The sequence below is a fragment of the Electrophorus electricus genome, chromosome 2 (assembly GCF_041902795.1).
Source record: "Electrophorus electricus isolate QZ-2024a chromosome 2, ASM4190279v1, whole genome shotgun sequence".
Lineage (NCBI taxonomy): Eukaryota > Metazoa > Chordata > Actinopteri > Gymnotiformes > Gymnotidae > Electrophorus > Electrophorus electricus.
In genome coordinates, this window is record NC_137498.1 from 16,446,745 (window position 1) to 16,518,833 (window position 72,089).

The following is a 72,089-nucleotide window of genomic DNA, read 5'->3' on the forward strand; positions in this document are numbered from 1 at the left end:
GTGCTAGCGCCATCCGAATCGGACCCACCGTTCTTACGCTCCGATTTTTTCAATGTTGCGGGCGGCGGAGAAAAGGCGCGTGCCGGACGTCTTTGCGGCTTAATATCTCTGGGCTCCTTGGGAGTAGAAAGTCTGTTCATGGCTCTTTGGAAAGGGCTGCATCTCCCTTGTAATCACCTTTGAGCAGCACGCAGATCGGACCCACCGTTCTCACGCTACGATTTTTTAAAGCCGCCAGGGATGGGACGAATGCGTGGCAGGTGGCGTTCGTTAGGGACAGTCATGGAGGTGATGCGCACCGAGTTGCAGGCCATTTCAACCTGGCCCGACCTAGATGTGAATGTTCAAAGTCAGCGCGTTTGTTTAATAAACTTTCTCCTCCAATTTGTTGCAACTGCGCATGCGCTTCACGCTCATCCATCTGGAGCGTAACGGTTTATCGGTTAATATCTCTGGGCTCCTTGGGAGTAGAAAGTCTCTTCATGGCTCTTTGGAAAGGGCTGCATCTCCCCTGTTATCACCTTCGAGTGGCACGCGGATCGGACCCACTGTTTTCACGCTACGAGTGTGTGCGTGTGTGTGCATGCGTGTGCATGCGTGTGCGTGTGTCCGCGTGTGTGCTTGCGAGTGCGCGTGCGTGCGTGTTCGCCAGGTTTGTGGAGGGGTGCGTCCCTGGACGGTACAAGGGGAGACGGTGTGTGGCCTGGCTGGGTGAGGTTGCAGTTTGCTGGGCATGAGAGTTTGCCGTGTGCTGCCCTGAAGGTGTGGTTGTTCCAGAAGGGGCAAGGTGGCGTAGTGTGGCTGGGTGAGGGTGCGCTTCACTGTGCATGTGGTTGTGAGTTGCAGGCCCATTGCTTTGAATGACAGAAAGGGTCTGATTTGTTCCCAGGTTTAAACGTACTTTGCTGGGCATGACTTTGAAACCTCTTGGGCCTGGAAGTCTGGTTGTAGTATTATTTAAAGAGTCAAACTGCGTGAAGTGTGCCAAGGCCCAGCGCTACTTTGCTGGACATGACCGTATGACATCTTGGGCCTGGAAGTCTGTTTCTAGTTTTATTTAAAGGGTCAAACTGCATGGTCTGCCCAGGCCCAGAGCTACTTTGCTGGGCATGATTCTGTGACCTCTTGGGCCTTGAAATGTGGTGCTTTGAATGATTTAAAGAGTGAAACGGTCTGAAGTGTGCCCAGGTTTAAAGCAACCTTGCTGGGCGTGACTGTGTGACCTCTTGGGCCAGGAAGTCTGTTTCTAGTTTTATTTAAAGGGTCAAACTGCTTGAAGTGTGCCCAGGCCCAGAGCTACTTTGCTGGCTATGATTCTGTGACCTCTTAGGTCTGGAAAGATTTACAGAGTGAAACGGTCTGAAGTGTGCTCAGGTTTAAAGCAACCTTGCTGGGCATGACACTTTGAACTCTTGGGCCAGGAAGTCTGTTTCTAGTTTTATTTAATTAAGATGAGGCAAAAAGCAAAAGTAAAAATAATGTATATGTAACATGCTGCAACCATCCCTGATCTGGGCTGAGACCGTCCCCAGGGTTGGGGTCAGTTGCAACATCTGACTTCTTCTATTCAACTAAATAAGTGGATGTCATGTGTAATCATTTTTAAATGGCATGACTAATTAAAAGACAGATGTAAGCTTTATATGTAAAGAAGTGGTTGGTCTAGTCCAAATAGTCTCTGAGTAACTGAGAGAAAAAAGTGTTGCACTCATCTCATTCTACCTGTACATGCAATGACAAGAAATGACGAGAAACACTATTCATTAGGAAAAGTCCTTGAAGTCCACAGGTAAGAGTGCTTATGTTTATTATGATAAGTAAAACTTTTCTTCAGATAAATTGAACCAAATGCACTTTGACCTTTGCTGGGAGGTACGGGAGGATTTTCTGAAGAGTCTAAGAGACTTTAAAAGTATTACCTCTGAACTTACATCTGCAAAGTGTTACATCTGAACTTGCAACAAGTTGATCTAATAAAGACATTTTTACAACAAAGTAGGCCTTAAGCCCATTTCACACCAGAAGCAGTGCATTGAGCGCTAAAATGAAAGCTAAAGTGGCTAAGTTATAAGTATATAAGTCTATAGACTACTAACGAAATGTCTACAACGACAGACTGAATTGTCCGAAAAAAGTTAAAGCGGCCGTATGTTCCAGGTGACTATGTTGTCCTCTACACTCTGTCAAAAACCTTGGCCTCACGACGCAGAAACAGTGCCAACCGGAGGACTAAAAGAGAATTTCATTTTGATGGACTATTAATCTAACAATGCTTAATACATGTTTAAAAATAGTGTATAAACAGTGTATAAAAAAAAGAGGAACTATCAAAACAGTACTTTACTGGAGAAGGTAAAAATGTTAATAAATATAATACTCCTCAGAAACTGCAATGTCTCATTTATATGCACTGTAGTGTAACTGAACTTTAAATTTCAATAAAAATGAATTGAACAGTTGTTCATCTATACAGTGCAGGCTATACAATCTCTAGAGATACTTTGATGGTTATTTGCAACATCTATTCACCTATCCTATCTATACTATAATTCCTTGCTTTTAGTTGATAAGGAACATGCAGTCTATTGGTGAAATATAAGACATGCTGAAAGATAGATAAACCTCTACTCACATGTTGTTGAGAATTGGTTAATAAGATATTCATAACTTTGAACAGTCAATAGTCTAGAGATGGTCTGTTGAATGTCTAAATGCAGACAATCCAAATAAAGGGTTACCCAGATAGGATCAGTTGTGTAGCTCTTTGGCTGTCCTCCTGATCAAGTATTTAGGTCCATAGACGGTACATTGAGAAAGTGTGTAGGTCTGTTGTGGGCCTGTTAATGTCTGTTGTCTGTTCCATCTCCATCAGTGTGGCAGGAACTGATGCTGAGGTAAAATGGATGATAAATTCTTAATTTCAGGAGGCATGGTGATACTACAACAGCTTGTTTATGTTGTTTGTATCTTTGGTCCTCTTGGTACAGTAGACCACAGCCACGATGATGTGGTGGAAGATCACGGTGACCAAAGCAAAGGGGATGTAGGGCAGAGTCTGAGGAGAGACTGTAACAACAGTGAGGAGTGAGGGGTGGTGCAGCGCAAAGACCACTCTGAATGTTGAAAATGAAGATGAAATAATCCTTTTGCTCATTTAGGAGACAGTTGGCCCTGAGCCATATTGCACACATTATCTCTAGTCGTTATTTAAAAGCTATGCTATGTTTAAAAAGTTATACTTTTTATGGGCATTTTTAAACATACAAGCCCACTGATATATATATATTATGTAATGTTTTACGTTGTACATTGAGCCTGATGCATCTGTTTTGAGCTCCTTTATGATTGCATAAGTACAGCCCGCCATCCTCCTCAGTCAGGTGTGATATGAGTAGAGAGAGATTTCCTGGAGAGTGAGCAGTAAAGGTGAATTCTGTTTCTGTACTGTTCACTCTCACTCCACGTGTTTCTGGTTGAATTGTGCCTGGCACAGTGTAACCTCTCAGGTCTGGCGTGCGGGTCAGTGCAGGAGCAGGGCAGCAGGACCGAGTCAGGAGCAGGGCTGCAGGACTGAGTAAGCAGTGACGTTCTCCATCTCCACGTTCCCTGCCAGACTGCAGACTGAACCACCACAGACACCCTCCATAAGCTCATGTAGACCCAACAGGAGGCCTTGCTAGTTTGGGGTAGGTTTTCGATTTCAAATAAAAAGCAAAATGACACCACCTAAATGCTTTGACCCAGATGCTTCATCTGGAGTGATTTTCTTCAGTGATCCCTACACTCTCAGAATAGAGAAGTGAGAGAAGCTTGTTCAGAGAGAGTTTTATGTATTACGTGTGTTAACGGCTCAAGTAAGTTCATAGCTGCAGTTTTAATCTAAAATTAAAATTGCCATCTACTACCTCAGTGCTGACTGCTTGCAACCCTAATGGCATTCATTACAACATGGTGGTGCATTTGAGTAACATCTGGTTAAAGTACTGCTCTAAACATGGCTTAACACAGAAGGTCTGGAACAGTCAAAAGTTGTGGGTTCAGTCTAATGATGACATTATCACTGTGCTTGATAGAGATTTAACGGTGAGTACGGTGTCTTTATATTCTCTCCTTTTAAGATGCCACCTGTGCAGAAACACATTAATTTATGCAACTAATGAGAGAGTTTTGCTTTAACCACAGTAGTACATAAACACATCATTGACTAATTTAGGTTCAGTTTCAATGTACAGCATTATATTGTTAGGAGTATTTAAAGTGGCACTCTGCTGTTTTATGTTATTGCATCACTCTGTTGGGAAACTGACTCCAATTTGTAGAATTAGGACAAGCCTATGTACAAAATATCCCTGATAAACATAATTAAATACCAGCAAGATTACCAATAGATTTGATGGCAGTTGGTTAACTGAACCAAATAATTCTAATGTATTCTCATAAACCAGATTGCATCATGTATTTTTAAAGTTTAGCTCATTTTGGACGGCTTAACACACTACTTAAAGTGATGCATCACAGTCACATGTAATCAGCTCTTGCCAAATTCTATTGTCAAAGTATATCTATCTATCTATCTATCTATCTATCTATCTATCTATCTATCTATCTATCTATCTATCTATCTATCTATCTATCTATCTATCTATCTATCTATCTATCTATCGTTTCACTGACAGTGTTGCCATCCTGTACCTTGTGTACATGGTGTCCTTTTTATTAGCATCTTTCATATTATTTTAATGTTTTTTTTCTTTGTTGCTACTATATATTTGTGCAAAGCACTTTGAATTGCTATTGTGGATGAAAGGTGCTGTACCAAATTACATTGTCTTGCTTTTCATAAGTGATGTGTGTTTGACCAAAGGGGAAGTGTTATCTAGATACTTCTAATATACATTTATTCTGGAAATTGAAGCACTTCTGCACTTGAAGATTCTTGGGAAGCAGCTGCAAGGTACTGTAGTTAAAGATGTCGAGTGGATATCTATCAAAAAATAAACAACTTCTTAAGCACTTTGCTTGCACAGATTATGAAGGGTCGCTGTCTGAAATTTCTCTGTATATATATATATATATATATATATATATATATATATATATATATATATATATATATATATATATATATGTGTGTGTGTGTGTGTGTGTGTGTATAATCACTACAGTTAGTAAACTAACAAACAGGCATGCCCTTAAAGACAGGTAAATGACCCGTTGAATAATAATAATAATAATAATAATAATAATAATAATAATAACTGGTACTGTAGCCTGCTCTAGATGTGCTTCATAAAACCTTATTAACAAAGACAATAAAATAACTAGAACAAAAGGATCCGTTTTTATCACCTATTCCTCCTCATGCATTACTACAGGAGTGGACTATTTTATCTTTTGCAAGAGATGTATTCATCTGTATATTGGAGGAACCAAGAGAATGTTTGCTGATTGTTTTGTTGAACACCTTTGGACCATCAGAATTAAGGATTTGTCATTTCCAGTGGCAAGACATTTTAATGCTAATGGAATTTGCAATAATTTAGGTAATTTGATGAAAAACATCCCACCTACACTTTCAGAGATTTAGAAACCCATGAAACAGTGTCATGTCTTATAGCCTAAACTAATTCTACAGTCATAGCTATGGAGCAGGTTTACATATAGACAGGTAACTTAGTACACAGTCTAAACTCATTTTAGTGCCTCACCTCTATAAAGGTGTAATGTGTCATTTTAAGCAGGTCAAAATAGAAACCACACTCATCTGGCTTTTGCTCTTTATTTTTAAAATAGAAATAAATTCTCACAGTGAAATAATGGCTACAGTCAAGAATAAAGCACTTGCTATAAAATGATATGCACATTTATGTAACGACAGAGGCTAGGCAGGACGCACGAATGAGCCGACAAAAGTTACGTTTATTAACACCAGACAACAGACAATGTAGCACATAGGCTAATACATGGTCAATCAATAACAACATCCACTACTAAACAGGAGAGTTATACTCACGCACAGTAATGACACAAAATGAGGAGCAGGTGTGAAACACAGGGCGACACACAAAGAGAAAGACATCTGGGAGGAGGGGCCGTACCGTGAACATTTACACATCATTTTTTATTTCATTAAAGCCAAAAGCACTACTACTAATAAATTACATGCAAAAAAGCTAATAATTCATAGAAGTATTTAAATCATCTTTCAGCAGATTAACCCCTAATGAGGCATTTACAGTGAAGAAATAAATAAAATACTTGCTATGTACTGGCTACCATATATGTTTTTGTATGTTTATTTTTTGTCCATTTGCTTGATTGCTTTTGTTTGTTTGTGTGTGTGTGTGTGTGTGTGTGTGTGTGTGTGTGTGTGTGTGTGTGTGTGTGTGTGTGTGAGAGAGAGAGAGAGAGTGTGTGCTTAATTTGAATTTAATTTGATGCTGGCATATTCTGTTTAATCTGCATTATCCATTGGAGTGGATGCTGGTTTGGTTTTCTGACTGTGTATTACAGTGGAGTAAGTGATATCATCCTGTAGGAATAACACATTAACAATTGTTACATAACACACATGTTTACAAAACACACATTCAGTATGATGCAGACCTGTTCTTGTGCTGTTTTGCATTTCACTTTTCGATTTACAGTTGGGTATAGGACACTCGAATCTTTCTGTAGAAACACAGAAATGGAAAATTAGCAAACTTAGCATCACTGGTACATGTCCAGAAGACCCGTTTTCATATGAATGCAGTGATTAAGAGCTGTGCTCCATAAGGGCGCAGGTGAAGTGAAACACATGTAGAATTTAATGGTAAATAATCCTTGTCCAAAGAAGGACAATATAACCAGCCTTAATACCTACAAGTCTGAAGCTTTAACATAAGTAGTCATGAAATGCTTCGAGAAGCTGGTTCTGTTTTACGTCAAGTCCATCACTCTCACCTCCTTGGACTGATATAGTTTTACAGAGCAATCTGCACTATGCACAGTCACAATCAACACTATGTCTGTACTCATCTGGACCTTCTAGGATCCTATGACAGAGTCATGTTTGTAGACTTCAACTCAGCTTTTAACACAACTGAGAGTGGAACCCTGTGTCTGTCAGGGCATTTTCATCTACCTGTCAGATAGAAAGTAGCTTGTGTGCCTGGAACCTTATCTGTCAGAGCCCCTATCCATCAGCACTGGGGTTCCTCAAGGCTGGACACTCTCAGTCCTCCTCTTCTCCTGCTACACCAACAAGTGCATCTCCAGCTATCATCAAGCAAATGACCCTAACAGGACTCGTTAGCAACACTAACAGGACTGCTAGTGGAGTCAAATGGCTCGTCTGGCTTTGTGGTGCACTGAAAACAACTTGGAGGTCAACATGCAAAAAGCAGTAGAGATGGATGATACATTTCTGAAATAAGACAACTGTCCATCTCCCTTTGTAACTCAGTACAGTAAGTGATGTGGAGTCTGAGCTTCCTAGACACCACCATCTCCACTGATTTCAAACTGGAGATCACAACAGCCATCATCAAAAACGTTCATCAGTGTATCAAGAGCTGCTTTGCATCAGAAACTCAACATGGACCCCACACAACTAGGGAACCCCACACACTATCTGTATAAAACTGCTCAGGTATTTGGTACTGCTTCAACAAAACCTGAACTTCACAACCTGTTTCCCAAAGATGGTTTTCCTTATTAAAAAAACAAACAAACAAACAAACAAAAAGAAACATTAAAAAAGTGCTGTATGTGATATATGTGATCCTTTATTTTAACTATATTGTACTAATTGTATTGTATCATCTGAACCCCCCTCAGTATTCAGATACAAAGTAGCACTCACCTGAACAGGTGAACAAAGCACAGCAGAACAATCCTGTAAACACACACACACACACACACACACACACACACACACACACACACACCATGGAAGATTTGACCTTGAAGGACGTGTGCCAGTAATGATGTGGAGGTTGTTTTTCTTATGTTACAGTGGATGGTATGTGAGCATTCACCTGTGTCTCCTGCTCTCTCTTCTCTTCTGTTTGCCCCTTTCTTAGCCTCGTTTGTCCATGTCTCTGGACTACATTAGAAAACCAGGCAATGTGACCCACAACTTGTATGCATGCATATGTGTGTGTGTGTGTGTGCGTGCGTGTGTGCGTGTGTGTGCGTGTGTGTATGTGTATGTGTACCTTTGTATCTCCAGCACAAGACCCCCACGAGACCCAGCAGCAGGAGGAGGACAGCTCCCACAGCAGTAGTCATGAGGATATATAATCGATCACCAGCAGGGTTTTGGACATCTGAAGGCAAACGTTATACAAATGTTATGTGTATTTGTGTGCGTGTTAGTGTTTGTGTTTTTACACAGCATGCATTTCAATTGCTTTTTAAGATATTAGGAGACCATGTTGATATGCAGTAAATACATGTTACCGTCAGTCAGAGTCTTTGCACTGTCAGTAGTGGAAGCGTCAGCTGGAGCCTTTGCACTTGTTTTGCCATCAAATCTTGATGTAAATTCTGTTGTTGAGATTCCTGGAGAGGGAGATGTGTTTGTTAGCATAAGATGGTGTACTGCTTTAGTACTACTTGTGGTTGCAAGTTTGGCTACAGTACTGACCCATTATAAATGTGTATAGGAACATACACATTTACATTCGTGACACTAGCAGACGTGATTGCGCCTGACTGGGGGGGCAGGTGAACAAGCTCATCGGTGCATGTTTAAAAGTTGTTTAAATCTAATTATAATGAAGCCTTGACTTTCCAAGTAATGATGTTATATTAGAGTTAGCACTAATGCAATGGAATTATCCCTCTTGAGCATCGTGATACGGCCACAAAACAAATCAAATTATGTCAAAATAAAATCCCCAATTAAGTATTAAAAGTATTTAAAATATATATTTTAAATTTGTTTTATATGTTGATCAAAAAGCTGTCAATTTAGGTATATAGCCTGTAATTAGACTTCTGTGGTTGGGAAATACAGTTTATTACTTTATTGACAGTGTCATAATTAGTACAGTAGTTATTGGTACAGACCAGTCGCTATATGCAGTACGGCCCACCGCGTGCAGTTGAAGTGATTTTTTGTTTTGTAACCACGCCCCCATGATGGCACACACCTGCCCCTGGTTTAATGTTGTGTGTGTCTGTGTGTATTTAAACCCCTGTTGGTGTGTGCATTAGTGTTGGTCATTGTTTGTGTTGCTAGTCCTACGTGTATTCATGTTAAACGTATATGTTTATGTTGCCGTCGTTAGTGTTCCTGCCAGTGTTACGTGTATTCCTGTTATCCGTTTATGTTGTGTGAGTGCCGTCGTCGTAAGCGTTATGTGTTAATAAATGTGTGTCAAAGTCGAGGGAGTCTGTGCGTCCTGCTCCGCGCCCTGCGGCACTCCAGCTGTTACAGCAATCAAGTGGCACATACAACAAATGCTACAGATTCTTGAAGTGCTGATGTTTGTTCAGTTTTCCACCTGATCTCACTGAGTTTGTCTGTGTGTCTAGTGAGGGGTCTGGTGTTGTCTGTACAGGCAAAGGTCTGAGTAACAGAAATGATCCAGTTAGATTCCCATTCTAATTAGATTTCCATTCCCATCATGTATGAAGACTTAAGCGTCGGTCACATCTAACTGCCACCTCGCTCATGTTTTCACATGGGTGGAGCAAAATGAGGGGATTATGGGCGGTCTTGGTATTGTGTAATTTTGGGGAACGTAGTCCTTCAGAAAACAGCTAACACTACTTGTGACATTGTTCTAATAATTAGTATAAGAATAGCAGCTGCTTTTCTTTCAGAAAGAAGCAAGTAAAGCTCTTGCCCCTTCAAGTGAATGAGGTTTTTCACCAGGCAAATTTTTCTCTTTCTCGTGTTCGATGTGAAAGATTATTTATACTGCAGATTTAGTGTCTGATGCTGCCTTTAAATTGAACCTAAATAAGATGCCTTAGCAGGCAGTATATGTCAGAGGGAGAACAGGGACCACACATTTATTCAACAGTCTTGGATCTGGAAGCATATTGGTCAGTATTTCCATAGACATTCCAGAAAATTCTAATTTAAAGCCTCAACCCAACCCGCTACAAAATTAAGATTAAAAAAAGAGCAAAATTACAAGACTTTGTACATAAATGCTTCATGAACTACAAATTCCATAATGCCCTCATACAGGTAGCTGAGATATGTGTACACTGAGAGAGACTGAGCTACAACGTCATTTGTCATGGCATACTATGTCATTTCAACCAAGAAAATCATAACATATTTATATGTGTAGGCCAAACTCTCAACTACGAAGTCTTGTTCTTATTTGCCCCAACTGTTGTGGTCATCTGTGGTCTCTTGCAGAGATATTGTTATTCATCAATTGTTATTCAGGACAGTAAATCACCCTACCAGCTGTGGGTTCCTCTCGGATGTGCTATGACAGGGATGCTGCTCGTATGTGGTCACTCTTTGATTAGTCAGTGTTGGACAAACTCTGCTGTTGATCAATCAAGATAAGACTAAAGAAATTCTGAACCATATGGAGTTAATGCTGGAGCAGAGCTGAGAGTGGAGCTGGAGCAGAGTTGGTGGACTGAAGACGTACATTTGGAGAAATCTCTCCCTTGGGCTTGTGCTCTCTCTCTCTCTCTCTCTCTCTCTGTCATGCTCTCTCTCAGTCACATTCTCTTTCTGTCTCTCCTTCTCTCTCTCTTTTTTCTGCTTGGATGCCCCAGCAGACATGCTCTACTGTTCCTGGCCTGGCCACCCACTTCACCTTCTTTAATGTCCATGTTGTCTTTCTCTCAATCTGACACTTAGGTAACATTTAGAAAGTATTTTCTGTGCCACATTTCTGTAACTTATTTACAGAGTTTCATTATAATATCTATTTTATTCTATTTGGTTTCATTATAATATCTATTCTATTCTATTGTGTATCTACCTCTCTTCTATTATGGTAATTAACCCCTTGCTACATTGAACTCATGAAGCTCGGCTCTCCGTGTAGTATTTGTAATGAGACTGATGGAGTCCAGACACTCGCAGATGATGTTAATCACTGATAATTTATTAAGAGAGAGGAAATCCAAAGGTGTAGTCAAAATTCTCTGCACTGGTGGATTGAGGCCGAGTGAAGAGCCAGCTATATTTTTCTATATATGTAAAGTGCTGACACCAGTTTCCTGTAAAGTATCCAATCTCTGCACTATAAGTTTAGTAGGTCAAATCCTATGTTAGGTTGACAGAAGCGCTGACAAAGCAGGATGTATTAAGACAGGAATTTTAGAAAGGTGGTTATGTATATTCTCATAACACGTTAGACAATGCAGTAGGACGTTCTCTTCAGAATATAAATTGTAATTACAGGAATAATTTGGAATCAGATACATTTTGTAGTTTTATGTGCATTAAACCTTTGCCTGCACCTCTGCCTTTGGTTGTAGGTAAGTGGGACAGGGGTAAATAATTACAGTAACAAGCTCCAAATATGTCACTTGTAATGTCAAGCTAACATCAACATTGACTAAATCAACTTTTATGACTGTTTGTTTACGCCCATTTGCAACTTGTCATAGCAAAGCCTTGCTTCTTATTTTAGATGTTTTAAATCAAAAATCTAAAATAAGAACACATTAGTGATTTTGGTCCAGCTGGTCCACCTACATTACTGATTTGCACACTGTGCAGTTTTCAGAACAATAATGTAACGCAGAGGCAGACAGGACTTGACGCACATGTGTAAATGAAAGTTCTTCATTTGCAAAACAGGTAAACACAACAGCAAAATTAACCAAATGATGCAAACTAAGCACTGACTAAATGGAACACCAAAAAGGGAGAAAAACGATACAGGAACTGTGCAGAAACAATAAAATTGTGATGTAACATTTGATACTAAGGCATCGAAGCTCATATCACGCAGTGTACCGAAGCTTGTATCAGTTACTATTACCACTAAAGTTAATATTACCATTAATATTACCACTAAAGTTACTAACAACACGTGACTAATGATGGTCGAAGCTTCAGACGTCACTGAAGCACAGGATGAGGGTGAGACTGTTTCATAAGTTTGCCACTGTCCTATAACTTGAAAGCTTTTTCTTTTTACTAAAAAAAATTGGAAATGTGCTAATTATAGAAGTCAAAAGTGAGAGTAAACATTTCATAACGCCAACCTGTTGTTTTTACATAAAAGGGAAACAATGATTTTACACAAATTTTCAGAATTTAATTACTAAACATCATTACTGATCATCCATTTTTTTTTTATGACATATGAAGGCGGTGGAGTGTTGTATTGTTTATAATGCTGCGCAGTTTTGAATCTTTTGCTGCTATAATTTCTGAACACCACCAGGTGTCGCTGTTTTGTCACCAGATTTCAATGCTCCAAAGCTTTGAATCATTTAGCAGTACAATAAGGAAGAACCTCAAACGCTTCACAGGACTTCGTCTGCACATCATTACCAAGAAGGAAGTTAAACAGTAAACTCTAGAATAACGAGCAGGCTAATAACGTTACCAAACAACAATAAACTCACGGGAGGACGAGAGAGCGCACATTCAGATACCCACAACCAAGACGATAAAACAAGGGATATTTATACAAAGATTAACGAATGCAAACTAAACAAAGATGAAAACAGTGACAGGAAAACCAAACGAGGGGTCGGAACAGAAAAAACAAAACAAAGAAGCATGCGTGTTAAAAACCTGAGAAATTCTTACTTGAACTGCACAAGATATTTGTTAAAATTAAAGGGGTATTTGACCATCACTGAACTAAACGTTACTGGTAATGTGCACAGATGACAGCACAACAACAAATATGACAGCAGAAAGTCTACAAGTAACTCAGACAACCAAGACTTTGCTAGTGTGGATACATAAGAAAACCTTAAAGCTGGATTTATCATTTGCAGTTGGATTTGGATCAAATACCGTGTTTTTACATGATGTTATTACATTAGTACTGACTGTGGCCTTAGGTGTGGTGTTAAAGATAAAATGTGAGGAGAAAAACTTCCATTTACTTTACTGAAGGCCTTCTCTGCATAGCAGTTTCTAATATGTGGAGTGAGGTGTGACGTATTTGTCACGGTTGGCCGGGCAGCCAGAGGGAGGGACACACCCACTCCTGCTAGGGATCACACTAAACACCTGCCTCATTCCCAGTCTCCTGCCTACTAATCACCTTCACCTGTTTCTTGTTCATTCTCTCTATTTAAACTCACAGGTCAAGAGAGAGTGCAGCATATTAGTGGCCCGTCGGACTGCTCACTCCCAACGTGTACATCGCTACAAGGACTATTGGAACAGAGTAGTGTTTGTCGTTAGAAGCGGTATCGTCACATATTGACAATGGAAAATAAAGAGCACTTTGGCGCAACCTTGCCTCTCGCTTCCTCTGAACTGCCACCGTCACAGTATTAGGTTAAGTAGTCTACCCTGTTAATGGCTGAGTGTCTCCTCTGATGAAACCAGTTTGATCAGGGTGTATCAGTGATGGAATAATATGTTCTAATCTAATGGCTAATGCTTTGCTAATTTTTTTTTTTTTTTTCATTTTTTATTTCAATGTTTCCAAGAGATGATATAGAGTTTTACTTAGAGATGGGGTTTGTACTTAAAGATGTAGATTTAATTAAAAGGACCAAATGAGGACTTACTTTAGTAAAACATGTTTAGAGTTGTAGACCAATACCACAGACCAAACATCTTTCACCTCCAAGGCAGCCTGACTGCTGTCCAAGATGCTCAACCTGCACCCTTCAGCCAAGTTCAGAACCTGTGCTGTACACAGCTGCCCTGTATATGGCTGCCCAGTGGGACCCAGACAGGAACCCCTGGTGCTTCCTCAGCTGTAGCCACTCACCTTCCCATCTCACCAAATGGTCTTCAGAGGGCGCATATCCTACATTTTTCCTTTTTTTTATAGTTTGGTTTGGTGTCCTCTTATGTTTTTGCATTAGTGCACTTATAGTGGAGAGGAAGTGTATTCAAATGAAACTCTGATGAATTTCTATCTGCAACACACACACATACACACTGCTGTGTGTGATGGCCAGAACCACGTTTGAAGGATTGGAGAAAGATATCATTTTACAAACATAGTAAATGTACAAAGTGATAAACCTGCAAAAGTCATACACCCCTGCCCACCCCAAAACACACACATGCACCCACACTCACAAATACATGCTCCCATACACACACACACACGCACACGTCACTGATGTCACTGTGGAAACAGTTACCAGTTTACAGATGTGAGAGTTCCCAGCATACATCTCTTCCTCCTCACATATGTATTGCTAATCTGGGTACACTGGGTGCAATGTGTGAAATATGCTTTACTTACTTACTTGTAACCCCACACTGACCATGATGCTGCATCTGTGAAACCATATAGGAGACACACATGCTCATTATAAAGCAAAGGGGGTGGAGTCTGATGTAGAGGAGAGAAACAAGCAGTATTATCCCGTCACTCTATTCTAATCTCCTATTTCTAAGTTTATAGTTTTAAAATGTAGTTTACAGACATGCTTTTTGTTTGGTGATTTTTCAGTTTCTACTTCACAATAATTTGTGGACCATTGCTTATGTAGAAAGGTTCTTTAAGATTTTTTGTGAGTAATATGAAGTTCTAGATTTACTGAGCGAGTCGAAAACAAACAACAAAAACCTGCATTACTCACAATAAGAACCTATTTGAATTTTGATAAACTCTATTAATCACCCTTTGAACATAGACATGGTTTGGGTAGTACATGATCAGTCTCTTTTCTCAGTGAAGTACTGACATCTCTCCTCACAGTACACAATATTACCCAAATGATCAGTAACCATACCAGTCCTACTCATACTAAACCTGTTTTGTACTAAATTACAGTCAAACTGGTCCTGCCATTGAGAACACATTGGAGCCTAGTCCTAGTTTTAGTCTGTGTTTCATCATCCTTTATCCCAATTTTACACTAGTATAGACCCAGCAGTCAGAGTTGTGCTGTTTTGATTATTAAACTACACATTACAGAATAAATGTAGTATTTTGTACTATTTCTAGCTAGAAACCACTTATAAGCCTGTCATGGTATAAGGCAAGAAATAGACTAGAACAAAATTGAGCTTGTGAGTGTGTGACCACAGCTTAGCTGCAGAGGTGCAGAAGCAGCATGGTTGTCACTTCTGGTCTAAAATGGGCTTTAGATTCTGCTCTGGTACCCACTGCTTGGAACTGTGAGAAATGAAACCACAGCAGACGTCAGACATCCTGAGCTCTCAGACCAGAACAGTCTCCTCCTTCTTCTGGGGCGTTCATAAGGTATATGGAGAGCAAAATGTTTACTGATTTTAAAAACTGCACATATTCACATTAAGATGCCATACACTTATCAAATACATTTCTACCACGATTTAGTCCACAAACCATATTTTTCTCACACCACTAAGATTAAGAACAGTGCTTGTATGTTATATTTGATGTATTCACTGAGCTGAGTTATTTCATGACACAAGTATTTACATGAAAGTAGGGTCATACACTGACCATGACTGCAGACATTAGCATTAGGGTATTTATACAGCAGGAGACAAACAGGGAATATCTGGGAACAATTACTGGGAGGGATAAGAGACAAAACTCACATGAGACACATGTCAAGGGGCAGAGCAGGGGAGGAGCTACAAACTAAAACATACAAAAGCACATATTAAAAAGTACACAGACTTCATAAGATGGAATCATAAGATATGCAGAAATATTTAATAATTATTTGTTAAGTAAAATATTTTTCCAGTTCCCTGAAAAGTCAGCTTGCTTAAATAACATTTTTATATTAACAAATAAATGTACAATTTCATGCAATTCAGCATTAAAAGAGAATTTTACACTCACTTTCAGTGAAGAGAATACACAAACTCAGCAGCATTGTCACTATGGAAACACCACTAACCCCCCAGCACACACTGACAACTCTACACCCAGAACTCCACTACCACTGTGGACACACACTGACTCCAGAGATCAGTCCAGAACTCTCTCAGCAGTACTTCGCTGAAGTGCACAAGGACTTCACTACGTCCCCCACAGTAATGTGGTGTCTTGTGAGTCCTGAGAACACCTGAGGTCTGTTTTTTCATTGTGTAGTTTCACAGAGCCCACAGGGCCCCTGGTGCCGCTGTGTACCAGACATGCATGTTGTGGTTTCAGTGTGGGGGGGTCTGTAGGGGAAGAAAGACGAGGCTTGAGAAGCCACCTGAAGGCTGAAAAAGCCTCCTTGTTGACAACTTGCCGTTAAAGCAGCCATGTAACACAACCAGTCTACTGGTGGACAAAAACTGAATACACTACTTATAGTGTAGCCATAACACTTTATAAACATAAAATACATAAATACAGCAAACATCATACAGCATAAATACATAAAATCAGCAATAGAGTGGGTTGTTTTTTTGGTAATGAATGGTGTTTTAAACTATGGATGTCCCCTCCAGCACAAATCCTTTTTTCTTGTAATAAAGTGTAAATATTTGTATTATTCTATTTATTATGTATTTGAAAGACATTTGACAAGCCAGTTAAACAGAGCCTGGGTGATCAGTTATAATTAGACTCTGCCTTTGCTAGGAGCCGTTACACTTAATACTAAAAAGCGATGGTTAAAACCACAAGGACCAAAACCACGACTAACAGCTCGCTCAGGCCACGTGTGTTTCTTTTTAAAAACAGCTCAGCTAGCACAGATGTTCTAAACCATCACTTGGGCCCAATCACATTTCACCCCTTGACCCTACCACTTAACCCTGGCCCTCTATATGCGGTGTTCATAAGTAAGGGTTGGGTGTCCGATAGAGGGCTAGGGTGCACTGTTAGTGCTAAATGGCCCTCCAAACTGAAGGTTTTCAGAGTCACACTCCAAATTGAGTGTGAAATTTCTCAGAATCCCTCGTGATTCATTGATAAAATGGATGCAGAAGCAAGGGGGAAGATTTCACCCACTACCCTTTGTAACTCAGTCCCAAGGGGCAAGATGACACTTGAAAACAAGGGGTAGGAGGAAAAATGAGAGGGGATTGGGCCTTGGTAAAAATCTAAGCACTAAATCTAAGAATAAAATGGTTTAAAACATATTACATTTAATACGCATGGTTTTACCTAATCCTAGAGATATATAATAAAGTTATCTGTTACAGGACAAGGGGGTTTTCAGATCCAGTACAGACATTAAATCCTATAAGATCAAATACATTTGAAAAAAAGAACTAAAATTCTTACTCTCTAATTCACCATCTTAAAAAAATGAGATCCCCTCTAAAATCCTCAATGTCAGACCTAGCTACCATACATCGTACATTCTTTAAATTGAGAACAGCATTTTGAAGTCTGATTTCTGACTCAGTTACTGCTCAAATGGTCAAACCAGAACTGTATACATATTTTTACAATTATGGCCCCTCCACTTACTGGCTTAGTAGCAGTGTTACTGTGATTCTTATTACTTTATCTGACACCAAACCAGAGGTGATAAATCTGATTTTGAACGCTGACAGACTCAGAAGGGCCTGGATGTTGCACCAACTGCTGTGATCAGATCATCATAGTGAATCAACATACAAGACAACACACCGGGAATGCACACCTTGGGACAAGAACAGGACCTCTAGAAAGTTGGACTAGACATTAATTGCTTATTTTTTAATTTGTTACATTTATTTTTCTTTTTAAATTGTTATTATTGTGGTGACCATTGTTGAGCAGAGGAGGATGGGCCCCCCTTTTGAGTCTTGCTTCCTCTCAAAGTTTCTTCCCCTTATTTCTTCTTCTAGAGAGATTTGTCTAGAACTGTTGCCCTTGGCTTGCTCCCTGAGAGCTTGGACTTGATCATTTGTAAAGCTGTTTTGTGACAACATCTGTTGTAAAAAGCGTTATATAAATACACTTTGATTTGAAATAACTAATTTATAAATGAGTCACAGGTAAGTCAGAGAGTTTCGAGGTTAATGTATATTTGTCACATTGCCACATTTGTTTTAGAATTACATAGTTTCCATAATTTAAGTAATATGTGCATGAAACAATGACAAATATCACCAACATGCCTAATGTTATAACTGCCCCTGATTTGTGTGTTAGAGACTGCTATGATTGGTCTGTCAAAACAAATGAAGACCGATTCAGGTCTCACTCAAATCCTTTATTACCATTCAGATTCCTGAGTTTGTGGACAGTAAACACAGCACCACCCAGGGCCCAGGGCATGGTAAACATTGTGCCACCAGGGCAGAGGGGACGGTAAACACAGTGCCATGTAGGCCCAGGGCACAGTAAGTCCTCACGATGACATTGTTTCTTAATGGTGAGGCCAAGGTTTCTGTCAGATAGTGTAGTGGACAACATACATTCTACATAGTGCAGCTTTCACTTTATTTGGAGAATTAAGTCCATGATTGTAGACATTTATTTAATAGTCTATAGACTGTCAAATTGGTTATTTTAGCTTTCATTTTAATTGGACAGTCCAGTCTGAAAGCAACAGTACATTTGTGGTGTGAGTAGAGTTCACATCTCTAGTGGTGGAGTGACAGTCTTACAGAAGGAGGACCAGTTTTTTGGCCAACAAACGCGTTACTCCTGCAAACAAATTCCATATCAAATTTGAAACTGAACAACACTAATCAAACTGAACATGTGCAATTAAAAATATACCCTGACTTATGTTTCATGCACTGCATTATGTATAAATAAATAATAAAATGCTCTGAAATTAAATGCTCCTTTAAATATCTGTTCAAACTTTTTGAAAGTCTCAGGTAGCCAGCACTGTGGCTGCTGTAATTCCACATGCTCTTGTAACAGACACTGTTGTACTGCGCCTTTAAGAGGGAGCTTTATGGTAATGTGAATTGAGTAACAGAGAGAGTGTGTGTGTGTGTGTGTGTGTGTGTGTGTTTGTGTGAAGGGAGAACCGTCACCTTTCTGCTCGCCTTCTCTGTTTCCTTTACGTGTAAATACAATGAAGGTAGCCGTGTGACCTGGCTTGAAGTGGTCCAGGAGAGAATAAAAGTCTTTCAGATTGCCCACACCAGTGTGTGTGCCACTCCATGTTAACTCCACGCATCGCGGTTACCCCGTAGCACCTGTTCCTCACTCCAGGTACGAAGCGTTACACTTTTTTTCATTAATAAGCCTTTGAAGTACTTTGGGTGTCGTAGTGAAATGAACTGACCAAACAGCAGTGAGGGAAGTTATGTTTGGTCTCACCCCCTGAGCTTCTACATCGTGTCTCTATGACAAAGGACGGAGCCGCTTAACTAAGAATGAGACCGTCCTCACTGACAATGTGAGAATATCTGATAGATCACTGACTGATAAGGAAGAAAGAGGACGTACCACATGATAACTTACAAAACCTACCGCATCTCTATATTTGGTGTGTGTTGTGTTGAGCTTAGTTTGTCAGAGTTTCATCTGAATACACTTCCTCTCCACTATAAGTGTAGCTGTGAAGTCATTCAGTAGACTTTATTGAAGAGTGTGTACAGTGTGTATCAGCAGTCCTGCTGTAGCTGTGTGTAGTGTGTGTGTAACTCAGTAAGAATGCAGGTGTGTGTTTATCTGCTCCTTGTGCTCCACGCTGCTGATGGTGAGTGATACCTTCTTTCTACAGGTGTTGTCATCCTTATACATTCATTTGCACAAAGGTATTTATATCTGGGAGCAGCAGAGAGCAGCAGCTCACCACTTACCCCAGATTCTGTCTATCGACCAAGAAATTTTGCCTCTTTAGTTTAGAACAAAAGCTGTTAAATGCTAACGTTGCTAACAAACACTGGAGGTCAACAGAAACTCAAATATAGCCTTCATAAATCTATGCCCACAAACTTCTCTCAAGCCGGTCAAACCGCATCCAAGTGTTAATAAATGCCTCCCAGACTAGTCGGTGTGTCGTATAACTCACTGTGAACTAGACAAGTGAAGAAACACGTCACCGGGAAGCGACCTGGATGAGGTTTGAGGACATGTAGCTCGATATCTGACTTATTTACAAATCCTATTACCTATCGTTGCTGTTGGCTTCCAGTGTTTGTTAGCAGCTTTTTGTTCTAAAGGAGCGAAATATGGACTCCAAACATGTCTTGTCCACCCGGGTTAAGGGAAAATAAAGTAAATTCTGTTGACTTTATCTGTTAAGTGGCACTGAAATCTGCGCTGTGGTTCGGTCCGGTAGAGAGGAACCGCTGCTAATTACTTGCTAATTGCTAATTAGTTACTTCAGACCAGCATAAGGTAGGAATTGTAGGGACATTACTAAGACTGATGAAATTAAGAAAAAGAGTATTGTGACTCTTACAAGCATCATTTTTCCCTATAAGTCTATACATTTACAAAAACAATTTATGTTGTTTTTTTTTATTATGGTGTGGTATGTGAAATGTGCTCACTTGTTTATTTCTGTGTGTGTTATTTATTCCTCACTTGCTCATTCTGTGTATGATGCAGTTCTTGTCCACTACCCACTTCTGTATCCAGCTGCCTGTGACAGAGGTCACACCTCATTGTGGTTGATTGAATATGTGGTGCAGTCCTGTACATGTGGTGTTTGATGTATCTGTTTGGTGCTGCTGTGTGTTTGCCCAAGTGGGGAGTGTGGGTGGGTTTGGGGGAGAGACTAAAGAGAATTCCGATCTCATGAATTTTGACGTACCAATAATATCCCTTATTGAGCTAGCAGTCAAACAAGTTGGTATTACTCTATTTTACTGTGGAGACCAGAGGAGGGGCAGAGCTCACTACCTGCAGGTTAAAGAGTTGGACTGGTACTGAATAAATCTATTTCCATTAGGAGGTCTCAGCTATCAGGACTTCCCAGAGGGTTTCAGCCAGACAGCTGTCTCCCACTGTGAAGACAGTTTTTTACCTGTTTATGGTTTACCCCCGTGCTGCTCAGGGACACTGACTATAGTACTTGCTGACACTTCCTACAGTGTAGTGACTCCAATTAGGCTAGAGCCCTACTCAGCTTTCCTGAAACACAACCCATGCTTAACTACATGGTCAACCAAAGTGGCCCAGATCTCATCCGTGATGGTTGCTCTTCCTCCCCCTCATCCTCGCTCTCCAATACTGACCTCCATTGATATCCAACCAAGATATCGAGCCTGTGGCCTCTTTATAGTGCTCAGGTTCTGATTTCTAAGTGTCATTAGTAAAATTTGTCAAGTGTCTTCACCTGTGAGTACTGGGTTTGGTTAATTGATAAATGGATGCATCAATTGCATTTGAGGGTTTTCCATAAGAAACACACGTATTTCTGTTGAATGATGTGTCCAATATAGAGAATTGTGTTTAACGTATTGAAAAAAATGTGTTTTAGAAATACAAAATGAGTGTAAATCAGAGAAGGTGCTTTTGGTTTAGTATAACAGGTCAGGAGATGGGCTACATGAGTTAGTGGTTTCAATTATTGTGTCACATGTCCCTGTTTTTATGTCTTGCAAAAAACTGTAATATCACAAAAACAGTCCAGTTTCCCAGCAAACACCTCTTCCTCCTAGCAAACTTGGAGCACTGTTTAACAATTTAACATTACATAACTAAATCTCACACACACACACACACACACACACACACACACACACACACACACACAAACATGCACAGCTACTGCAGGATGGCTAGATCCACATCTGAAGGACTTGGAGAAAGACAATTCTACACACACAGTAAATGTACATTCAAAGTGATACTTGTAGATGCAAAAACATCCCCACCCTGCTCTCTCTCTCTCTCTCTCACTCACTCTCTTTCTTTCTCTCTCTCTCTCTCTCTCTCTCTCTCTCTCACTCACTCACTCTCTCTCTCTTCTTGTTGGGTGTTTGGGCTTCAAGTTCTCCTATGTTGTTCCTCTTATCTTAGATGCTTAGAAAAATTTACAAATAAAAAATGAACAAATGAGAAAAAATAAAACCATAAAGACAGTACAGTTTCCCAGCATGCATTTCTTCCTCCTCACATATGTATTACTAAACTTGGTGCACTTTAGCAATACATAAATAACACACACACACACACACAGACATGCATATGTGCATGCTTCCTTTTTGGGTTCATGAGCTTAAAATGCTGCTGCACTGTTCTCTGAGTGGTGTGTGAATGACATGTTTACTTCTTTCACTCACCCATGAAGACTGTCAAACAGTCTCCAAATCCTCATCAGTGTCAGTTATCCAGTTCTAAACTTCATGGTTTAATCAGTCAAACACTAACTGACTCTGGCAGCAGAAATTCACTCCAGTGACTCCAGTTTAAAGACTTTTCTTATTTAGTCCTAAATTCTTCTGTCACCATAGTCATAGCTACCAGTTTACAGATGTGAGAATTCCCAGCATGCACTGCTTTGTCCTCACATATGTATTGCTAATCTGGGTGCTACGTGTGACATGTGCTCACTTGTTTATTTCTGTTTGTGTTATTTATTCCTCATTTGTTCATCAATTGGTCATGAGGCTTGGTTAGCCCATGCTGCTGCGCGCGCACACACACAGTTAGTGGTATTTTTTCCTCAGTTGTTCATTCTGTGTATGATGCAGCTCTTGTCCACTACCCACTTCTGTATCCAGCTGCCTGTGACAGAGGTCACACCTCATTGTAGTTGATTGTGGTACAGTCCTTTACGTGTGGTGTATGGTGTATGTGTTTGGTGCTTCTGTGTGTTTTAAAGTGGGGCGTGGGGGTGGGTTTCAGGGAGAGGCTACAGTGAGTTCTGATCTCATGAATTTTGACATACTTATCAAATGCAAGACAATACTACTCTGTTACCATGGAGACCTGAGGAGCGGCAGAGCTCACTACCTACAGGATAAAGAGTTGGACTAGTGATGAATAAATACATTTGGCAAGACAAGTGAGGTATCCAGGTCCAGCTCTACGGTGGGTGTGAAGACCCATTGTGCAGAAAATGCATAAATTAAAAAACGCAAATTCATTAAAATGGAAACGCGTGTGCTACAGTTCCAAAATGCAGTGCAACTTCAGAAATGCTGCAAACTCAGTCACAACACAATGGAACTGTTTTCTGAAGTTGCCTCGCATTTCCAAAATATAGCACACATGGCATTTTGAATAAAGTGTTTTCTGAATTTGTATAGTGTTCAGGAATTTGCATCAAGTTTGTAAACTGTAGCACACGTTTCCCTTCTGTGTTCTTGAAAAGAAACAGTAAATCAAACATAATGTGGAATACAAATGTCGCAACAAGACTGAAGGGGAAGTAGGTGAGACGCTGATTCAGAGATGGAACTGCACCTTAACAACCACAGCACCACAAAAGATACCAAATACAAACAGTGCAGACTGACTCTGCTTATTGGTTTTGCCAAAGTCATATCTGGGCCCCTACCATGAAAAACTGAATGTCACTCACTTTATTGAAATAAATAGTTTTTAAGTAATATGTAAATATTGTTACATTTTCAAAACACATTGTTTACTCTCCTATTCCTTACAGTCCATATATGGAATCTAATCTGTAAAAATAGCCTGTTTTGAAATCACTGTTTCTCTGATGTCATGAGAACCAGCTCATTTACTTATCTCTGCCTCTTTGGCCTACAGCAGTTTAACCCCTAACACCTACATTGCAGTTCTCAGACATATTTCAGCTCTTAGTGCTTTTTAAATGAAGCACAATACAGGGCAGCCAATCAGAACAGAGCTCATTTATCTTACATCTTAAAGGAACAGCTACAGAAATGGCCTGTTTAATTCCAAGGGATAAAGAGAGGTTGGAAAATAGCTGTGTAAAACTGAATTATGACTCTTTTTGGAAGATAACGCCACAAAAACATTGTAAGAGGACACCAAAGAAAATTATAAAATAAAGGAAAAATATAAGACACTGTTTCACTGTTATATTTAGTCTGTATGTGAGAGAGAAAGATGGGGAGGAATAATTTAGTTTGCACTTGAACACACTTCCCCTCTACTGTGGACATTAGTGGGTGGAGAATTTCAGTGGAGTTCTACTGAGAGAGTTGTAGAGTTCCAGGTCATAGTTGTGTGGTGATTCCCACAGGCAGACTGTAGTCTGGGCTGCAGTTTTTGGAGCGTTCAGTACACTGTAGTTTTGTAGAGTGTATAAGATGTGTAGCAGCGTTACTGCTGGAGTTGTGTGTAGTGTGTTGTGGAATGCAGCTGTTTTTTTATCTGCAGATGTGTCTTTACTTCCTTTTTGGTAATGATGTGCAGATGAAGTCCTGTGAAGCCTTTGGGGTTCTTCCTTATTGTACTGCTAAAGGATTCGAAGCTTTGGAGCATTGAAAGCTGGTGACAAAACAGCGACACCTGGTGGTTCTCAGAAATTATAGCAGCCATAGATTCAAAACTGCGCAGAACTATGAACTATACAACACTCCATCATCAAAAAAATGATGATCAGTAATGATGTTTAGTAATTAAATTCTGCAGTAATTTGTTTAAAATCATTGTTTCCCTTTTTATGTGAAAACATAATACAAAACTGTACTGGGAGACAACAGGTTGATGTAATGAAACATTTACCCTCCCTTTTGGGTTCTATAATTTGCACATTTCCAATTTTTTAGTAAAAAGATAAAGCTTCCAAGTTATAGGACAGTGCCAAATTTATGAAGCAGTCTCAAGCTCATCCTGTGTATCTGTGATGTTTGAAGCTTCAAACAAGATTAATCACGTGTTATTAGTAACTTTAGTGGTAATGTTAGTGGTAATAACTTTAGTGGGAAGGGAGAGGGAGAGAAGGAAGGAGGGAGAGCGAGCGAGAGAGAGAGAGAGAGAGAGAGAGAGAGAGAGAGAGAGAGAGAGAGGGAGAGAGAGGGAGGCAGAGACAATCTATAATCAATATAATCAGACATTTAAATCATATAACTTGATGGTCATGCATCCATCATACCAACATCTATTGGGAAATCTCTTAGTGATTTCCAGTACCATCATCAGTTGGCTGGTACCATCAGTACCATCAGGTGACTGGACCTGCAGCAATTAAGTATGTCATATATAATAGTTAAGTATGTCATATATAATAATAATGGAGTATGTCATATAATAATAATTAATTATGTCATATGTAATAATAACCATTTTACATGTACATGTGCAGCCATGTTTAATAGTGAAGGCCTTTATCTGGTGTGTTTCTGCAGGTTGCATGTTGGTAGGGAATTTGAGGACAGACGACATCACTGCATACGCAGGAGACTCAGTACTGCTGCCCTGCTCCTGTACTGAACCACACGCCAAACCTGAGAGTTTCACCTGGGAGAAATTCCAAGACTTCAGTCACACTGTGATCTCCACTGAGAGTAAACAGTACAGAAACAGAGTTCAGCTGGGTACTGTTCACTCTCCAGGAAATCTCTCTCTACTCATATCACACCTGACTGAAGAGGATGAGGGAGTCTATAGGTGTTATCTTACAAACCAGAAATATAAAGACATCAGACTCACCGTTAAAGGTAAAACACTGTTTTTGATCCAAATCCAACTGCAAACGATAAATCCAGCTTTAAGGTTTTCTTAGGTATCCACACTAGCAAAGTCTTGGTTGTCTGAGTTACTTGTAGACTTTCTGCTGTTATATTTGTTGTTGTGCTGTCATCTGTGCACATTACCAGTAACCTTTAGTTCAGTGATGGTCAAATACTCCTTTAATTGTAACAAATATCTTGTGCAGTTCAAGTAAGAATGGCTCAGGTTTTTAACACACATGCTTCTTTGTTTTGGTTTTTCTGTTTCGACCCCTCGTTTGGTTTTCCTGTCACTGTTTTCATCTTTGTCTAGTTTGCATTCGTTAACCTTTGTATAAATATCCCTTGTTTTATCGTCTTGGCTGTGGGTCTTTGAACGTGCGCGGTCTCGTCCTCCCGTGAGTTTATTGTTGTTTGGTAACGTTATTAGTCTGCTCGTTATTCTAGTGTTTACTGTTTAACTTCCTTCTTGGTAATGATGTGCAGACGAAGTCCTGTGAAGCGTTTGAGGTTCTTCCTTATTGTACTGCTAAAGGACTCGAAGCTTTGGAGAATTGAAAGCTGGTGACAAAACAGCGACACCTGGTGGTTTTCAGAAATTATAGCAGCCATAGATTCAAAACTGCGCAGCACTATAAATAATACAACACTGCACCGCCTTCATATGTCATAAAAAAAAATGGATGATCAGTAATGATGTTTAGTAATTAAATTCTGAAATAATTTGTGTAAAATCATTGTTTCCCTTTTATGTGAAAACTTGATACAAAACCTTACTGTCAGACAACAGGGTGATGTTATGAAATGTTTACTCTCTCTTTTGGCTTCTATAATTTGCACATTTCCAATTTTTTAGTAAAAAGATACATTATAGGACAGCACCAAACTTATAACAGTCTCACCCTCATCCTGTGGTTCGGTGACGTTTGAAGCTTCAAATATCATTAGTCACGTGTTATTAGTAACTTTATTGGTAATATTAGTGGTAAGAGTAACTAATTCAAGCTTTTTCAAGTGTTAAGAGCTTTGATGTCTTAATATCAAACGTTCCATCACAATTTTATTGTTTCTGCGCAGTTCCTATATCGTTCTTCTCCCTTGTCAGTGTTTAGTTTGCATCATTTTGTTACTTCTGACGTTGTGTTTACCTGTTTTGGAAATGAAGAACTTTTGTTTACACATGTGCGTCAAGTCCTGTCTGCCTCCGCGTTACATTATCGTTCTGAAAACTGCACAGTGTGCAGATCATTAATGTAGGTGGACCAGCTGGATCACAATCACTAATGTGTTCTTATTTTAGATTTTTGATTTAAAACATCTAAAATAAGAGGTAATGCTTTGCTATGACAAGTTGCAAATAAATGTAAACACACAGTCATAAAAGTTGATTTAGTCAATGTTGGTCAGTTTGACAATAAAAGTGATATATTTGAAGTTTCTGTTACTGTAATTATTTATCCCTGTCCCACTTACCTACAACCAATGGCAGAGGTGCAGGCAAAGGTTTAATGCACATAAAACTTTTAAGAAATGATCTGATTCCAAAGTATGCCTGTAATTACAATTTAACATGTGTTATGCAAAACCGAGCATGTGTTAAGAGAAAATGTGTGACTAGGTTCCTTAGTCATAATATATCCTGCTTTCTCAGAGCTTTACCATTCAGTCAGCCTAACTTTGGGTTTAACCTACTAAATGTGCGGTGCAGAGACTGGATACTTTATGTAACCCACCTATTCTGTCTACATTGTGTTCTGACAGTGTTAAAATCGCAATGCAAGAGGGAGTATTGGATCCTTTACTGTGATAAACATAAGTAGCCTAATGTAAAAATTACATATGTGATCATGAATGATCAAACATTAGAAACAGAATGTTAAAAATATTTAAAATAACAAATTGATTACAATTGGAATAAACATTTAGACAAACTTAAATTTACCTGACAGTTTTATACAAAGCGACTTACAATTATGACTGAGTATAACTTGAGCAATTGAGGGTTAAGGACCTTGAACCAGCAACCTTTCGATTAAAAATCAAGTAATTCAACCACTGAGCTACCACTCACAACAATAATGCACCATAGCATATCGAAATTAAGGCTAAAGAAATTCTAAAGCATGGGGAGTTAATGCTGGGTTGAAGGTCACAGTGCTGGAGCAGAGCTCGTGGCCTGAGGTGGTACATTGGGGGAAACCTCTCTCTTGGGCTCTCTCGCTCTCTGTCTCTTGCTGGCTCTCTCTCTAGAAACATTTAGAGAGTATTTCCTGTGCCATATTTTTGTTATTTATATCATGTGTATAGTTTCATTACAATATCTGTCCTAGTGTAATGTGTATCTAACTGGCTTGTAGTATGTAAATTAACCCTTTGTTGCCTTGAACTTATATGAAACTCGGCTCTTTATGTAGTATTATATCATGTAAAACTACTACCTAACTAGAGTGAAGAACCAGTTATTTTTTATAAACTGCTGACACCAGTTTCCTGTAAATGTAACACATTAACATAAACTTGTGAATATTTGTCTAATGAATTTCATCCAAATAATTCAATATTTCATTAATTTTGTGATCTGTATCTTTTACCTGTGTGTATTATGCAGTTTGTGTGTGTGGGCACATTCGGAGCTGTTAGGTGTGTTATGTAGCTTTAATAACAACATCTCTGCAAGAGACCAGAGATGACCACAGGATTTGGTTTACACAAGAACAAAAAATGTATAGATGAGAGTTTGGCCTACAAGTAGGAATATGTTCTGACTTTCTTGGTTAAATGACAGTCATGACAACTTACTTTGTAGCTCAGTGTATTTCAGTGTATAGCCAGCTACCTGTATGAGGGCATTATAGAATTTATAATTCTAATGAAGCATTTATATACAAAGTCTTGTAATTTTGCTTTCTTTCCAATTTTCTTTTTTCTTAATCTTGTAGCTGGTTTGATTGAGCCTTTAAATTCGTAAAGAAATGTATGGCATGTCTATGAAGGTAATGAATTCGCTTCTGGTAGCGAGTAATTTCGCTTCACGCCCAATTATCTATAATGGAGGCCTATATATTTATATTAAAGATCAATGTTCGTGCTGAGTTCATCTAGCTGAAACCTTCTAATTAATGCAGTTTGGAAGTGAGAACTAATATAAAACCAGAGGATGGTGCTGTACTTGCTTCTTTCTGAGAGAAAAAAACAGCTACAATCATTTTACTAGTTGTTTTTTTCTCATCCGTTAACACAAAGTCACAAAAACCAGATTAACAAGTCAGATAGTGTTAGCTGATTTCTGTAGTACTACATTACCTACAAAATTAAACAATATCAAGACCGCCCATAAACACCTGATTTTGCTCCACTCAGGCGAAAAAGGAGTGATGTGGCAGTTAGATGTGGCAGACGTTTAAGTCTTCAAAAAGATGGGAACAGGAATCTAATTAGAATGGGAATCTAACTGGATCATCTCTATAAATTTCCATTTCTGTTAGAATGGATCCTACTCAGACCTTTGCCTGTATAGACACAACACCAAACCCCTCACTAAACACAGACATACTCAATGAGATGAGGTGGAAAACTGAACAAAGACGAGCACTGCAAGAATGTGATCACTAGCATGTGTTGTATGTGGCACTTGCCTTGATATAAAGAATTCTAGTGCTTCCACACTGACGCTCTATCATGGAGTTATACATATATTGTCTGATCTTTCTTTGACTGGTAGAATGGCGTGGCATTAGAGATCAATCAACATTTTATTAGTAATAAAATAAAACACCTTATTTATAGACCAGGCCAGAACACTTTCAATACAGTGTCAGGACAATCATTGTCAAAGCGTTCATTTATAACAGAGTCATATGGGAGTTTTCATTTCAGCCTCTCCAGCCAGTGTCAAGAACAGGAAGGTACTACGTGGTTTGAGGTGTTCACATCTGCTCAGTTTTCCTAGTAACCTCATGTTCCGCAACTGCGCTCAATCTGTGATTGCAACTCCCGTCTTCCCCGGCACAACCTCACCAGATCCTCATCACCAGTTTACTAGTATCACCTGTGTCTCATCTTTGCTACACTATTTATTCTCTCTGGTTCCGTTCACTCCCTGCAAAGTATTATCGCTGGTCTATCAGCATGTACTGAGCAATTCCCTGGTGTGTGTATATCTGGCCATTACTCTCGCCTCTTTCACTTTACAATTGTTGCTTATTCCGCTATAAATAAAACTCGGCTGTCCGCAAGCGTCTGGCCTGTTCTAAGATGTCACCCCTCACTTGGTAAGCAACAACTAATTGTAACGCGGGAGGGGTGGAGAGCGAACACTCATGCGAAGTGACGACGCCATAACGAACCAAACTGATTGAATAGAAGAAATAAATAAGTTTAATAATCGACACAGACTAACAACACAGAATAGAATGAAGAACAAACAGGCTAACAGAAGAATAATATGAGAACAGGGTGAGGGCGAGAAATGAGCAACAAGGGAATACAACATTAAGGGAAGACTAACGGAGAACAACAATAATGAAACATAACAGTGAGCATAAAGACAGGCAAACGGGAACAACACAGAACCGGGCTACATAAGATGCACAAACAATATTGACGACGAAGATACAGAACTAAACAAGGAAAGCAACATGCAGCAGATCAGACTAAACACGGAGAACAAATGAGATCGAACTAGAAATGCAATGATAGCGACCAAACGAGAACTGACCAGAAACCATGAAAGCCACTCTAAGACAAAGACAATGACCGACAAACAAAATACGTAGGGATGGGGTTTTTATAACACTACAATCAGGGATAAACCAGGAACAGCTGGCATGAAAGGGGAGGAGACAGGGAACCATGGAGACGAATGAAAACCCAGAAGTGATTTGGTTGCCTTCACAACGGGGTATGCTCAGGTTTGTGGATGTGACAGTACCCCCCACCCCCCCAAACCAGGAGTTGGAACAGCAGGACAAGGGACACTAACAGGAACAGAACAGGCCAGATAAGGAGCAGGGACAGGAACCAGACAAGACAAAGGAACAGGAGACTCAAAAGCCGACACAGAATCCAGGGTACCAGGAGCAAGTAAAGAAGCCAAGATGGGTCCAGGAGCAGGTACGAGACCAGGGGTTATGTCACCGACAGGCACAGGGGCAGGGACCGACTGAGGGACTGAAACACAATGGGAAAAGGAGTGGGATCTGAAACATGGCCGGGACAGGGGACGGGTACAGAGACGAGGAAAGGTGAGCAACGCCGGACTTTGGCATGGTTATGGGAACGGGGGCAGGGGCAGAAGTAATGACAGATGAGATTATATTAACCACTACAGACATAGGAACAGGAGCAACATTTATAACGGGCATGGTTACAGAGACAGGGACAGGCAGGGGTATGCCGAGTCCACGAGGCAGGGCAACAGGTTTAAGTACCGATACACAAACAGGCATGGATACATGAACAGAAACATAGACGAAACCAGGAACAGGATTAGGCAACACAGGAACTGGAGACACTGAAGCACCCAGACATTAATGGGTGCTGGCACAGCAGCCTTAGGGAGCCGAGGAGCGACACCCAGCATAAACAAGGAGTTAGTATGGGTCCAGGAGGTCGACAGAGGGACCTCAAGGGTCACTGGCTCACCACGAGGCATGACTGAGGGAGTACCAAATAGGGGCACACCTACTGCAGCTACAGGGGCCACAGGGGAGTCTCGAGGAGCGACCCTGGGGACAGGCCTGGCACATGGCACTGGGACTTGTGGAGTGGCCTCCTCCACTCTATGAACAGACGGGTCCAGTGATGTGATGTTCAGCGGTGGCAGGCCTGAGGGCAGGGCTGTGGTATTCAGCGGCGAGTCCGGGAGGTCCTGAGGCACGGCTGTGGCTGTAAGCAGCATTGCAGGGAGGTCCGGAGACGCAGCTAAGGCGGTCGGCAGCGGCAGATCCGGAGGTGCGGCTGCGCCGGTCAGCGACGGGTCCGGAAGGCCCGAAGACGGGGCTGCTCTGCTCAGTGGTGCTGCAGGGTCCAGAGGTGTGGCTGCAGCGGTCACCGGCAGCGGGTCCAGAGGCAAGGCTGTGCCGGTTAGTGGTGGGTCCAGGGGCGCAGCAGTCACCGGTGGGTCTGCGGGCTTGACTGCGGCGGCCAGCGGCGGGACCAGGGGTATGTCCGGAGGTGTGGCTGCGGTGTTCAGCAGCGTCGGGTCCGGAGGCACGGCTGCGCCAGTCAGTGGCACTGCAGCGAGGTCCGGAGGTGCACCTACAGGCACTGACTTAACACAGGACACAGGAACAGGTTGAGAGACCTCTTCAGCGGCGAGAACAGGCCAGGCGGACACCACTAGGCCAGGAATGAGATGAGCGGCATCTCTCGCACCAGGGACTGAAAAGGGAACTGAACTGATGGAGTCATCTCTCGTGCCGGGAACAGGCTCAGGATCAAGATGGGCGGTGTCTCTCGCGCCGGGAACAGGCTCGGGATCAAGTTGGGCGGTGTCTCTCGTGCCGGGAACAGGCTCGGGATCAGGACGGGCAGCGTCTCTCGTGCTGGGAACAGGCTTGGGATCAGGACGGGCGGCATCTCTCGTGCTGGGAACAGGCTCGGTATCAGGACGGGCAGCGTCTCTCACGCCGGGAACAGGATCAGGATCTGGACGGGCGGCGTCTGTTATGAAGGACTTATGAAGACCACTCTTAAGAAACATGTTAGTAAATGTGAAATGTAGATTTTGATCAAATATTAAAAAATTGTTACATTGGTACTTAATAACAAACAAACAAAGCTCAAATTGTTACCTAAATGGAGCAACCAATTTGCTCAGTTACACCTTATAACTATCATTGTTATAAGGATAGTCAATGTCATTAGAACAATGCTAAAAATCATATAATATTAAAGTAAAGTACAGGTTGAGTATTAGAATACAACTGGGAGACAAAACACATCACTGCACACACAGGAGACTCAGTACTGCTACCCTGCAGCTGCACAGACCTACACACCAAACCTGCACATTTCACCTGGAAGAAATACAACCCAAACAGTAAAACATGGGAAGTGATCTCCAGTGAGAGTGAAGAGTACAGAAACAGAGTTCAGCTGGGTATTGTTCACTCTCCAGGAAATCTCTCTCTACTCATATCACATCTGACTGAGGAAGATGAGCGAGATTACAATTGTATACATAAGGAATATGAAGAACTATACATCAGACTCACTCCGTATTCTTTGTGCATTGATAACTCACAAATAAACTGAACTTTAGCAAACTAGTGTTACATTATACCTGTAGCACCTGTTACACCTATAGAGCACTCTTAGACTATCAAAGGCTATTATACTGGAGATAGGATGAATGCTACAGATCACTGGAGTGGTGTTTTCTCACTGATATGGCTTGCTAGGTGTTTGTTTGCAAAAGCACAGCTAAAACAAGTCCAGGGTAAATATACATTTCATCCATTTTTATAGGGGTGTATTTGTGGTTAAAGTGGTCTTGTACTACTAGTGTCACAAATGTAAACCACCCTGAATGTTCCTATACACATTTATAATGGGTCAGTACTGTAGCCAAACTTGCAAACACAAGTAGTACTAAAGCAGTACACCATCTTATGCTAACAAACACATGTTCCTCTCCAGGAATCTCAACAACAGAATTTACATCAAGATTTGATGGCATAACAAGTGCAAAGGCTCCAGCTGACGCTTCCACTACTGACAGTGCAAAGACTCTGACTGACGGTAACATGCATTTACTGCATATCAACATGGTCTCCTAATATCTTAAAAAGCAATTAAAATGCATGCTGTGTAAAAACACAAACACTAACACGCACACAAATACACATAACATTTGCATAATGTTACATTATACCTGTAGCACCAGTTACACCTATAGAGCACTCTTAGACTATCAAAGGCTATTATACTGGAGATAGGATGAATGCTACAGATCACTGGAGTGGTGTTTTCTCACTGATGTGGCTTGGTAGGTGTTTGTTTGCAAAAGGACAGCTAAAACAAGTCCAGGGTAAATATACATTTCATACATTTTTATAAGGGTGTATTTGTGGTTAAAGTGCTCTTGTACTTTAAAAATACTTGACTGGGATTTAAATCATGACTTAATCTTCTGGAAACAATCCATAATGTCACTGACCCTCATTTTGTCTTTCATGTTATTTCTAAAGTCTATAGGTGGACTATGACAGTATCAATAATAAACTGCCAGTGTAAAATTGTTTCCCAGCCACACTACATCTTATACACCCAAAGTGACAGAAATGTCCTGTTTTTGATTCATTGCTTAGTACTAGATGTGTTCAGTTGTCCAAATAACTATTTTATCTATTTTACCTCATGATGACATTTTTCTTAAATAGTCATGCGTCCTAACTATGACCATCCACAAAGAGTAAGTAGGAACCGTGTGAGCTGAAACCTAAAACTACAGTGGTTGGGTAAATACTGTTCTGCACTGGCACTTTGATATTGTGATAGTCAGGACATGTCAACATTTATGAAAAATATCATTTTGATGTAAAATGTTTTACTTCACAATACTTTAAGAAAATTGCAAAATGACAGAAATCCACTGTTTTTGACTTATAACCTTGTACAAGATATGCTCCCAGTTGTCCAAATACCCATATTTTACTTCAAATTTGTATTTTTCATAAATTTGCATGAGTCAAAAATCCTGCGTCCTGACTATGATGCATCCTGACAAATTCCCAGCATAAAACTAGGCTACACCCACAATAACAGAAATGACCTGTTTTTGACTCATTTCACCTAGTACTACATGTGCTCCCAGTTGCCAAAGACATATTTTACCTGAAAATGGCATTTTTCTTAAGAGTCATGTGTCCTGACTATGACACTATCCATACAGTGTGTAACGTGGAGCGATCATGAGGCGGATGCATGAGTTGAGAAGAGCGAAATATATTAAGGGCAAATCCATAATCAGAGTCATAGTCACGTTGCAGGGTCATAGAGCCAACATAAAGAGTTTGGGAATACATATTAAACAAACAAACAAAAGCACATGATGAATTAAACTAATAATAATAATAATAGTAGTAAATGACATTTAGTTTAGTTTAACGTTTAGATTAAGAGGGAGTGTTTGGAAGAGGAAACAGTTCACAGCTGTGCTAAATAAATGTATTCTGCTGCTGTGTAAGACTGGGGTCAGTGTTTGTTGTGTTGTTACAGTCTCTCCTCAGACTCTGCCCTACATCCCCTTTGCTTTGGTCACTGTGATCTTCCTCCACATTATCGTGGCTGTGGTTTATTACACCAAGAGAAACAAAGGTAAAAATCTCATTACCAATCTGTTATAATCAGATTGTTTTCTCATTGTGTCCATTAACATCCATTTTACCATGTGTGAGTCAGATCCTGAATGAACTGAGTTGTTCTTGTTCATGTGACCTGCTTCAGTGTCAGAAATGAGCAGAGTTCACTATAACACTGCTGGTGGAGATGGAACAGCTAGTCTGCAGTAGAGAAGAAAACCAAGAGAAATCAACAGATCAGCTACAGACCTACACACCTGTTTAACAGACCTGCCACACACATCTGATCAGCTGTACCCACTGACTTGAACAAGTTTGTGTGTTTGTGTGTTGGAGTTAGAGAGTCATCAGAATGTCTTCATTTGAATACACTTCCTCTCCACTGTAAGTGTAACTGTCAGGTCATTCACTAGTCTGTAGTTTTGAAGAGTGTGTGTATGGTGTGTAGCAGTAGCCCTGCTGTGTGTGTGTGTGTGTGTGTGTGTGTGTGTGTGTGTGTGTGTGTGTGTGTGTGTGTGTGTGTGTGTGTGTGTCTGTGTGTGTGTGTGTGTGTGTGTGTGTGTGTGTGTGTGTGTGTGTATGTAACTCAGTAAGAATGCAGGTGTGTGTTTATCTGCTCCTTGTGCTCCACGCTGCTGATGGTGAGTGTTACCTTCTCTCTACAGGTGTTGTTATCCTCATATATTAATTTACACAAAGGTATTTATATCTGGGATCAGCAGAGAGCAGCAGCACCCAGCCATCTGAAATCACAACACCTAAAAAACATTTGGATTGGTGTTTAACTCATTTATTATGATGGTACAGTGCAGTCACAGGCATCAGAAATGGTGATCTGTGTGCTGCAGGTTGTACAGTGACAGAATTTGGTGGTCACAGATTATGGTGTAACACCATCATTTAACCATCTGATGGCTCAGAGCAATGTCCGTTTCTGCATATATTCTTAAATTCACCTTAAAGGTACTTACATGTTTGATATCACAGTGTTCAGAACAATCTCAGCTATCTTCCTAATGAGGTAGAATTTGACATAGATCACTGTATAAAGTAATATTATGGAATATGGAAATTTTTCATCTCATGAAAAAATACCTTTACTCATGTGGACCTGTTTGGTGATTGAAATAGGTTTACCAAAGTAATGAAATACATGAATAAAGTAATATTGAAATGTCTAAGAAATGTCTAAAATGACATTGTGTACATTTATTGAGTAAAAGCATGGTCTGTTAGCAACATTAGCAGCTTTTGTTCTAAATTAAATGACCAAAATGTGCTCCTTCAGTTTAGACTCCAAACATGTCCTGTCCACCTGGGTTAAGGGAAAATAAAGTAAATTTGCTTCTTTGCCGACCTGTCCCGTTAAGTGGCACTGAAATCTGCACTGTGGTTCAGTCCAGAAAATAGGAAGCAGTGCTAATTATTTGCTAATTGCTAATTAGATACTAGCATAAAGTAGAAATTGTAGGGACAAGACTAAGACTGACAAAATATAGAACCAGAGTACATGTGGGGTTTTTTGTTTGTTTTTGGTACACTTGAGAAAAGAGGCTAACTAAATCAAAATGTCAATTTAAATATTGTCAATCTAGAACTAAATTCTAACTCCAACAACCATCATTTTGCTCTATGATTCTGTAAAAAATTTTATTAATACATTATGCTATTTTTCCTAAGGAATAATTTTTTCTGCATTTTATGTGTATATCTCTATTGAAGATATTTGGCCTTTAAATAGCAGCATATTTTTTCTGTTATTAATCATGTCTTTTAAGGTCAAATGCCAACGTTGGCTGTATGCATCACTTCCACTGTGAGAGTCTATTGCTGTTTCATAAATAAAGAGCCAAAGCAGGACAGAGAGTTGTGGTTTCTGTTTACACCCACTGATAACCACATACATCATGAAGGTGTGCGTGGTGCAGTTTGACAGCAGAATGTGTGTAGAGTGCAGTTCACTGACAGCAGTTGGACGCCACTGTCTGTTACTTTCTCTTTAGGACCTTAGAGTGGAAACCATTCTGAGCTGTGGTTGGGTTCACATGTACACATTACTGGTGTACAAATTCAGTGCACTGGACAGACAAGCTTGATCAGGAGGGTTGAACACCAAAGTAGAGCAGATGGTTCTGCAGATTTGTACACAATATGAAATCAAATCAGTGACATGGAAACAGACTCACTCAGACTCAAGAAAAAATACCAAATGTGAAAATCACCTTGTATCCCAAACGGACAACTCTGGTCCAGTGTTTGGTGTGAAAAGGTTCATATGTAGGCTGGTCATAGAAGGTGGTTGCTTAGGGCAGTAGAGCAGCATTGAAAAGGTTCTGCAAAGTGAATATATTTTGCTGTTGACATATTAACTATATAGTTATACTAAAATATAAATATTAGGAGTGTAATGGTACATGTATTCATCCCAAATCACCACATACACATTACGGTTCTGTGTATGCAGTCATATGGAGAGTATGTGGTAGTCTAAATGTGAAAGCTGATGAACGTAATGTGGAATCAAATTTCACACTCGCAAATTCGCCGCCAAAAAAAGCTATCAACACGCTAGGCTGGATTTAACTTAAGCTCGTTAGCGACATTTACTGAATCATTAACACTATGAGCTGTTTCTTTCAAATCACCTGTGTGAGAAAGTTTCCCAGTGACCTGAGTGATGGACGAGGACAGTGTGTTGGTGTTGTAGAGTCTGTGGGCAAAAACACATGAACATGCAATTGCACATTCAACAGCATCACCCAGATGTGTTTGTTGCTTTTGTCCCGTTGTACCACACAGTGATATCTAAACTGGGATGTGATGGATATCTTACAATCAAAGTGCTTCTGGTGAAGTGGAACTTGGAATCTTCTTCAGATATGTTTATTTCTCAGGCAGTTATTAGTAATCCTTGGATCATTCTTACTACAAACTTGTAACTCTTGTTAAAATGAACTTATATTACAATTATAATTAGTTTAGCATTACTGAATTTGTAATGTGTCTAGCTGGGGGGAAATTGACACATGCACACACACGCACACACACACCACACACACGCACACACACACGACTGCTGCAATATGGCCAGACCCACATTTGAAGGACCTGGAGAAAGACATCATTATACACACCCTAAACGTACATTCAAAGTGATAAAAATCTGCTAAAGTGATACACCACCGCCCACCCCAAAATACACACACATGCTCCCACACTCACAAATACATGCATGCTCCCGTGCACACACTATCACTGATGTCACTGTGGCAACAGCTACCAGTTTACAGATATGACAGTTCCCAGGATGCATCTCTTCCTCCTCATATATGTATTGCTAATGTGGGTGCACTGGTGCAATGTGTGAAATGTGCTCACTTGTTTATTTCTGTTTGTGTTATTTATTCCTCACTTGTTCATTCTGTATATGATGCAGCTGTTGGTCACTATCCACTTGGTCAGGAAGACTGGACAGCTCATGCAAATACACACAAACACACACCCACCCACACAGGCACACCTACGCACACACACACACAAGACCATGATACTTTTGGAGATTAATGGGATTTAGGTTCTGCTGTGATCCAGCTCTGAACTTCATGGTTTAATCAATAAATCACTAACTGACTCAGGAGGGATTCTGAGGAACAATGTCACATTCACTCCAGTGACACTGTGATGTTTCAGAGAAAGCCAGATGCTCGAGGATAAAATGAAATGTGGTTTTAATCAGAAAAGGATAATCCAACATGGTCAAAACACAGGCAAGGAACAGAACCAGTACTATAGGATAAACAGAGCCAGGGAGCATCACAGAGAGGAACTACAGTCCAGGTCGAAATCTAGAGAGACAAAATATTCAGGCAGACAAATACAAGATGGGCAAAAAACAGAAATAAGAAATACAATATATAACATTCATCTAGCACTTTGTTTTCCGAAGCAACTTACAATTATGACCAAATACAATTAGATCCATTGAGAATTAAGGGTCTTGCTCAGAGGCCCAACAGTGGCAACTTGGTAGCAGTGAGGTTTGAATGGGCAACCTTCTGATTACTAGTCAAATACTTTAACCACTAAACTACCACTGCATAACACACTGAATGCAATACAATACAAGTGGCAATATTTCCCAAAATGCCTCTCACAGGCAGTACTACTTTATCCTCAATCCTGTTCTCCTTCTGCTGCTGGGACTCATCCTACTGTATGAAAAGAGTTATTTACATACACCAATACACACACACACACACACAAATACATGTATACACATCAATAACTACATGCACACATTATACAATCAGAGCTATGAGAAGTTCTCAGTCTCACGTTTTTTTCTTCCTTAGCAGAGAGATGGTGACAGACGGATAGCAGAGACGGACCAAGTCGACCAAGTACTGCATCGAACCACCCTGCCTCCTAGAGTCCAGAATATGGTGCACTTCATAGATCGGGGCACAGTCAGAGCTATGGAGGAGTGGCCTCGGGAGAGACCTCATCCAAGGGCCCTGGAATCACAGGCTTCAGAAGGACCAAATGAAATGACCTTGAAACACAAAAGTGAGCAGGTAAGTTGAGTTGATATGTGACTTCATTCATGTGCTTTGTAATTTAATTCAGACCTATAAATTTGGGACCCAGCTTGCGACATGACCCTGGCTTGCGGAAGTCATGCGTAGAGAGCCACACTCTGTCACCAGGTTGGTACAGCAGGGTCTCCCTCCCATGTCTGTCCACCACCTCCTTATATCTATGGTTCTGTTCAATACACAGGTGTGTCTCCTTCCATACTTTTTCAACTACAGTGAGGACCGTAGTGTTACCTTCAGAACATGGGAGGTCTGTAAGGAAATCTAAAGCGATGTGAGACCAAGGTCTGTCTGGTATGGGAAGTGGCATGAGCTTTCCTGTGGGTAGGGTCTTAGGTGTTATACTCTGACTGCAAACTGAACACGAAGAAACATATTTATGAACATCGCCCGTCATGGTCTCCCACCAGTACCAGTTAGCCAGAAGCTGTCGAGTACATGTCTTCTCAGCATGCCCTGAAACCAGCGAGGAATGAGCCCACGTCAACAGGCGGTCACGGCACGAGGTAGGAACATACTGTTTCCCTGACGGACACACCTTTGGAATGACTGTGTCTTGCATGGCCTGTTCTGTTTCATCATCTATTTCCCATTGTATAGATGACAGGTGTATCCAGCTAGGAAGGATGGTTTCCATCTCCTGTCTCCTCCAAGAAAACACAGGATAAGGTATCAGCTTTAGTATTCCGGGTCCCGGGATGGTACACGATCTTAAAATCAAATCTCGAGTTGTTTAGCTGTAGGCATGTATTCCAGATTCCTGTGGTCGGTGATAACAAGAAAGGGATGAGTCGCCCATCTAACCAACACCTTCACTCTTCTAAGGCCAGTTTAATGGACAACAGTTCACGTTCTCCTATTCAGTAATTATGTTCCACTGGTGATAACTTATGGGAACAATAAGCTACTGGGTGTAACTTGGACTTATCTTGTCCTTGTGAAAGTACAATAAAAGGTGGTTTTCCATTCATCACCTTTCTTGATCCTTATCAAATTAAATGCATTACGGAGGTCTAATTTGGTGAAGATCTTGTCTTCTTGTAGTAGTTTCAGAGTGACAGGAATGAGAGGTAACGGGTATGAATATTTCTTGGAAATGTGATTTCGGTAGTCAATACAGGGACGAAGACCTCCGTCCTTCTTTTTTACAAAGAAAAATCCTGATACCATGGGGGAAGTGGATTTCTGAATAAAGCCTTGACTTAATGCTTCATCTATATATTCCTCCTTGATCCTCTCTTCTTCTTGGGAGAGAGGATAAATACGAGCCTTGGGAAACACGGCTACCTCCAGGAGCTCAATAGCACAGTCGTAGGGAAGATGGGGAGGTAACAGGGTTGCTTTTTTCTTACTAAAGACCAAAGAGAGATCCTGGTATTCCGGAGTGAGGGAAAAGGCTTGTGTATCAGCAGGGCTCTCAACAGTGGTGGAATATAACTGGACAACTGGTAATATCAAACCATTTCTTAGGCATTGAGATGACCACTGAGTGATTTCCTTACGTGACTGTGATATAATTGGGTCATGTTGTTCTAGCCAAGGTAGACCTAAAATGACTGGAAATGAGGCATCTTCTATGACAAGAAATGAGATAATCTGTAATGGGGCTCAAATCCAGGACAGATAGCTAACGACCCCAACACTCGGCTGGGTGAGCTACCACACTTTAATGAAGGTGGGCCCATGTGCAAAACAATTAGATCTTAGAACAGAAAACAAGAAAAGTAAAAACCCAATGGTGGGGAAGCAAACCGCTTTGTTGCGAGGCAAACAAGCTCCCGCTAGACTACAGCAGACATAAACTATCCTCCCCTTATATTGCACTTCAAAGCAATGGAAGATAACAAAACATGTCAAACCCCAAGACAGCACTGACTAGCTCAGCCAGTCTACATGAGGAATATGTCGCTGAAGCCAGGGGTACCCCAAAATCAGTTGCAAGTTGGGAGCTGAGTGTGGAAAAAGGGAAAACAAAGGATGTCATGGATAGAATGGCAGCCCTGATGCACTGGGGAAAACCAAACTCTGAAACTTCCCAAACAAAATCAGAAAACAGAGCGGTAATTTAGTGGCTAAGGGGAGCCTCGGGAGAGAGACAGACTCGAGAGGGGAACACTGCAGAAGGGAGGGGACGTGTAAAAACACAGACACCCACAGTAGAAGAGCGGTGTAGCACAAGGGCTCACAGACATCGATACCCATAGTTACAGGCTAGGAGCTTGGGTCAAAACGTTAGCAAACACCCAGCACTGAATTACTGGGCTTATATAGATCTCTCCCCAGCTGTTGGGCATCAAGCCTGATTAGTAGCGTGTCTGACTCAGGGCCTCCCTCTGGTGGCCGGAGGGGATGTCCCAATTCCCGTACAACATGTGTGTGTATGAAGTTTCCCTCAGCTCCTGAATCAACTAAGGCTGCAAACACAGAAGATGGTGCAGGAGGCCCAACATAAACAGTTTTAAAAAATGACTTAACAATCATCTTTCTTGGTGGCAAGATCTCTATCTTGTTTTCTGACGTGGGTTGCCTGATGCGTCTATGGCTCAGTGATGCTCGATTAGGTCGAAGACTACAATCCCTGATAACATGTTCTAAGTAGCCGCAGTAAAAACAGAGACCGTCTTGGAATCACATTGCATTGGTTCCTCTGTCTGCTCTCGTCTGAGCTCTGGTCTATAACTGGGAGAGGGATAGGTATGGCGAGAACTACTAGTTCTACATGGTTTTTGTTCTTGGATGAAATGATCCAGATGTATAGAAAGAGGTATAAGCCGACTTAAATCTAACTTTTCATCTCAGCAAGCCAGTTCATGTAAAACCTCTACACTGAGACCGTTACGGAAAGTGACGATCAACGCCGCCTCATTCCATCCATTGCCAGCAGCGACTCTACGGAATTCTCATCCGTAGTTAGCCACAGAATGATTGCCTTGGTGTAATTTGGTAAGTATCTCCCCACAGGCTCTTTCCTCATGTGGGTGATCGAACACAGCCTTGAATTGCTCAATAAAATCATCATAAGATGCCAGTTATACGTTAGCCCAGATGGTAGTCGGCCAGGTAAGAGCTTTGTCAGTTAGATGAGAGGTAATGAAGATAATTTTATCTTGATTGGAACAGGTTGGAAGGATATTGAAATACAATGAATAATGCAACACGAAACCACTTGTCTGGGGAGCCATAATTTTTGGGTTTACTCACAGGGAGGGTTGGTTGGATACTGCTCATGGCGGTAGTAGGTGCAGGCGTAGGACTGAACTGAGAAGGAGTAGTCATCATTTGTAGCTGGGATTTAAGTTCTCTGAGACTTTGTCCTAGTTCCAACATTTGAGTTTGTTGGTCTGCTTGTTGCTTGCCTATAGTATCCATTGCCCATGTGAAACCCTCAAGCAACTGGTGCTGTTGGTGGATTAGTTGACCCTGGTTGGTCAAAGCTTCCTTCAAAGCATCTGATGCTGCGGTCTGCATGGAGGGGAAGTATTCTGTTTTATGCGGAGCAGGCAAAATCAGACGCTCACGGATAAACAAGTAACAGGTAATGGAAACAGTCACAAAAAAATTACTAACTCAAAAGTAGGGAAAACAGCCTGTGTCAAAAAACCATAAAGACCATCAAATAATCCAGGCATCAGACTCCAAAAGGGGCAGGCAAAAATCAGAAACGGGAAACATTAAGTCAATGTTCAGTACACAGAAAAACAATCCACAAGAGCGTTCGGTATGCATAGGACTCTAGACGCAATACTTCGCAGTGTCCTAATGTTCAAGACAGGCTTAAATAATCAAGCACACAGGGGAGTTCAATATTCCCGGTGATGACGATCTGACGTGAAGTTCATGATTGGTGGAGTCCTGGGTTGGGTGACGAACAGCCTGCTGAGTGTTATAGTGTGATGAGGAATCGGGCGATATGACACATATGGGCTGAATGCTGGAATGTAAATAATGACCAAAGCAGATATTAACACACAATGGTGCTTTTGCCAATGCAAAGATGGTGCAGATAAGTGTGAAAAGGTAATGGAGAGCTCAGACTGGAGAGACGACATTTCACTGAGGCATAAGAAAATAAAAAATGGCATCCTTGGAGGGTGACACTCTATTTTGGTGGTGGTGTAGGCAACTCCTTTGTTGTAAACCATACTGGTGTCAATAAATACATCTGTTTTTATCTACCATCCTGAACGTTGACTCTCATTGCCTGTTTCAGTGCTTTGATGTTTTGCATGACTCATCAGCTCTGTAAATATCTGAGCATCAAAGTTTCACATCCGCAATTACCATCAGTCATCAGGCATAGTGGAAATCACAGACTACATGATCAAAAATCTGCTAGCTGCAGTTCTTTGTGAAATGCATATGATTCCTAGTGCAACCACAAAAGTGTCCCCTTTCAAAGTTTTGATGGGAAGACCATTTGAGCCAACCTCCTGCTAGCTGTTTGGCACACTCTGATCAGGTTGTGCCCTCATTAAGAGCCACCAACTCTGCCCCATAAACCAACTCCTAACCGACACTGAGGAAAACATGGAGGAGCAATGCAATACACCAAGTGCCCCGGTGTGGTTTTGTCTGCATCCACAACTCACACAACCCACCAATCAGAATTTCAACATGTAACCTGTGACTGTCAGGTTGATCAGGGGTGAGGCACCCTGACAGACGTAACACACGTGTGTCACAACAAGACTTTTTTAAGAGGGGCTTTTGTGAAGCTGATATGTAGGGTGATGCCACCTGAAGAAGATCAGGCTAACCAACCTTAATTAGCTCCCGGCTTGTGGCTTCTCTCTGGTAGCCGTGAACTGCCGTTGCAAGCCACCCGTTACTTAACCAACATCACCTCAATTAACAACACTGGAGGATGCGACAACTGTTCAATGAACAGGTAGGTATTTCCATGACTTTTCAATGCTAAGCTGCACACCATTGTCGGTACTCTTCAAATATCCTCTGACAAATGGTTCCAGTGTCCTGTGTGCAGCTCAGGACTTCTCTCCAGGAACCTGAGGTTCACAAAGATGAAACCGGACTCCTCACTGAGGGTTGACCATCCAGATGCTTAGCAAACTGCTTTGACGGTAATAAGAATGCTCTGAAATTAAAATGCTCCTTAACATCTGTTCAACACTTTTTAAAAGTCTCAGGTAGCCAATTCTTTAGCTGCTTTAATTCCACCTGCTATTTTCCTTAATAAGAAGAAAAGATCCCTTTGAACTGATAGTGAAATGAACTGACCAAACAGGGTAGTAAAAATATTTGGTGTGTCTGTTGGGGTTAGAAGTTTGTCAAAATTTCATTTGAATACATTTCCTCTCCACTGTAAGTGTAGAACATTCAGTAGACTATATTTCTAAAGAGTGTGCATGTTACTGTGGGTTACTATGGAGGTCAAGGCCTGTTTGATACTCAAAAAGGATGGCAGAGGCCCTCATCCTGGGAATTTTGAACTGTTTCCATCGGGTGTTTTTCACAGACTGCACATTAACTGGGGGAACCAAAAGGGTCATGTGGGACCCTCGTCAGCTGGTACGCATGTCAGGAGCTGCACGTTGGGGTGGGGGCTACTGTAACACCCCTTCACCACCATCACACAGGGGTCCTGTGTCTCCCCTTTCACTTAGCTGCCCATAGGGTCTAGTCTCACCCTCATTATTTCCCATATAAAGCCTGAACCTTTCCAACCACTAATGTCAATTATTTTGCATTAATCGCATGTATTACTCTGTGTATGCAACGTTCACACCGTATGTTCACGTGTGCTTTCATTTTCATTAAAAACCACATCAAAGATAACTCACACTTGCATCCTACCCCACACTCGTTAAACCAATGCATGTTACCTCCATTGCTAGATGATGGACTGTTGTGGAATTTTGAACAAACAGCAAGTCAGACGTGATTAAGAGAGTAATTTAATAAGAAAAAGAATAAAATAAATGTTTGGCTCGCCTCAGATAGGGAGCCCCGAGTATACAAAAGCGTGGCTAGTTATACTACTCCTGTGCTGTCTTTAACCAATCATCTTTTCTTAAGCAGCTCTTCTTCCCTTTGTTGCTGTGGCTATAAGCCAATCAGCTCTCGGCTTGGCTTTTCCCACAAACCAACCCAAACTGACTCCAAACAGTGTGGGTTGTATGTCAAGTTGACCTTGATGTTCCTGATACATGTTCAACTTTATCAGCAACAGGCGGATACAAATGTGCAAACAGCATTATTAATTTAAGAACAAAAGGATCAGTGTGATTTTATATAAATAACATAATACATCGTTTCGTATCATTTTCCATCACATTTCCCCCCTTTGATTCTTATACAATCATTTGTTAATTATCAGAGAATACAGTGTGCAGGTACAGGGTGTTATCCTCATCCAGGTCCTCTTTAGTGACCTGAATAAGTTGGTATCTGGTATCCATATTCATGCAAATAGTACTAAGTATACACTGGCATAACAAGGGTCCACAACATATAATCAAGGCAAGTAGTAAAATGGATGGGAGAATCATAATTGCAATACTTTTCCACATTGAGAATAGAGATCCCTGTTTCCAGTCCCAAGGTCTCACTCCGGCTTCTTCAGCACGAAGTTGGTCAGCAATCTTACTCATGTGGTCCAAGGCCATGGAGACATTACCTCCAGGTGCATCATTGGGTGGTAAGTACGTGCAACAATGGTCGCCTATCATTGAGCACACTCCCCTTTCCTTAGTGAGGAGCATGTCCAAGGCCATGCGGTTTTGTGTCGTCAGCAGTACTTGCAATGGTCCTCTCCACCTGGGTTGGCTCCACCGCTTCCTCCTGAAGTCTTTTATCAGCACCCAATCGCCTGGCTGATGCGTGTGGAGGGGATTGTCCGTCACCTCGGGAAGGACTGCCTTCACCTGCTTAGACACATGGGAGAGAGATTTGTGCAGAGACACACAATACTGCAAAAGCGATTCATTGATCAGGTTAGTATCCCAGTCGGGCGGACCTATCCCCGTGTTGGGAGGCCGTCCAAACACTATCTCAAAAGCTGATAAGCCTGTTCGTGCCTGCGGCCTGGTTTGACATTGCCACAGGACGAGGGGAAGGCATTTTACCCAATTCATGCCTGTTTCCTGTATTAATTTAGCTAGACCCTCTTTAATGGTACCGTTTGCCCGTTCTACTGCCCCTGCGCTAGCAGGGTGATAGCTGCAGTGTTTTCTCATATCCACTCCTAGGTATTTAGTCAGAGCTTTTAACCCTTCGTGTACGAAGGGTGTTCCGTTGTCACTGGACACTCATTGCGGCAACCCCCACCGGGGAATAATTTCTCTCAGTAGCGCTTTTGCTACTGCATCACTATCTTGTTTTCCTGTTGGGAAGGCCTCCACCCACTTACTAAACATGCACACACACACACACAAGCATGTATCTCTTCCCTTCTGCTGGTGTTAGTTCTACAAAATCTATTTGCCAATGTTGAAATGGTTCACTAGGCGGCGGGTGTCCAGAGGGTGCATGTTTGGTATGATTGTCTCCATGCGGTGTATTTTGTGCACATACCAGGCATCGGGAACAAAAATTTTGGGTATGTCTGTTTATTCCTGGTGCATACCAATGTCTCATTATACTCTCCACTATCCCCCCTTTGCTCATGTGACTCCTTCCATGAGCAATCTCAATTAGTCCTTTCATTTAAGCTGTGGGGAGACATGGTTTGTTCATATCTGGGTGTACCCATATCCTGCCTATTTGTTTACACCCCCCTTTTTTCCATTTTGCATAGTCCTGTGGAGTGGCTTGTTTTTGGATATCTTTGGTAGTTATTCTGGTTTCAGTATCTGCTTATGCCATTTGTGGATTGAGCAGCTGTAACGCTGTGAGTTGAGCTACTTTATCTGCATAAGCATTTCCTTTTGACACAGCATCATCTGCCTTTGTGTGTGCGGCACACTTTATAATTGCTACTTCCTTTGGCAGTTGGATTGCTTCCAACAGTTCTGCTACCAGGCGGTGATTTTTTAGCTTTGCTCCTGAGCTGGTGAGAAAGTTGCAATGTTTCCAAATGGCCCCAAAGTCATGTGCCACTCCCCAAGCATATCGGGAATCAGTCCAAACATTCACAGTCTTATCCCGTGCTATCTTACAAGCCTGTATGAGTGCGGCAAGCTCAGCAGCCTGCGCTGAGTAGTTAGATGGGAGTGGTTCTGCTTTCACCACTTCTGTGTGTGACACGACAGAATATGCTGCTCGATTAGTGCCTTGAGAGTCACGTTTGGCTGAACCATCCACAAACAATTCCAGGTCCGCATTAAGTATCGGTTCCTCCATTAAATCTATTCTAGGAGATGTTGCAATTTCTAACACTTGTTGGCAGTCATGGGGTTCCCCCTCCTCCTCTGTAGGCAATGGAGTGGAGGGGTTCAAGGTTGTGCATCGTTTCACAGTAACATTTGGCATATCCAATAAAGCAGTGTGGTACCTGAGCCATCGCTGAGTGGATAAATGTGCCACCTTTTGATCCTGCAATATTCACGATACTGCATGGGGAACATGTAGGGTCAGATTAGCATATCCTACTATATCTCTGGATGCTACTAGGGCCTTTTTTGCTGTGGCTACTGCTCTTATGCACAATGGCAGGCCTGCTGCGACTGCATCCAGCTTTCCTGAGAAGTAGGCTACTGGCCTCTGTTTGTCCCTGTGTTTTTGTGTTAAAACGCTTGTCATGTATTGTCCTTTCACATCCACTGTCTGTTCGAATGATTTACTGAGGTCTGGGATGCCTAAGGTGGGCATGACCTGTAGTAATTGCTTCAATGCTGTAAAGGCCGCTTCAGCCTCTGGCGTCCACTCTAACTGGGAGGAATTCGACCCCTTGGTCGGTATTATATTCCTGAGTGGCCCCTCATGCTCTGCATAAGATGGTATGAACGTTCTACAATAGGAGCACATGCCCAAGAAGGACAGCAGCTGTTTTTTCGTCGTAGGCTTCGGTATAGTCAAAATAGCATTCACCCGGTCTTTAGTCAGCATGCGCGTTTGTTCGGTAATGTCATGTCCTAAAAAATGCACTTGCAGCTTGCAAAACTGTAATTTAGATTTGGATGCCTTGTGGCCTTCCCCTGCTAAATGATGTAGCAGTGCCACCGTGGCTTGTTTACACGCTTCTCGTGTTTTTCCACAAATTGAAAGATCATCAACATATTGCAGCAGAGCTGTTCCTTCAGGGAGCGCTAAAGCCTCTAGGCTTCGGTGTAAGGCGGCATTGTAAATAGTTGGTGATTCACAATACCCCTGACACAACCTCGTGAATGTGTATGGCTTTCCTTCAAAAGTGAAAGCAAACCAAAATTGGCTATCCTTGTGCACAGGTACACTGAAAAAAGCACTGGCCAAGTCAACTACACTGAACCACTTGCTGTCTGGTGGGATCTGAGAGAGAATGGTGTGCGGATTTGGAACTTCTGGGGCTCTAGGGTGTACTGCCGCGTTGACAACCTGCAAATCCTGCACAAATCTCCATTCATCTCTCCCTGGTTTCTTAACTGGGAAGATTGGAGTACATATCGGTGAATCTGGGCATGGCACGATTACTCCTGCTTGCATTAATTATTTGAACACTGGCCTAATACCCTCTGCTGCCTCTGGTTTCAAAGGGTATTGGTGTTGGTGTGGTCTATAATCAGATTTTGGGGTGATGTGGACAGGCTCGCATCCTTTTATTAAACCCACATCATTTTTTCGCTGTGCCCATAACCCTGCAGGAACTGTTTTCAGTTCCTCTTCCTCTTCCTCTGAGAGTGTAACAGAGGCTACCATAATCGTCATATTTGGACTCACAAGCTCGACCCCCCTTTTGCAATTTAACCTATATGGGGCTGGCATTTTCCACGCTTTTATGCTCGGGCTGTACATAATTTCACACTGGGGTTCTTTTACCCAGTCAGTTGCGCTCAACACACGTTTAGTCCATAATCCTGCTCTCTGCCAGTCTGGGTCAGCATGTGTGCTAGCCAGCGACACATGAGGCGCTGCATGCGAAACCGAATATAAAGGTTTTTGTTTAGCTGAGAGCTGCACCACTCCCGCAGCCCACTCGCAGTCCCATGCTATAGCTGTGATAATCAAACTGTCGCTGCTCCCTATGTCAAATTTCTGCTCAAAATCAACGTCTGGTCCCTCATGGACTTCCATTGTACAGTGAATAGAGTCACTTTGTTTAACCGTCAGCTCACCAGGTAGTGTGTTAGTAACTTCAGTCATAAAATGTGTTAGTACTTCCCCAACAGTGCTCAGCAATTCATAAACATACAAAGGGACTCCCACTTCTAACTGGACTCCCTGTGTGCGTGTTTCCCACGTGACAAATAACCCCTCTGGGTTGCTGCTAATTGTGCATCCAAGTTTACACATCAGGTCTCTAGCTAACAAATTAATTGGACACAAAAATCTATGTTTGAATTGGCTATTTCCTAAACTACATTGGAGAGGCTTGGACATCCTTTCATCAATGGGATGGCCTCCCACTCCAATTACTGTTATCCCATACCCTGGTCTCATTCTACATTCTATTAAACCTTCTCTCAACACCGAATGGGTGGCACCACTGTCAACCAAAAACTTAACATTTTTCCTTTCTACATTCACAGTTTCTTCAGGGAGGCCTCTTGACCCTTTACTAATCTGCTGTAATAATTGGTCATTTAAATTTGTTACTTCCCTTTTGTCGTCTTCCTTCAGTGGCCCGTCGCTGTCCTGCCTCTCGGCCGTCCGTCAATCTTTTTTGACTTCCACAGCCATGCTGTCTCTATCTTCCCCTTCTTCTTCAGGACAGTCTCTTGCAAAGTGTCCGAATTTTCCACAATTGTAGCATTCCCTTCCTCCAGACTCTTTTCCTCAACCTCTTCCTCTCCCTCATCCGCGTCCACGTCCTTTGCCACGTCCGCGACCTCTTCCTCTGTCTCCTACTATTTGGAGCATGGTCAGCATCGCCTGGTGGGTGGTGTCGGCGCCCTGGCACTCCCGTCTAGCATCCTTCTTGCCCAGAATAGTTTCATGATGCTTGGCGTGTTCTTCAATAGTTGACAAAGGGGCTCGACTATAGCCGATGCAGTTTTTTCTGATGAGGTCGCTAATGTCCTCTCATTCATAAGGAAGCTGTTTCTCAGATGAGCTTCCCACACCCCCACTTCTCCGGGGCCCGCTGCACGTTGTGCTGGTGCATCAATTCCACAATGATCAGTATAGACGCATGTCAAACGGACAAGGAAATCAGCCACGGGCTCGTCATCCCTTTGTTTGCATGCTGCTATCACGTCGGTGTTAATAGTTGTCGGGTATGCTGCTTCCACCCTTTCGATGAGTCCTCTTATCATCTCTCTGTATGGGCCATTTGAGTCAAGCTGGCCTTGGGGCGATGCATTCCACTCAGGCAGATGGAGACGAACATCTCCATCCACCCAGTCTCTGTCAATGTGGTTATACTGCGGTCCGAGTCGAATCATAAGCAATCGTCTCAATTCAGCCTGAGTTGGTCTGCAGGACTGCACAAATACCATAAGTTCTTGTCGGAAGCATTGTCCACCGATATCGCCTGGTTTGCTCAGGCCGTCGGCCGCTTTCATGATGTCATCTGCAGTCCAGTGGCGGTGGACGATAATTACTCCATCTGGTCCAGACACCTCCACCATCGGGAACTGTGGGGCACAGCCTGCCTCAGGCTCTGCAGATGGCTTTATAGTGGTGTGACTTCGAGTGCGATGAGCCACTGGTGAGGTTATTGCCTCCAGTTGTCGTCTTGGTTCGTCATATGGAGACAGCTTTGATGTTAGCGATGAAGTCCCTGGCTCAGGATATGGAAGTGGGTTTGTTAGCGCTTGTGGCTGTTGAATCAGCTGGGGGGCTCTCGGCAGGGCGGCATCGAGGTCAGGATCAGCTAAGGAAACACACTTAGACACTTCATTATTACCTTTTCTATGCCCTACCTGCTGCTTCTGTCTTTTTGCAGCCTCCTCTAACCACATTTTTGCCTTTTCCAGCATATCTTCACTGTTCTTACCAAAATATTTCCTCACTTTCTTATCAGCTTCCCTTGGTTTAACCTTTACTCTTTCAACCAATTTAAGTAATATACTCAAAGTCCCCGATGCATTAAACCCATAGTATTTAATCCAGAATGGGACATGTTTATTTACATGTTCCCCATAGTCTTTACTCATTTGGAAGAACAGGCTACTAGAAAACCTGTCTTTGCTAAATTCATATTCCTTACTTTGCCCTTTACCGATTTTTTTTTTGTTGATGGTAAGGGTGATTGCACAAATGTGATTACAATATAACCAAATAATATGAATAATATGGGTACAGGTGACACTCTCCCCCCCTCTTTTTTTTTTTCCTTCTGTTAATCACGTCTCTAACGTTGCTTTAATTTAGTTCCGCTCCAGTAATTCGTGCTGGTTAACAGAGTTTCCTTCTTTCTCTATGCTATTGGAGTCCCAGACTCCTTTCTAATGGGGCGTCCTGTCAGCCCGGGCCTATTTTCTCTTAAACTTGTACGTCTACACAGTGTGCCTAACTCTTTTAGGCTATTGGAGTCCCAGACTCCTTTCTGAGCGCTAGTATTCCTCTACTATGCTACTTTCTCAGGCCCGCCCCCAGGCAAACTCTGGCGGATATCTATATTCGTCCTTTTAAAGATTGGTTTACTATTTCCACCACTTACTTTCAGTCCGTTAGATCAGGCGGAGCACACCACCGGAGTCAAGCGGGACGTCACTCCCTGGTTAGGTACTTCCCGTATTCTTGTGGGTTTCCCTCTTTCTCCAGCTCAGTCGAGAAATTCTCTCTGAGGAGCATCCTCGAAGTTCAGTCACCACTGCTCCGCGTGGTGCCTCTCGCTGATACTGCCGACTACGCCAATTTCTGTGGTGGAATTTTGAATAAACAGCAAGTCAGACGTGATTAAAAGAATAATTTAATAAAGAAAATAAGACATACAAAACACAGCTGTGTGAGAGCTAATGCTCTAAAGTGAAAGCTCGAAAGGGGTAGACTGACTCTGTTCCTTATATCTAAACTTCACTTCCCCCAGGGAGGGTGCGCGGTCATCCTATTTACCCATTTCCTGCTCCTTATCGCGCTAAACACTTTTGCACATACCAGGATGCTCTGTTCCACCAGGACAGACACAGTTTGCTAGTTTCTCTTTATCAGCATTAGTCTCACGACACATGCAAGATCATGAAGCAGCTGATTCAGCAGTCGTTTTGTTCACACAATATACAAAGACAGAATGTGCAGACTAAACTATTCATATAGGATTACATAGAGAAAGGATTAACATGATTATATATGAATCACATGATAATACATGATCGAATAATAATTTCCATCACACTCACAAAAAATCTTAAAGAACATTTCTGCATAAGCAATGGTCCACAACAAATTATTGTGATGTGGAAACTGAAAAACCAAACAAAAAGCAGGTCCTCTCACTATCTAGAAATTCTTGAATGTGTGTGTGTGTGTGTGTGTGTGTGTGTGTGTATGTATGTTTGCATGCTTATAGTCTCTGGAGACATAAAGCAGACAGCATTCTGTAGTGACAGTGCATAATAGTTCAAAGTATATTTACCAATAAATCAAATTTGATACAATTAATAACATATTAAGTACACAGGACATCATAAGATAATGCAAACATAAAATATCTCAAGCCATGAAAAAGTAATGCAAAAATTTGTATATGTGCAAGCTTTGAGGTGATTAACTCTATAAACTGCATTTTAAAACTATAAACTTAAAAAGAGGAGTTTGAGAATAAGAGCGATGGGATAATATGTCTGTTTGTTTCTCTCCTCTACATCAGACTCCACCCCCTTTGCTTTATAATGAGCATGTGTGTCTCCTATATGGTTTCACAGATGCAGCATCATGGTCAGTGTGGGGTTATAGGATACATCACAAAGGAAGAAACAACCAGAGACCTCACAGGTCAAAGGACATGAGGGCACTGTGTGTGGTTTTGTATGTCTCCGTAAAGCTGGTGATGTGAACTTGAAAAGAAACATAAGAGCTCTGGCCAAGTTCATTTGTTCCCAGTTCCTCTCTGCTGGGTGGACATTTGGGTCTGGAGTACTGAAGTAATGCTGTGAGAGTTCTGGAGTCAGTGTGTGTCCACAGTGGCAGTGGAGATCTGGTTGTAGAGTTGTCAGTGTGTGCTGGGAGGTCAGTGGTGTTTCCATAGAGACAAGGATGCTCAGTTTGTGTTTTCTCTTTACTGTACTTCCTCTCACTAAAGGTGAGTGACATGAAACTGTACATATATGTGATAATCTAAAAATGTTATTAAAGTGAGTTGAATCATTCAAGATTTATTTGACTGAATTAGAATCATAACCTGGCTGGTTTTAGAATGAAAATATGATTAAAAGGTCCAGAATGCAAACAAACAAAATCTTTGCATGAAGTAAAATTTATTAATCAGAAATAAATCAAAAAGTCAAAAGATGTTTTTTTCAGAAAATGAAAAGACAGGTTGGGGAAAATGAAGGGAAAAAAGAAATACAAAATAAATTGCTAAAAAGAGCTGGGAAAAGTTAAAGAGTAGGGCTAATTTTGTTGGAGCGCTTGGCACAGGACAAGGTGCTTTTTAGAGCCTGCCATCCTCGTCTGAAGAAGATGCGTACTCTCTTCAACTTCTTGCATTCTGAGCCTTTATATTTGAAATAAAAGTATAATTTTTAAACTGGTGTCCATGGAGTGGATGTATGTAAACTCTGATTATTGATGTGGTGCTTTGATGCTACTCACCAGCTGGGGTGTTCTCCACTTTGACTGCCTCTGTAATAGATTCCACTACTCCATCCAGATCCTCTCTTACATCTACAGATATTGTTTTTTTCCCCAAAAAATCAATAAAAATGCAATTACATAATAAAGTACAGGAACATATTTAAAGTGAGCAAACATCATGTCCTACTGTGTGTTCTTAATGTAAAGCTAGATTTATGCAAGAAAGTACATCTGCACCTTCTACATGTACACTGTGGTCCAAAGAGCAAATATCTTCCGTCGACTCTGTGACCATAAAGCATTCAGCAGTTATGCTCCGGATGGTACGAACCTCCTTACAGTCCTCCTGTTTCTTGGGTGAGAAATGAGAAATAATCAGTGATGAATTGTAACGGAAATGAATCATCCATTGACCCCACCTGGGCAGTCGAAACTCCACTAATGGACAGCATATTTTGGATTGCCATCTGTACAAGTCAGGAAAATGTGAAGGCAAAATAAATAAAACCGTGGATGCAGTAAAAAAGATGTAGACACTTACACTTTCTCCCAGATTGGCACAGTAATGTTGCTTAAACCAAGCAATGGGAGCAGGGTCTCTATGACTCTTCTGGCTTCTGGTAATAATATTAATAATGAAGTTGTCCCTTGGCATCTAGAAAGGGCAGAAGAAAGCTCTATTGCACTGAACGATAATAAAGCTGTTTACTTTCTTTTAAAAAGTCGTAACAGTTTTCATGTATTTTTGGACATTAAAAAAAAAACTTTAATTTTTAAGAATTAAAGATTTATTCCTAAGAAGTAATTAAAATTTGAAATGAAAATTAGGCAGTTTTCTACAAAACAAGGCTTATTTTACATGCATTTGTGCAAAGGATTACCTTTGTACCCCAGTTTCATATCTCTATATGGAAATGAGAAATCAAAGCCTGTAGACTTTATATATTCATATACAGTTATTATGTAACAGAACAAATGGCCACCCGTAGCTCAATTTCTTCTACAAATGTTAATAAATGTGAAACAAAGGTTGTCTGTTGTGCGACAGTGCATAATGGCCACACTCGTGGTCTTACAGAGGCTTTTCTAAAACAAGCGCAGCAGTCACTTTCCCTTGTCTCAGTCAACGTATTTCATCTAAAGGAGTTCGGTTACCCGAATATTTTCAGCTACTTCCCCTTTTATTTATCAACGTTTCCTTTTAGCTAGTTCATTCTCTATTCACTTATTCCGCATTTTAAAATATTTGTGCGGTCAGTGAAGTTAAACAGCTGTGAGGGCCCGAGTGCCGCAGGTCCCACAAACTCCCTTGACGTAGACAGACGTTTATTAGACGAACACGAATAACGAACACAGTGGCGCTCACACGAAACAGGCAAGATGAACATGAGCAACATTGAACACAGCTTACAAACATAAAGTGCACCACGTACGTCAACATTAGCGAGAACACAGACCGACAGGGATATACACACCAACCGGGGTTTAAACACACACAGACATTAGGAGAATAACCCGCTGCAGGTGTATGTGACTACATAGTCGTGGTTTCACACAAGACCATGAACTCCCACTGCAGGCGGCGGGCCGTACCACGTGACTAGTGGGGCGGGGAGCTCACTATCAGCCCACTAATTATTTCTCCGTTCAGTCACAAGTTCTCCATCATTAAAATGTGTGTTCTCATTTTAATTTCGCATATTGGCTACTTGTTTATAATACGATTCCGTTATCAAATATTTAGTATCTGCCTTTGTAGATAAAACTAAATTCTACTTACGTTTTGTTTTCGTTTCTCAGTACCTCTTATGCGTGAAGAATTGTTTGTAGTCTCTGTTGATGTTTTGTCTAAAATGATCGTCATCGGCAAATCCACTCAATAAACTGATCTGGGGTCAGAAATAGAATGACAAATTATGACATAATCGAGCGCTAAATTTTGTTCAGTGGCTGTTTAGAACAATGACAGAAGTGCAGCTGAAATGACATTATAGTCTCATATTATAAATCACATTTTAAAATCATTTCCCCCTCTTTACGCTATCATTTTGTTATCTGGCTCAGATTAAAAAATCTAAATAAATAAAGTAAATATAACCTATACATGTAAACTATATATTAATTAATTAGTAATCATTCCACATAGGTACAATTCACTCACTCTGTATTCGTTATAATCCAAAGTCATTTGAACACTCATTAAGGATCAAAATGCAACCTAAACAACAACAATAATAATAAAATCTTAAGAAATTATACCATTTTAACTGAAAATTAGGCTTATTGGTCACAATACAATGTTCAACAAAACAAGGCTTATCTTTATTCTGGTGTTTCAGTACCAAGGCTACGCAGTTATGCAAACACTTTCTTGCATAATATATGCTTATATTATGAAACTGAACAACTAGACAAACACAATTAAATGCTCCGTTCATTACTGCTTCAAATGGTTTATTATTTTTTTAAATATATTTTTTTAAAGTGCAGAATTGTAGCCCCAAAATAACCTGCATGTGGTTTTACAGGGGCTATTCCAATATGTGTTTTATAACACAACATTTCGATCTCATCTTCACAAAGGTTAATTACTGCTGAAAAGAAAAAAAGGTTAGCATACATTTTAAAAATGTTTCTTATATCTTATAAAGAACACCCAACCAAACAACCTAGCTACAAAGAGACAAGGATAAAAAACACTACATGTATTATATAGGCATACAGATTTGAAATTAATGTGGTGAGTGCAGTGGACAGGATGGAGTCTAGAATTCATCATCTGTTGAGGCATCCGTGGCAACATCCTCATATGGGTCTTCAATGTCTTCATCAGTCTCACCATAACCTGCCACCATTAGGTGGTGTGTTTCTTTCACAGCTACCAGGTCTGTCTTCAGCTCCTCAGGCTTTGGGAATACAACACTGTGCAGGCCACGGTAAGCTTGAGCAGAAATTCCTGAAGCGTAGTTTAACAAATCAAACTGGGTAATAAAAGCACCATGAAAAAACAACACAAAAAAAATTTACAATCTAACAACCAAACATCACACATCATTAAAAATAAACACAAACAATCTTACATTCTGAATGCAAGATTATATATAATCAGGCCATAAACACAACATGAATGAACATGAAATGATCATATTAATAGGGGTTTGAAAAGTAGGAGCCAGTGAAGAGTCAGGTATGAAAGCTGGGAAACATTCCTAAAGTATCTATAAATATGGCCCTTTGTAGGAAAGATCATCTGTAAAGCAGTTCAAGAACATATCTGTAAGGCAGGCTTGAACCCAGGTCACCTAAGTAACGAGACCAATAGCCTACTGGATAAGCAACAATGCTTTTAACAATGGTGGGTCCCTGTGCAGAACAGTTAGATCTTGGATCAGGTAAAACAAAAGGTAAATAACTAAACACCATGCCGAGCGTGGAAAAAGGGAGAACAAAGGACATGACAGGAAAAAATGGAAACGCAGACGCACTGAGGAAAACCAAACTAAAACTTCCCAAACAAAACCAGAAAACAGGGAGGAACGTGAATGGCTAAGGGAAGCCTTGGGAGAGAGACAGACTCCAGACGGAAAACTGGAGAGGGGAGGGAACACATAAAAACACAAACACCCTCACAGACAAGAAGTGAGGTGTAGCACGAGGGCTCACAGACTTCAATACCCAAAGCTAGTGGCTAGGAGCTTGGATCAAAACTTTAGCAAAGACCCAGCACTGAATGACGGGGTCACGGGGCTTTTATAAGGTCTAACCCAGCTGTGGGGTGTTAAACCTGATTAGTGTCGTGGTTGACTCGAGGCCTCCCTCTGGTGGCCGGAGGGGCCTTGGCCTGGTGCCAACCCTTACAGTATCCTATATGAAGTGAACTACATTAAGAAATTAATTGTTGATGTCACTTACTATTATTATTGTTAGTAGTAGTAGTATTTAGTGGGGAATCATTTTATGGTGTTGATTGGAGAATACTATTAAACAAATGAATCTTACCATCAGTAGTAGTTGATGAAATTAATAACTTATAACCATTTGGAGATGTCATTGTTGTAGTAGGTTTAGTTGAAGCTGTTGGACTTGATGTGTCAGAGTCCACTGGAGTAAGATTTACAGGTTAATATGGAGCCTCTGCAAGAATAGAAAAGTGTGGTCAGTTATAAGTATGAACTCTGTTTCTGTACTGTTCACTCTCACTGGAGATCACTTCCCATGTTTTTCTGTTTGTGTTGTATTTATACCAGGTGAAGTTCTCAGGTCTGGTGTGTATATCAGTGCAGGAACAGGGCAGCAGTACTGAATCTCCTGCGTATACAGTGATCTCTGTGATCCTGTGATGTTCCAGTGTACAGCCTTCAGCTACACCAGTTGAAGTCCTTCACTATTAATGTCTTCAGCACATGTGTGTTTCAAATTAAAAATTCAGCATTGATTTTCTTTTTGACATGGCTTAACTATCTCAAGCACACAGTGAATTGCTTTAAGCACATTATTATATGCAGAAAGCCTAATTATCTTTTACATACTTGTAAGTTACACTATACTGCTACTTCCTTTAACTAGTAGAGGGATTGTTGAGAGTAAGATTTACTCCATCACAGTATAACGATTGCTTACTTTGCTCTATTATGCTCTAGCGCTGCAGCTGATATGCATGAGATTTAACTGCACCACAATAATACATTGATTTCAAGATTTACGACCGATGGCAGTCTAAAAAGCAAATCGTAATTGTTCAAATTCTACCTTATATGTTCAGATAACATGGAGTGCCTCTTATACGTTATCAGAAATATATGACATGTCGCCTCTAACTGGACTCATATTAGATGTTTCCAGTGTTTCTTATAAAGTAGCTACTGAGTAGATATTTGATGTTCTACAGAAGTAGAGAGAAGATAACACTCACCATCAGCAGTGTGGAGCACAAGGAGCAGATAAACACACACCTGCATTCTTACTGGGTTACACACACACTACACACAGCTACAGCAGGACTGATGATACACACTGTACACACACTCAAAAATACAGTATACTGAATGTTCTGACAACTACAGTTACAGTGGAGATGAAGTGTATTCAAATGAAGTTTTGACAAACTTCTATCCCCAACACACACAACAAATATAGGGAGGCAGTAGCGTTTTATAAGTTTTTAAAAGTCATTTGGTGTGTCCTCTTTCTTCCTTAACAGCCTCACATCATAAGTGAGAATGTCCTCATTCTTACTTAAATTGGCTCGGTCCGTTGTCACAGAGATGTGGCGGCCCAGTGGGATGGACCCAAAATGACTCGCTAAGTGCTATTAGTTCAGTCCAGCACATCTGCCCCTTGTCATCTACTACCTCAGTGCTGACTGCTTGCAACCCTAACGGCATTCATTACAACAAATGGTGCATTTGAGTAACATCTGGTTAAAGTACTGCTCTAAACACAGTTTAACACAGAAGGTCTGGAACAGTCAAAAGTTGTGGGTTCAGTCTAATGATGACAGTATCACTGTGCTTGATAGAGATTTAATGGTGAGTACGGTGTCTTTATATTCTCTCCATTTAAGATAACATCTTTACACTCCCCCATCCCCTTCAGTCAGGTGTGATATGAGGAGAGAGAGATTTCCTGGTGAGTGAGCAGTACCCATCTGAACTCTGTTTCTGTACTGTTCACTCTCACTGGAGATCATTTTCACACCAGCGACTGGGACGTACATTTATTTACAGATACACACGGAACGATAACGGCACTCACAAGCATTACAAATGTCAATACGAACATGAAACAGTTGACAGTAAACAAACACGAACAGTTAACAATATCGAAAACATGTAACATTGCCACGAAACATCAACACGTTACATCCACACGCTACGTCAGCAATAACCAACACCTTGCACTCTGCCACAGGTTTATATACATTTAGACAGACGAGGTGCAGGTGTGTGCAGGTGTGGTTACAAATAGAACAGCCCTCCCACTGTACATTGCAGGCCCAACCACATGACTCGGGGAAGGCGAGCGTTCCGTGACAGCAGTTGGTTAACTGAACCAAATAATTCTAATGTATTCTCATAAACCAGATTGCATCATGTATTTTTAAAGCTTAGCTCATTTTGGATGGCTTAACACACTACTTAAAGTGATGCATCACAGTCACATACTATTGCCAATGTCTGTCTATCTATCTATCTATCTATCTATCTATCTATCTATCTATCTATCTATCTATCTATCTATCTATCTATCTATCTATCTATCATTTCACTGACAGTGTTGCTGTCCTGTACCTTGTGTACACGGTGTCCTTTTTATTGGCATCTTTCATATTATTTTACTGTTTTTTTTTTCTTTCTTGCTACTATACATTTGTGCAAAGCACTTTGAATTGCCATTGTGTATGAAAGGTGCTGTACCAAATTACATTGTCTTGCTTGTTATAAGTGACATGTGTTTGACCAAAGGCGAAGTGTTATTTAGATACTTCTAATATACATTTATTCTGGAAACTTGTAACCTGCAGATTCCTGGGAAGCAGCTGCAAGGTAGTGTAATTAAAGGTAGTGTAATTAAAGATGTCGAGTGGATATCTATAGAAAAATATACAAGTTCTTAAGCACTTTGCTTGCACAGCTTATGAAGGGTCGCTGTCTGAAATTTCTCTGTATATATATATATATATATATATATATATATATATATATATATATATACACACACACACACACACACACACACACACACACACATTACAGTTGGTAAACTAACAAACAGTAAACGGATATAAATATCAAAGGCATGCCCTTAAAGACTGAGGTAAATGACCCGTTGAATAATAATAATAATAATAATAACTGGTACTGTAGCCTGCTCTATATGTGCTTCATAAAACCTTATTAGCAAAGACTATAAAATAACTAGAACAAAAGGATCCATTTTTATCACCTCTTCCTCCTCATGCATTACTACAGGAGTGGACTATTTGATCTTTTGCAAGAGATGTATTCATCTGTATATTGGAGGAACCAAGAGAATGTTTGCTGATTGTTTTGTTGAACACCTTTGGACCATCAGAATTAAGGATTTGTCATTTCCAGTGGCAAGGCATTTTAATGCTGATGGATATTGCACTAATTTCGGTAACTTGATGAAAAACATCCCATCTACACTTTCAGAAATTTAGAAACCCATGAAACAGTGTCATGTCTTATAGCCTAAACTAATTCTACAGTCATAGCTATGGAGCAGGTGTACCTATAGACTGGTAATTCAGTACACAGTCTAAACTCATTTTAATTCTTCACCTCTATAAATGTGTAATGTGTCATTTTAAGCAGGTAAAAATAGAAACCACACTCATGTGGCTTTTCCTCTCTATTTTTAAAACAGAAATAAATTCTCACAGTGAAGTAATGGCTAAAGTCAACAATAAAGCACTTGACATAAAATGATATACACATTTATGTAACGACAGAGGCTAGGCAGGATGCACGAACGAGCCGACAAAAGTTCCGTTTATTAACATCAGACAACAGACAATGTAGCACATAGGCCAATACATGGTCAATCACCGACAACATCCACTACTAAACAGGAGAGTTATATACACGCACAGTAATGACACAAAATGAGGAGCAGGTGTGAAACACAGGGAGGGCGTGGCCATATGAATGAATATACACACACACACACACACACACACACACACACACACACACACACACACACACACAGACCCACACAGAGAAAGACGTCTGGGAGGAGGGGCCGTACCGTGACCATTTACACATATTTTTTTTTTTCATTAAAGCCAAAAGCACTACTACTAATAAATTACATGCAAAAAAGCTAATAATTCACAGAAGTATTCAAAGCATCTTTCAGCAAATTAACCCCTAATGAGGCATTTACAGTGAAGAAACAAATAAAATACATGCTATTTACTGGCGGTACATGTTTTTGTATGTTTATTTTTTGTCCATTTGCTTGATTGCATTTGTTTGTGTGTGTGTGTGTGTGTGTGTGTGTGTGTGTGTGTGTGTGAGTGAGAGCGTGTGCTTAATTTGAATTTAATTTGATGCTGGCATATTCTGTATAATCTGCATTATCCATTGGAGTGGATGCTGGTTTGGTTGTCTGACTGTGTACTACAGTGGAGTAAGTGACATCATCCTGCAGGAATAACACATTAACAATTGTTATAACACACACACACACACACACACACACACACACACACACACACGTTTACAAAAGACACATTCAGTATGATGCACACCTGTTCTTGTGCTGTTTTGCATTTCGCTTTTCGATTTACAGCTGCGTATAGGACACTCGAATCTTCCTGTAGAAACACAGAAATGAAAAATTAGCAAACTTGTGTAAACACTAAAGCACACTTTCGAAAAAATACTGTATATAAGAGTCTATACATGCACACAAATGCACAATTCAAATGCACCAATAACCTTTATGCACCTGTGACCATCATGCAAAAGGCAACAACAATATGCTATATGTGGTGTGAAATCACTGGTACGTGTCCAGAAGACCCGTTTTCATATGAATGCAGTGATAAGAGCTGTGCTCCATAAGGACACAGGTGAAGTGAAACACAGGTAGAATTTAATGGTAAATAATCCTTGTCCAAAGAAGGACAATATAACCAGCCTTAATACCTACAGGTCAGAAGCTTTAACATCAGTAGTCATGAAATGCTTCGAGAAGTTGGTTCTGTTTTACGTCAAGTCCATCACTCCCACCTCCTTGGACTGATATAGTTTTACAGAGCAATCTGCACTATGCACAGTCACAATCAACACTATGTCTGTACTCATCTGGACCTTCTAGGATCCTATGACAGAGTCATGTTTGTAGACTTCAGCTCGGTTTTCAACACAACTGAGAGTGGAACCCTGCGTCTGTCAGGGTATTTTCAACTACCTGTCAGATAGAAAGTAACTTGTGTGCCTGGAACCTTATCTGTCAGAGCCCCTATCCATCAGCACTGGGGTTCCTCAAGGCTGGACACTCTCAGCCCTCCTCTTCTCCTGCTACACCAACAAGTGCATCTCCAGCTATCATCAAGCAAATGACCCTAACAGGACTCGTTAGCAACACTGACGGGACTGCTAGTGGAGTCAAGTGGCTCGTCTGGCTTTGTGGTGCACTGAACACAACTTGGAGGTCAACATGCAAAAAACAGTAGAGATGGATGATACATTTCTGAAATAAGACAACTGTCCATCTCCCTTTGTAACTCAGTACAGTAAGTGATGTGGAGTCTGAGCTTTCTACACACCACCATCTCCACTGATTTCAAACTGGAAATCACAACAGCCATCATAAAAAACATTCATCAGTGTATCAGGAGCTCTTTATATTAGAAACTCAACATGGACCCCACACAACTAGGGAACCCCACACACTATCTGTATAAAACCCTCTGCTCAGGTATTTGGTACTGCTTCAACAAAACCTGAACTTCACAACCTGTGTTTTCCCAAAGATGGTTTAACTTAAAAAAAAATAAAAAATGAAAAAAGTGATGTATGTGCTGTATGTGATGTGTGTAATGTATGTAATGTATGTGATATGTGATCCCTTATTTGAACTGTATTGTACTAATTGCATTGTATCATCTGAACCCCCCCCCCCTCAGTATTCAGATACAAAGTAGCACTCACTTGAACAGGTGAACAAAGCACAGCAGAACAATCCTGTAAACACACACACACACACACACCATGGAAGATTTGACCTTGAAGGACATGTGCCAGTAATGATGTGGAGGTTGTTTTTCTTATGTTACAGTGGATGGTATGTGAGCATTCACCTGTGTCTCCTGCTCTCTCTTCTCTTCTGTTTGTCCCTTTCTTAGCCTCGTTTGTCCATGTCTCTGGACTACATTAGAAAACCAGACTATGTGACCCACAACTTGCATGCATGCATGTGCATGTGCATGTGCGTGTGTGCATGTGCGTGCGTGCGTGCGTGTGTGTGTGTACCTTTGTATCTCCAGTACAAGACCCCCACGAGACCCAGCAGCAGGAGGAGGACAGCTCCCACAGCAGTAGTCATGAGGATATATAATAGATCACCAGCAGGGTTTTGGACATCTGAAGGCAAACGTTATACAAATGTTATGTGTATTTGTGTGCGTGTTAGTGTTTATGTTTTTACACAGCATGCATTTTAATTGCTTTTTAAGATATTAGGAGACCATGTTGATATGCAGTAAATGCATGTTACCGTCAGTCAGAGTCTTTGCACTGTCAGTAGTGGAAGCATTAGCTGGAGCCTTTGCACTTGTTTTGACATCAAATCTTGATGTAAATTCTGTTGTTGAGATTCCTGGAGAGGGAGATGTGTTTGTTAGCATAAGATGGTGTACTGCTTTAGTACTACTTGTGTTTGCAAGTTTGGCTACAGTACTGACCCATTATAAATGTGTATAGGAACATTCAGGGTGGTTTACATTCGTGACACTAGTAGACATGTGACTGCACCTGAGTGGGGGGCAGGTGAACAAGCTCATCAGTGCATGTTTAAAAGTTTATTTAAAAACTAATTTTATAATGAATTTTATAATGAAGACTTTCCAAGTAATGATGTTTTATTAGAGTCAGCACTAATGCAATGAAATTATCCCTCTTGAGCATCGTGATACGGCCACAAAACAAATCAAATTATGTCAAAATAAAATCCCCAATGCAGTATTAAAAGTATTTAAAATATATATTTTAAATTTGTTGTGTATGTTGACCAAAAAGCTGTCAATTTGGGTGTATAGCCTGTAATTAAACTTCTGTGGTTGGGAAATACAGTTTATTATTTTATTGACAGTGTCATAGTCAGGACACATGAAGAAAAATGCCATTTTCAGGTAAAATGTGTCTTTGGACAATTGGGAAAACATCTAGTACTACGGAAGGAGTCAAAAACAGATCACTTCTATCATTTTGGGTAAAGCCTTTGTCAAACTAGTGTGACTGAGAAACAGTTTTATGCTGGTATTTTCTTAGGAGACATGATTTTGGACTCATGAAAGTTTATAAAAAAATATAACATTTTTAGGTAAAACATTTGGACAACTGGGAGCACATCTTGTACAAGGTGATAAGTCAAAAACAGTGGATTTCTGTCATTTTGTGAAGTATTGTGAAGTAAAACATTTTACATCAAAATTGTATGTCCTGACTATGACAATATCAAAGTGCCAGTGCAAAACAGTATTTCCCCAACCTCAGTAGTTTGAGGTTTCAGTTCACACAGTTCCTACTTACTGTTTGTGGATGGTCATAGTTAGGATGCATGACTCTTTAAGAAAAATGTCATTATGAGGTAAAATAGATAAAATAGTTCTTTGGACAACTGAACACATCTAGTACTAAGCAATGAATCAAAAACATGACATTTCTGTCACTTTGGGTGTATAAGATGTAGTGTGGCTGGGAAATAATTTTACACTGGCAGTTTATTGATACTGTCATAGTCCACCTATGCACTTTAGAAATAACATGAAAGACAAAATGAGGGTCAGTGACATTATGGATTGTTTCCAGAAGATTAAGTCATGATTTAAATCCCAGTCAAGTATTTTTAAAGTACAAGAGCACTTTAACCACAAATACACCCCTATAAAAATGGATGAAATGTATATTTACCCTGGACTTGTTTTAGCTGTCCTTTTGCAAACAAACACATACCAAGTGTCACATCGACCGAACTCCAAGCACACTACAACACCCAACATGCCATTCCTCGCAAGGTCAAGGACTCATCCAATCATACACATTCATTCAGATCCTCATCACCAGAATATTGACAGCACCTGTTTTCTACTTCCCACCTGTAAATAAACCTGTTTAGACCTCACCAGCATTGCGAGGTATTGCCACTAGTTTTGACTGTGCATACCGAGCGTTATTTCCTTGATTGCTTTCCTGTGTTTCGATTGTGTTTTTTGTTCTCCAGACTACTGATTTTTTTCCTACCCCTTTTGTATAGTTTGCTTGGTTTGTTATTGGTCTTTGGTTGTTGGACTCGGACTGTTTACCTGTATGATTTGGATTAGCCCTGCCTTGGCTTTCCTTGTTTTGACCCTGGTCTGTTCACCCATCAAAAGTCGAAACAAAATAAATTTTTCTCTACATCCGCGAGCATCTGGCCTTACCTGTCCCATCACACCAAGCCACATCAGTGAGAAAACACTACCCAAGTGACCTGTAGCATTCATACTATGTCCAGTATATCAGCCTTTGATGGTCTAAGAGTGCTCTTTAGGTGTAACAGGTGCTACAGGTATAATGTAACACTAGTTTGCTAAAGTTCAGTTTATTTATGAGACTATCAATGCACTAAGAATATGGATCTAAGTTACTTACCTGTAAAAGTGAGTTTGATGTATAGTTGTTCATATTCCTTATACAATCGTAATCTCCCTCATCTTCATCCGTCAGGTGTGATATGAGTAGAGAGAGATTTCCTGGAGCGTGAGCAGTACCTAGCTGAACTCTGTTTCTGTACTGTTCATTCTCACTGGAGATCACATCCCATGTTTTTCTTTTTGGGCTGTATTTCTTCCAGGTGAAATTTGCAGCTTTGGCGTGTAGGTCTGTGCAGCTGCAGGGTAGCAGTACTGAGTCTCCTGTGTGTGCATTGATGCGTTTTGTCTCCCTGTTGTGTTCCAATACGCAACCTATAGAAACACACCCCACTGTCAGACTCCACCACATTTGCTTGTTAGATTAATAAATATTTACTTTAATATTATATGATTTTTAGCATTGTTCTAATGACATTCACTCTCCTTATAACAATGATAGTTATAACTGAGCAATTTGGTTGCTCCATTTAGGTAACAATTTGAGCTTTGTTTGTTAAGTACCAGTGTAACAATTTTTTAATATTTGATCAAAATCTTCATTTCAAATTTACTAACACATTTCTTAAGAGTGTTCTTCATAAATCCTTCATAACAGCTAACACAAACCTAAATACACTTTTATAAAGGCTGATTCTGACAGACAGCTGTCATACAGTCTTCTCTTCACAACACAAACAACACAATACTGTCAGTTGATTAGGTGACATACTTCTTTCAAGGGCTATAGGTTTTTTGTTGTTGTTGGGTTGTTTTTGTTTTTGTTTTTTTTACAAGTTTTAAATATGTTTGCAGTTAAAATAACATAACTGGACCCCCCAGGAGACAGAGCTGGCTGGGAATGAGGACAGCCACTATAACCACCCCAATACCCCCAGAAGAAAATCGGGGCTGATGATCAATACCGCCACAGCGTCAGACCGCAGAGACAGAACGGGTTGGCATGTCCAGCATATAACATTAATGATTAGATGTTGCTTACCAAGTGAGGTGTGTCATCTTAGAACAGGCCAGATGCTTGCGAACAGCCGAGTTTTATTTGTAGCGGAATAAGCAACAATTGTAAAGCGAAACAGGCGTGGGTAATGGCCAGATATACACACGCCAGGGAATTGCTCAGTACACGCAATAGAACAGCAATAATACTTGGCAGGGAAAGAACGGAACCAGAGAGAATAAATAGCGTAGCAAAGATGAGACACAGGTGGCACTAGTAAACTGGTGATGAGGATCTGGTGAGGTTGTGCCGGGGAAGACGGGAGTTGCAATCACGGACTGAAGGCGGTTGTGGGACATGAGGTTACTAGGAAAACTGAGCAGATGTGAACACCTCAAACCACGTAGTACCTTCCTGTTCTTGACACTGGCTGGAGAGGCTGAAATGAAAACTCCCATATGGCTCTGTTATAAATGAACGCTTTGACAATGATTGTCCTGACACTGTATTGAAAGTGTTCTGGCCTGGTCTATAAATAAGGTGTTTTATTTTGTTACTAATAAAATGTTGATTGATCTCTAATGCCACGCCATTCTACCAGTCACAGAAAGATCAGACAATATATATATATATATATATATATATATATATATATATATATATATATATATATATATATATATATATATATATATATATATATTGTGCCACATACAACACATGCTACTGATCACATTCTTGCAGTGCTCGTCTTTGTTCAGTTTTCCACCTCATCTCATTGAGTGTCTGTGTTTAGTGAGGGGTTTGGTGTTGTCTATACAGGCAAAGGTCTGAGTAGGATCCATTCTAACAGAAATGGGACCTTACAGAGATGATCCAATTAGATTCGCATTCTAATTACATTCCCATCACATTCCTATTAAGACTTCGGTCACATCTAACTGCCACCTCGCTAATGTTTTCACATGGGTGGAGCAAAATCAGTCTGGTTAGTCTGGTTTTTCAGACATTGTGTTATAAACGAGTATAAAGATAGCAGCTTTTTTTTTTTCTTTCAGAAAGATGCAAGTAAAGCCCAGTCCTCTAGTTTTCCTCTAGTGAATTTCAACTGCATGAATTTGACACAAACATTGATCTAAATGACAGATCTATATAATATAGATTAGTGGGTGCAACATGAAATTACTCACTACCGTAAGCAGATTTCCCGCATTTTTCCCTTTTTGTATCAAAGTTACTATTACCACTAAAGTTACTATTACCAGTAAAGTTACTAATAACACGTGACTACTGATGGTGGAAGCTTCAGACGTCATTGAAGCACAGGATGAGGGTGAGACTGTTTCATAAGTTTGGCACTGTCCTATAACGTGGAAGTCAAAAGGGAGAATAAACGTTTCATAACGCCAACCTGTTGTTTTTACATAAAAAGGGAAACAATGATTTTAAACAAATTATTGCAGAGTGTAATAACTAAACATTAATGATTATCAATTTTTTTTTAATGAAATATGAAGGCGGTGGAGTGTTGTATTGTTTATGGTGCTGCGCAGTTTTGAATCTATGGCTGCTATAAATTCTGAGAACCACCAGGTGTCGCTGTTTTGTCACCAGCTTTCAATGCTCCAAAGCTTCGAATCCTTTAGCAGTACAATAAGGAAGAACCTCAAACGCTTCACAGGACTTCGTCTGCACATCATTACCAAGAAGGAAGTTAAACAGTAAACACTAGAATAACGAGCAGGCGAATAACGTTACCAAACAACAATAATCTCACGGGAGGACGAGAGAGCGCACATTCAAAGACCCACAGCCAAGACGCTAAAACAAGGGATATTTATACAAAGATTAACGAATGCAAACTAGACAAAGATGAAAACAGTGACAGGAAAACCAAACGAGGGGTCGGAACAGAAAAACCAAAACAAAGAAGCACCGGACACGCACGAACAGAACTAGGAACACCTAAACAAAGCACGCGGGAAAGCATCTCCATGGGAACCGCGATGTCAGGGAGGAGGTGATGGTGAAAGATGAGCTGAAACCTGCCTAGGTGACGATTTACAGGCCATGTGTGTTAAAACCTGAGACATTCTTACTTGAACTGCACAAGATATTTGTTACAATTAAAGGAGTATTTGACCATCACTGAACTAAACATTACTGGTTATGTGCACAGATGACAGCACAACAACAAATATGACAGCAGAAAGTCTACAAGTAACTCAGACAACCAAGACTTTGCTAGTGTGGATACATAAGAAAACCTTAAAGCTGGATTTATCATTTGCAGTTGGATTTGGATCAAAAACAGTGTTTTACCTTTAATAGTGAGTCTGATGTCTTTATAGTTCCACTGGTTAAGATAACACCTGTAGTCTCCCTTATCCTCTTCAGTCAGGTGTGATATGAGTAGAGAGAGATTTCCTGGAGAGTGAACAGTACCCATCTGAACTCTGTTTCTGTACTGTTCACTCTCACTGGTGATCACGTCCCATGAGTTTCTGTTTGTGTTGTGTTTCCTCCAGGTAATATTCTCAGGTTTGGCGTGTGGGTCAATACAGGAGCAGGGCAGCAGTACTGAGTCTCCTGTGTATGCAGTGATGTAGTCTGTCCTCCGATTCCCTACTAGCATGCAGCCTGCAGAAACACACCAGATAAAGGCCTTCAGTATTAAACATGGCCGCACATGTACATGTAAAATGGTTATTATTATTATATATGACATACTCTGTTATTATTATTATATATGACATACTTAATTATTATTATATATCACATACTCCATTATTATTATATATGACATACTTAATTGCTCCAGGTCCAGTCACCTGATGGTACTGATGGTACCAGCCAACTGATGATGGTACTGGAAATCACTAAGAGATTTCCCAATAGATGTTGGTATGATGGATGCATGACCATCAAGATATAAGATGTAAATGTCTGATTATAATGATTATTGATTGTCTTTGCCTCCCTCCTTCCTTCTCTCCCTCTCCCACCCCACTAAAGTTATTACCACTAAAGTTACTATAACCACTAAAGTAAATATAACCACTAACATTACCACTAAAGTTACTAATAACATGTGACTAATCTTGTTTGAATCTTCAAACATCACAGATACACAGGATGAGGTTGAGACTGTTTCATAGGTTTGGCACTCTCCTATAACTTAGAAGCTTTATCTTTTTACTAAAAAATTGGAAATGTGCAAATTATAGAAGCCAAAGGGGAGAGTAAATGTTTCATAACGTCAACCTGTTGTCTCCCAGTATAGTTTTGTATTATGTTTTCACATAAAAAGGGAAACAATGATTCTAAACTAATTATTGCAGAATTTAATTACTAAACATCATTACTGATCATTATTTTTTTAATGAAATATGAAGGCGGTGGAGTGTTGTATTGCGCAGTTTTGAATCCATGGCTGCTATAATTTCTGAGAACCACCAGGTGTCGCTGTTTTGTCACCAGCTTTCAATGCTCCAAAGCTTCGAATCCTTCAGCAGTACAATAAGGAAGAACCTCAAACGCTTCACAGGACTTCGTCTGCACATCATTACCAAAAAGGAAGTAAAAACACATCTGCAGATAAAAACACACCTGCATTCCACAACACACTACACACAGCTACAGCAGTAACGCTGCTATACATCTTATACACTCTACAAAACTACAGGAACACTCTGAAAACTGCAGCCCAGACTACAATCTGTTTGTGGGATTCACCACACAACTATGACCTGGAACTCTACAACTCTCAGTAGAACTCCACTGAAATTCTCCACCCACTAATATCCACAGTAGAGGGGACGTGTTCAAGTGCAAAATAAATTATTCCTCCACTTCTTTCTCTCTCACATACAGACTAAATGTAACAGTGAAACAGTGTCTTTCTAGTGTCATCACTTCCTCCTGAGCTTCCCAGTGTTCAGTCCCCATCCTCAGTAAAGTGATCCTGCAGTAAGAAGTAGTGCTACACAGTGATCCCCCTCAGCACTGTTTGGTCACATCATTTCACTCCTGCACATAAAGTGATCAGAGGGCCAAACTGAATGTGTAGCTTAGCAAATATTAGACAGATCAGACAGGAAGAGCTCTAGACTACATGCTGATCAAAATAAACATTGATCATTTAATCAGGTAAACATGAGGATGGTCTGATATTCATATTATTCATAAAGTACAGGTGAAATGCAGCAGTCTATGATCATGTTGTAGTTTTCATACTATTAAGAAAAAACTACTTAAGTGAAGCTGTGAAATCCACCCACTAACACAGAACCACTAAAGGAGTCACGAAAGTAAAGACCACTTTGGATGTAGACAGTACAATGTCATCACAACCCAACAGTTATCACAGGAAGTAGAAACATTTTCTCACCTTTTCTCTTAGTTACTTTGTTCTTTTTGTTGTTAAAGCTGCCAAAAGCTGTTTAACAACTGTTTGATGATGGTGGATATCTGTAAAGTAACTAATTGAGGCTATAGGCTAGTGTGCACTGCACTGTTACAACAACAACAACAAAATAAAATTAAAACTGTAAAAAGACAAAACCCCCAGCAT

General features: G+C 40.6%; 1 protein-coding gene and 3 long non-coding RNA genes across 4 annotated transcripts in view; 1 reads left to right on the forward strand and 3 right to left on the reverse strand.

Annotated features, from left to right (window-relative positions):
• Positions 1-15,138: 15,138 nt before the first annotated feature.
• On the reverse strand, positions 15,139-16,026 carry LOC145660327 (uncharacterized). Its single transcript, XR_014126574.1, has 3 exons — positions 15,912-16,026; positions 15,662-15,704; positions 15,139-15,322 (listed from the first exon to the last, which is right to left on the reverse strand). It is a non-coding gene; the product is annotated as an uncharacterized LOC145660327 (long non-coding RNA).
• Positions 16,027-18,976: 2,950 nt separating this feature from the next.
• On the forward strand, positions 18,977-34,839 carry LOC145660328 (uncharacterized). The gene is made up of 4 exons (XR_014126575.1): positions 18,977-19,169; positions 25,199-25,510; positions 33,164-33,265; positions 34,745-34,839. It is a non-coding gene; the product is annotated as an uncharacterized LOC145660328 (long non-coding RNA).
• Positions 34,840-54,211: 19,372 nt separating this feature from the next.
• Positions 54,212-56,086, reverse strand: LOC145660422 (uncharacterized). The gene is made up of 4 exons (XR_014126787.1): positions 55,975-56,086; positions 54,736-54,849; positions 54,432-54,546; positions 54,212-54,284 (listed from the first exon to the last, which is right to left on the reverse strand). It is a non-coding gene; the product is annotated as an uncharacterized LOC145660422 (long non-coding RNA).
• Positions 56,087-61,690: 5,604 nt separating this feature from the next.
• LOC118240909 (uncharacterized) overlaps positions 61,691-72,089 on the reverse strand; it is a 13,531-nt gene continuing 3,132 nt past the window's right edge. Inside the window, exons 2-9 of the mRNA XM_081724823.1 lie at positions 69,839-70,156; positions 66,581-66,894; positions 64,446-64,547; positions 64,202-64,312; positions 64,030-64,097; positions 63,881-63,913; positions 62,473-62,538; positions 61,691-62,366 (exon numbers count right to left, since the gene is read on the reverse strand). Of these exons, the coding sequence (XP_081580949.1) occupies positions 62,253-62,366; positions 62,473-62,538; positions 63,881-63,913; positions 64,030-64,097; positions 64,202-64,274 (354 nt within the window). The 5' untranslated portion in view covers positions 64,275-64,312; positions 64,446-64,547; positions 66,581-66,894; positions 69,839-70,156 and the 3' untranslated portion in view covers positions 61,691-62,252. The remainder of the gene's footprint in view (positions 62,367-62,472; positions 62,539-63,880; positions 63,914-64,029; positions 64,098-64,201; positions 64,313-64,445; positions 64,548-66,580; positions 66,895-69,838; positions 70,157-72,089) is intronic.